This window comes from Apostichopus japonicus, chromosome 23, assembly GCF_037975245.1.
Source record: "Apostichopus japonicus isolate 1M-3 chromosome 23, ASM3797524v1, whole genome shotgun sequence".
NCBI lineage: Eukaryota > Metazoa > Echinodermata > Holothuroidea > Aspidochirotida > Stichopodidae > Apostichopus > Apostichopus japonicus.
The window spans coordinates 1,682,705-1,754,793 of NC_092583.1; the positions used below are offsets into that span (position 1 = coordinate 1,682,705).

Genomic DNA, 72,089 nt, shown 5'->3' on the forward strand with positions numbered 1-72,089 from the left:
GGATAGTGTAGGCCTACCCTTTGAACTCACATCTTGACATCCGATCCAGTCAACTTTTGAAACCGTTCTATTTACCATAAGGCTGCAGCTCAATGTATTTGTTACCGTACCTTATGTATTAAAGACACATGGAATCGAGCAAGTGCGCCGATACAAATCACTGAAGTGCTGAATCATTCAAATGGATCCATTACATTAGCAAAATGAGTGTTAGATAAACAAAGCAACTCCCCTCCCCCCCCCCCCTCCCCCCGTTTCATGTAGGTAACGGTAAATCGTCGAAAAATATCAAGTCGAAAGGAGGATTCAAATGTCGAGATTCAATTGTCGTAAATTTTGAGATTTTTTGCGGTGAAATAGTAAGTTGATATTTCCGGGGAAAAAATCGATATATACTTTGAGAATAGATTGGCAAATTTGCGACAAACAAAATAGTGAAATATTAACCCAAACAATTGAAATTGCGACTAAGTAGAAATAATATCACTTTTTCGTTCGAAATTCCTATCTATCTATCTATCTGTCTGTCTGCCTGTCGATTAATTGATAGATTGATTGATTCTTATTCCCCATTCCTATTCATATCCCTATTCTTATGTCATTGTAATTATCATTATTAATTAAGCGTTTACTTAGCTACAGCCGGACTGGAGTTGTATACCTCCTGACGTCACACGAAGCTAAATCCGATAGAATAACCTCAATGCGGTTTGCAACGCCGGTAAGCAACTGAATACCCCGATCAGCGCAAAGCTTACAAGAAAAGCAAATACACCAAATGTTCAGAATACACTGGTACGTGGCGAAAGGTCTGTCGGAAGACATTAGATAAAGCGACCTACCACATTAGCATGAAAGGTTAGGCTCGCCAATTTATTTTCTATAATAGGCTACATGTTATCCGGTGAGTACACAGTTAAATTCTTATTATTCTAATAAGTAGCCTAACATAAAGACCATGTAACATTTCTATCTGTGTTAATGAACTATTATTCAAATATGATGGCGACGGAAGGCTCATAAAAGGAATCCTTTAATCTCAGAATATCACCTCTCTGTTTGTTTATATATTACTTTGCTAGTTACTTTGACATCATGGTGGTGATTCTGTTTTCTGCTTAAGAAAATTGCAAGGATGTCGGTAAGGCTCTTTTAATATTTTGTACAGTTTTACCAAAACATATTTTCAGTTTGATTTATATCCCACATAATATAAATATAAATGGTGAATAGTTAAATTACAAAAGTCAAAAGAATACAAAGGATAAGTAAGATGAAAAAGGAGAAAAGAACAAAGAACATTTATATTTCGTCTCCGAGAATCAAACCCACGAAGCTGTAGTTCTTTCGTGTTAATTTGGCTACAATCTAGTACTATAGGCCTACTGATGCTCAATGCGGTCTGAATAAGGTTACAAGTAGCCTACCTCTAAAATTAACCTCTTTGTTTTTAGTTTATCAAAATCTTAAAATTCGGTAACATTGTTACAATATTTAATAGTGTAAAATCATATATGGTATAGTTTAAATGTGTAGGGACACCATTTTTTCCCCCTTCGTATCAACACTGTCTAAGAGATGATTTTTTTAAATTTTTTATCTTCGTTTTTTTCAATTGGTGTACACCTTTCAGTTAAATTGAAAGCTGTCCAATTAATTTCTGCTATGATGTGTTAATTAATGTCACACCCAACTCAAACAGCATACTCTGTTAAAAAGGTTGGACCAATTTGTTTACCTATAACATTGGGTACGTTTGTAAATCCAACCAACTTTGCGTAAATTGTTGCCACAAATCAAGTGTACCGTATAACTGCAGACAATTTCGACCAACTTTCGACCACTTTTTTGGCAACTAACTTACTTAAACTGTCGTAATTTTGTTGTTTTTCATTCTTCTTCTTCTGAGTGCAACGGGGTTTTTCCTTTATAAAAATTTATACAATTTTTCGTAGCGTGTATTAGTTTGAGCTCATCGTTCTAATTATTAAAGACAAGCAACTCCGTATTATGTAGCCGGTGCGCTTTAGTTTACTGCTTTTTAGACATGTATGAAAAATGCTTCCTATACGCAATCGCTCCTATACGCAATCGCAGGTTTCCTTTAATCACTGCCTACACGGTAGCCCCCGCCTTCCATCACACCCCGAGATACCCTCTTCCCGATGTACAAGTTGTGTCCCCTTATGTTGAGGTCATACCGTTGACATCCATGCAAAGTCAAATTATGCAGCATCGGCCGAGTACACTGAAAACTTAAATTGGTCCACCGACTAACATAACGTTAGTCCATCTGGTGCCTCTCCCGACTAACACAGCCTTAGTCAGTTGATATACCGACTAATTTATTCCTTAGTCAGTTGGATTTCTTAGTCGGTCATCTTAGTCCGTCAGCTTAGTCGATCAACGATAACTTAGTCGGTAAATGTATATTAGTCAGTTACATTAGTTGGTGACATTAGTCGGTCTTTACCGACTAATTTATACCAGCCACCGACTAGTTTATAGCAGGTTTTACATTAGTCAGGATGGTGCCTCTCCCGACTAACCTTTCTTAGTCGGTATCGACTGACTAGTTGCACTGACTAGAATCACTGAAAGAATTAAACCCGACTAGTTTCACTGACTAGAATCACTGAAAGAAAAGAGAGCAGAAGAAACACAAATAATGTGTACGTTGGCAATATTTATTTCTGATAAAACTTCTGATGTCTACAAAAGCTGACTTTCGACAGATGGAGAAAAAATCACTGTAAACAATAATTTGAAAATATCATTTTATTCCAACAAAGTTAAGACAAGTTAATGGATCAAACATGAATCGCAAAAGTATAGTGCTGCACAATAATGCAAAGTTGAATCTTGGGCAAGAGTTCCTCACGACTTTCGTTTTAAAGTGGTACCCCAAATCGACACCAGTTAAGTCTTCACGAACAAAGAGTGTTTCTCTTAACTACAAATGGCCTTCCACTTGTCTTCAGGAAGCCAAAAATCTGCACCATTATTGACCTGTGAACAGAAAATATGATATACGTGTAAGCACAGATACAGATATAGCACATGATAGCTCACATTATCATAAACAGGGGCTCTAAGCGGAGCGCCACCATCTTGTCGATGTCTTGGCGTTTTTCTTCTGCTCCCTCCTTTTCTCCCTTTCTACTTTTCTCTCTTTTGTCTTTTTCTTTTCCCTTCCTTCCTCCTCTTTTCCCCCCTTTTTTCCCCTTTCTTCTCTTTTCTTTTTCTCTCCTCTTTTTCTTACCCGGGGGCGCACGCCCCAACGCCTCTCCCTGGATACGCGCCTGAGAGTGTATGTTCAGCTGGCATTCACCAGCCAGCCATGTAGATGATAAATGGGGCTAGTAGTCCCAATATTGTGATATGTTGTGGGCGGAGGTCATATATTCGTTTGAGTTCACCAGGGGTCAAATTGTGGAAACCATTGTTTATCACAATATTTTAACAAGGACAGATGTCATATTTAGTATTTTGATGTATCACATTTAGTACAAGAAGCCAGTTTTTGAGGTCAATGGTCATTTCAGGACAGCCTGTGTCATTGTGAATTATTGTTTGTCACATCACACTGCTTTTCACTGTATTACTAAGATCAAAATTACATCTAATGATCACCGTTTTATCTTTGTAACCATAACTTTGAAACAGTTTGAACAATGAAAGGATCTAATTGAAATGGAGTTATATTGTGGGAATTATCGTATACACACAGTCTCTATATAAATTACAAAGCCACTATCGTTTATGCCAAAGAATCTACCATATGACGAATAGCAGCAACCAATCAAAGCATTGGCTGCATAGGATTTGCTTTCAACAAGAAGATATTCATTGTATGTGTGGCTAAATGTGTGAGACTGCATTGACTCCTTACATAAGTGCTCATTTTGGACACTCAAAGAGTAAACTTCAGAAATAAGAGATCTGCCAAGCAAGATGATATACCAAATTGGAATTGGTCTTAAGTCCGAGTGCAGAAAGCTGGACTCGAGTACTATAAACGTGTGGGTATTACACATTTCTTTGTGGGTATACTGTACGGGTGGGATTTACATTAAATACGTGTTTGTTGCCACATTGTTCAGTTCAGTTCAGTGGTGTTGTTATTGTTTGTTGTGTAGGGCAATCAATCTTGTAAACCTTTATACAACAGACACATCCCTACCTGTGATTCATTGATTAACGGTAAACTGTAACCGTAGGTGCTTTTTTGTTTTTTAAATTATGTGATGCAACTTACCAGGTAGAAACAATTAAACTCAAGAACACTGTGATACAACAAATTTGAACACATTGTTAGTAACAGATGATGAAGCCACAAATGAAAGTATGAGTTCATGTATAAGAATTCAAAATAATAACAATTTTGGAAGCTAGGAAAGTTTTAAAGAAAATGGTTACACATCTCTAAAAGAGTAACGGCGTTCCGTTATAACAATTCCTCATTCATATAAACACTTAATAGACATGCCTTTTTACCTGCAACTTTAAACCAGGGAGTTGAAAAAAAATAATATTCATCTGTTTGCACAAATCGTAGATATAACCCTCAGTGTCAACGTGTAAATTGTGTAAACAAGAGTACAACGACACAGGATTCGGGATTTGAGCAGGTTTCCAATAACATGTTTTCGTACTTTTTGGAATAATATCTTTCTTTCTTTCTTTTAAAATAACCGCAACTTCTCAAAAGAACCGACATTTCTTCAAATCCTTTGTATAGATGATTGAATTTGTTTCAAAACAAATAAATGATAACAATCAACCGCAAAGTAGAAGGTTAAAAACACTCCCGTTACAAAGAAGTTTCATGCTGAAAGCAGTCAATGATGCGTTTCCAAATTTCCTGTGATTTGTTTGACTAATAGTCCTTACCATTGTCTGCAAACATTTTTGCATTTATCGTGCTCAATAAACACAACGTATTTTGTTAAAATAACTTATTTATATAGCGCATTATACCGACGGTCTCAATGCAACTAATTGTAACGTTGCTGTCCCGTGTAGAGATAGCAAAGTTTGTATAGTATAGGCTCTCATGTGTGTGCACTCTCAAATATCACAACGTGTATGGTTGGCCACAGTGGACAAAATTCAGAAATTATGACGACATATCAGGAGGCAGGACTTTTTTATGTCTACATAAAATTGATTTGATGTGGACATAAATTCAAATTAATGCTGGCATATATTAAAATAATGCTGGCACCGTACCGTACCAGCTGCGTACTGATAATGCAGTTGGCACCTTCCTCTTTCAATCTGTTTCAATCTGTGTGAATATTAATGTACATTTAAAGAGTTGTGTCTGTATTGCATGTATGGGCTACCACATTATGTCAAAATATTCTTGCTTATGAGTTGCACTTCTCTTTATATAGTAAGTACACCTTGTAAAGGGTTTCAGTGCAAACACATGAATTTATTTGTAATCTAAGATAATACATATAATATTAATGTCCCCACGCTTCCATAGGCATGAGTTGTACACTGAAAACTTAAATTGGTTCACCGACTAACATAACGTTAGTCCATCTGGTGCCTCTCCTGACTAACACAGCCTTAATCAGTTGCTATACCGACTAATTTATTCCTTAGTCAGTTGGATTTCTTAGTCGGTCATCTTAGTCCGTCAGCTTAGTCGATCAACAATTTCTTAGTCGGTAAATGTATATTAGTCAGTTACATTAGTTGGTGACATTAGTCGGTCTTTACCGACTAATTTATACCAGCCACCGACTAGTTTATAGCAGGTTTTACATTAGTCAGGATGGTGCCTCTCCCGACTAACCTTTCTTAGTCGGTATCGACTGACTAGTTGCACTGACTAGAATCACTGAAAGAATTAAACCCGACTAGTTTCACTGACTAGCATCACTGAAAGAAAAGAGAGCAGAAGAAGCACAAATAATGTGTACGTTGGCAGTATTTATTTCTGATAAAACTTCTGATGTCTACAAAGGCTGACTTTCGACAGATAGAGAAGAAATCACTGTAAACAAAAATCTGAAAATCTGATTTTATTCCAACAAAGTTAAGACAAGTTAATGGATCAAACATGAATCGCAAAAGTATAGCACTGCACAATAATGCAAAGTTGAATCTTGGGCAAGGGTTCCTCATGACTTTCGTTTTAAAGTGGTACCCCAAATCGACACCAGTTAAGTCTTCACGAACAAAAAGTGTTTCTCTTAACTACAAATGGCCTCCCACTTGTCTTCAGGAAGCCAAAATCTGCACCATTATTGACCTGTGAACAGAAAATATGATATACGTGTAAGCACAGATACAGATATAGCACATGATAACTCACGTTATCCTAAACATACATTTACATTAAAATTTTATAACATATTGGGAGGTATACATTTAAATCTAGGTCCCTCAAATTATAAGCCAGGAATAGCAGCTTTACCAAATAATTATTAGCTTTGCACAGCATAACACCAAGTTATTTTTCAAAGCTTAATAATTATGTTAATCATGTTAATAATGATCCCAATAGACCGGGAGCCCAGAGGGTTCGGTTAGCTGGGAAGGTAACCAATTGCCTTGTACATCACAATGTTCACAGTGCATTCCTGTATATGAAACCAGACGACTGGCAAACCGGCTGTGGTGGGTGTGGCTGGGAGAGCAATTTTAAAGTCACCTGATAGCTAACCTAGATCAGCTTTCATGGTAACCACATCAAAGTAAGTACAATGTGTCAGATATGGCCCCAAGAGCAACAAATGGCTATTGCCAGTAATTATTGGTGGTGGGGTACCCCTGCCAGTGATCAATAATTGACCCCTCACGGCTGACCTAGGTCAGCTCATGAGGTAACCACTTGAAACCTACTGGAAAATGTTGGTTAGGACTTCAGATACAAGGGATGGGCATTGCCAGTAATTTTTATTGGTGGGGTACCCCTGCCAGTAGACCCCCAAAATGCCCATCCCCTCATTGACCTAGGTCAGCTCATAAGGTAACCAGTTGAAACCTACTGGAAAATGATAGGTATTACTTCAAATGTAAGTGATGGGCATTTCCAGTAATTTATATTGGTGGGGTACCCCTGCCAGTAGACCCCCAAAATGCCCATCCCCTCATTGACCTAGGTCAGCTCATGAGGTAACCAGTTGAAACCTACTGGAAAATGATAGGTATTACTTCAAATGTAAGTGATGGGCATTTCCAGTAATTTATATTGGTGGGGTACCCCTGCCAGTAGACCCCCAAAATGCCCATCCCCTCATTGACTTAGCTGTGTTTGTTCTTTATGCTGGATAGACTATAACCTGAATGATGTTTACCTGCTTTTGTTGATATATTGTCTATAAAGGCTTGTTTTGTGTATACTAAGCACATTAGTCGGTTTGCCCCAAGATGTAACAGATAACTCACTTATGACAGTGTGAAAACTCCGTTGACTATATCTATGTGCCGCACAGCTTTCATCTTATTCCAATGTTCAAAGATAACGACTAGGTGTATGTTTATTTGTACGTGGGTGAGTGTGCGTATGTGTGTAGTTGCGTGGCTTTAAATGGAATTTTAAGGAATTAAATCATGGTTTACAAGCAGATTAAGCGACACATAAAAATCTTGAGGTCTCTATTTGTTTGTTCTGTATACTTCTACGTCGTTATCTAAGCCTAGAAAACATTAATTAACAGGAGAAATTCATATAGGCTGTTATTACATTACAAATTATTAATGAAGCACTGGAACTGAAAGATAATGCATTGTTAGGTAAATTCAAAATACCAATTGTGTGAACCTTTAAAGGACAAATGAACAACTAGATTATAAAAGAAGAAGAATAAAAAAAATGTTGACAGTGCTGCATGGAGTAAAGAGGGGGCGGGGCCACCTGGTCATCTGCTATGTGCCCTTACAGCTGGACCCAAACGTAGTTCGACATTAAAAGCCTTAAGCCTTAAAAGTCTTAAAAGTTAAGTAATATATGATATTTACCGGTCGTACTACGAATATATATGAGTCGCATCGCGATTTGAATGTACCTAAGATGATTTTCATATTTATGTGATATATTAATAGCTCTAACGGTAATTGGTATATATGTGTCGTTTACCTTATTTATTTTGTACAAAATAGATCATACTGACTCTACACATAGTAAAGGTTTTTTTTTATCTATTCCTTTGATTATGGTTTATCAAGTAAAATTAATAAATCAATATTCCATAACAGAGATATACATATAAACATGTATGCGTGTGTGTGTGTGTTTTGTATGTCGCACATACCAAATTTGGTAAAGATCGTCGGTGAGGAAGCTTGACAGAATTGCTGTAAACTATTTGAAATATTCAAATATAATCGGTTCTATATATTTCGAAATGTTTCCTTCTAGTATCTTGCTAACATGGTTCCGCAGACGAAGACAATATGTTTACAGTCCAAACGGATAATCGTTGTTATCTCTTTGTCCCTGTATGTAATCGTTGCGATCTTAGGGCTACTACACCAAGTCAACTTACCTCGCTTGAAGCCACTTTTCAAATCGAATGTAAGGTAAGTTAATGGTTTTGCCTCGATTTCAAGTTTTCGGTCTGTGAAAAGTCAGCTTCTGGTAAAACTTTTAGCTTTACTACTATAAAGGCCCCCCCTCCCCCTCTCAATCAATAAGTCTTAAAGCAGCATTTTGCGTTGGGTCGCTTTTTTCCACTTTTTTAACATGTGCATCGATTTTTTTACATGTATCAATCATAAAACAGCAATCTAAGATACCATCCAAGTTTCACCCTGCCAAGAGCGTTAATTAGCGAGTAATTAACGATTTATGTCGATAAATGAGAAGAGTGTCCTCGACAAATTTCACAGTTAAAATTAATTGCATACAATTCCGCCAAACCCACTAGTTTGAATTCAACCAATCAGAGATGCAGGTTTAGTTATGAGCCGTTGCTAAATATAGATTCAAGACTTCGCGTTGGTTGTACCAGGGAGTTGTTATGCAACTCCCTGGTACAACTGCCATATAGACTGTACACAAATCAAGCGTGGTGTTATATTACGTATCTGTCAATGACGTTCGTAGTGTTTAAATATTCATATTATGGGCGAGGTTTATTGGGTTCCCAACGGAAAATATCTTGGAGAACAACAAAGTTGAAAGTTGCAAATTTTTCGACTTTCATGCCACCATTTGAAGTAAAATATAAATAGATTAGCTAGTTATGTATGTCATTATGGCAAAGTATAGAATCAGTGAGGTTGAGAAAAATCATAGAAAAGGACGCAAAATGCTGCTTTAAAGCAGCATTTTGCAGCGACATGAAAGTCGAAAAATTTGCAACTTTCAACTTTGTTGTTCTCCAAGATATTTTCCGTTGGGAACCCAATAAACCTCGCCCATAATATGAATATTTAAACACTACGAACGTCATTGACAGATAAGTAATATAACACCACGCTTGATTTGTGTACAGTCTATATGGCAGTTGTACCAGGCAGTTGCATAACAACTCCCTGGTTGTACCAACGCAAAGTCTTGAATCTATTTTTAGCAACGGCTCATAACTAAACTTGCATCTCTGATTGGTTGAATTCAAACTAGTGGGTTTGGGAACTGAATGCGATTAATTTTGTATGTGGAATACTCGCCAATTAACGTTTTTGGCACGGAAAAACTTGGCTAATATCTTAATTTGCTGTTTTGTGATTTGATGTAAAAAGTATGTAAAAAACTCGATGGACATGTCAAAAAAGTAGAAAACGGCGACCAAACGCAAAATGCTCATGAATAAACATACTGTTCACTGATTGGTGGAATTCAAACTAGTGGATTTGGAGATATGAAAACTTTGTCGAGGACACTTTTACTCGTTATCGACATAAATCGTTAATTACTCGCTAATTAACGCTCTTGGCAGGGTGAAACTTGGATGGTATCTTAGTTTGCTGTTTTATGATTGATACATCTAAAACAAATCGATGCACATGTTAAAAAGGTGGAAAAAGGCGACCCAACGCAAAATGCTGCTTTAAAGTTGCAAGAATTATTGATGACTTCTTCGACACATTCGGACATGATATTATCCTTATGTTTGGAATTAAGGGTGAGAATACTATACCGCCCTAACCACAAGTCATGTTCAAAGTTTGTCCCCGTTTCAGGAAAGCTCAAACATGCCCGCATGTCATACAATGGAGCTATAAACTCTTTATTGCTCCATGGTCATACAGGCATACCGTATCTTCAGCGGGTGCCAGTTAACATTGGTCAATATGCTCACGTTTCTGAAGGAAATCTTTGCAGATTTACTCAACAACTCAAAACGACCTCTTAAATTCCCGATTGCCCGTAAATGAACACATGTGAAGACATGCTTTTAGAAAATCATTACTCGAGATAGGAATACACTAGAGAGCTTCCCATAGCTTTATTTTGCACATAAGACAGCCTGCATCAATAAACAACCTTTTTCCGAGGGGGTCACATGGACTTTTTTTTTGTCTTCAAAGGTTTGAACCAGGGACCTCAGGTACTGCAGACGTGTACTCTCCCGTTCTGCCACCTCACCGCTCCAATCTGACAATAAAGGAATTAACCCCTGTTCGACCTCGCAAGAGGTCCTACGGGGGAGATTATAGATACATAGACTTGTCATGTCATTTAATGGACCTGACAGAGAATACCCAAATCTGAGGACACTGATTGGTCAATTTTTGTGTGCCACAGTGTTGAGGCACAGAAGCTATGCCTTATGTGTGCTAGTTTTTATAATTCTTTTTTTCATTTTAAAGACTTTTAGGTTCTCCCTAATAATGAAGAAAAAAGAATTAATTGCTGTCTCATCTCAAATTTATCAGGGATTCCATGAAGGAATTCTCTATGCATCTATCCTCTGCTTGTTTTTTTTTTAGGAAAAGAGATGCATACTATAACATATAAGAATAGCCGCTTGTCTCTCTTCTTTATTCAACTCATATCCACAGGTAATTTATATTGCCAACATTAAGATATGAGTAGAACAAAAGGTTTGTCATATCAGTATTGCAAAAATATGGGACAAAATCATGGAAAAATTGCTGTAAATGTACCATCATGTTTCATAGTGTGACCCATATATGTTCTACTGTGGTAAAATCATGGTACAATTATGGTAAATTTACCATAGTATAATTGCACCGTATAGTTTTACCCTATTTTTACTGTGGTTAATCATGGCACAATTGTAGGAATTTCACCTATGTAGTTTATGTACCATATTAACTTACCCTACTTTTACTACAGAAATATCATGGTAAAACTATGGTAAATTTACCATAGTAAATGTACCACACTTTTACCCTACTTTTACCGCGGTAATATAATGGTAAAACTGCGGTAAATTTACCGTAGTAAATGTACTACACTTTTACCCTACTTTTACCGCGGTAATACCATGGTAAAATTGTGGTAAGTTTACCGTAGTAAATGTACCACACTTTTACCGCGGTAGTACCATGGTAAAACTGTGGTAAATTTACCGCGGTAAATGTACCGCACTTTTACCCTACTTATACCGTGGTAATATCATGGTAAAACTGCGGTAAATTTACCGCGGTAAATGTACCGCACTTTTACCCTACTTTTACCGCGGTAATATAATGGTAAAACTGCGGTAAATTTACCGCACTTTTACCATACTTTTACCGCGGTAATACCATGGTAAAAATGCGGTAACTTGTTGTACCGCGGTTGATTTTACCACAATTTTACCACACATTTACCCTATTTACCACACATTTACCATAGTTTACCGCGGTAAAATTAGGGTACATTTTTTGCTGGGATAGTTGCACACTGTATGTACTATGTATTGTGTATGTAGCGCAATTTGGTATATATAGACTTACCGTTACGCGTGGCTACCAATGTATTACAGAATACATTTGTTTGTTTGGAGGGGGGAAAATCAGTCATATTCCTCACATTCAAACATCAAATTATATTTTACTAATGAAATAACATGTCTTGAACTCATCAAACTATCAAAAGTCCAGCAAATTTCATCAAAATAATTTCAAATCCATGGGCAAAAAAGTACATTGTTTGTATCATAACCTCATTTACATATTTGCATATCTAATTAGCTTAATTATAAAAAAATTATAAAAATTAAAACCTCATTTCAATACCTATCTGTCAATACTTGGGTCCCTATTGACAAAATGAACAGATTTTAAATAATTACAATGTGTAAATATTTCCCCCCAGGGGGACAATTATATGATCACAACATGGGAAAGAGGAGATAGGCCTAATTATCTTAGTAAGAAACACTTTTACCACTCAAAATCTTTGGTTGGATGGAGCGGACGTTAGACCAATCTCCAATGGTTTTCAAATGGCCGCCCAATCCTTTGTTTTGACAATTATTGGAAACCCCTTCTAATGTCGAAAGGAGATGATGAGAGGGGGTGGGGAGGGGGCTGGAACAAAAAAAAAGGTTTTTTCGTTCACTAGACTTCTTGAAAAATTAGTTTCAACGAATTAATGTGATGAAATAAATGTTGTCACCGTTTTTTCGATTTCCATTTGAAGGTTAACTGCAGGACTTTACCGAAGCTTTGCGCCTCTCGCTGAGTTAGAGTGGGGAGATATGAGTAATAATAATAATAATAACACATTGGTTTCCACACATGAGCCAGAATGTTCACCAAAACAGAAGATAGTGTTTATAAAGACACACAAAACAGCGAGTACAACAACTGCTTCCATCTTTGAGCGATACGGTTATTATCGCAATTTGACGTTCGTTACGGGAAAAAGCCACGTTCTATCCTTTCCTGGCAAATTTAATCGCAAAGATGTGTTATCGTTCCCTAAGATGAAGAAGAAGACGTTTGACATTTTAGCGAATCACGCCAGATATGATCGTAAGGAGATGAGTCTATTGATACCGAATGCAGTCTACGTCACCATCCTACGAAAGCCCGAAGACCAATTGGAATCGGCTTTCGGATATTTCGAAATGTACAAAACGATTAATAAACTAGAGGGAGAAACACATTTGGAGGCTTATATGAAAGACCCGAAGAAATATTGGAAAAAGTTTAAAATGTGGCAACTGAGTAGAAATGGACAATTATTCGATTTAGGTTTCGAGCATGAGTTCGATGAGGATGACGTCAAATTAGAGGGCGCAATTCAAGACTTGGACGAGGAATTGGACCTTGTTTTGATCAGAGAATATTACGACGAGTCTCTCATTCTATTAAGAAAATTATTGTGTTGGGATTATGAAGATATTTTATACATATCAGCTGGGGTCAGAAGTTCAAGTCATCGATTTCAGAAAAGTGACGAATTAATAGCGAAGATTAAAAAATGGAACCATGGAGATGTTTTACTATATGATCACTTCAATCGGACATTTTGGAAGAAAGTAGATGCTTACGGTAAAGATTTTCAGAGAGACTTGAAATTTTTTAGACAATTAAACCAGGAAGCTTTTGATCAATGTATCGATTCTTATAGACTTGACAGAGAAGATAGGAGAGAAGATAAATTTGTACTTAAGAATAATACAGAAAGGTGCACCAGGATTCTAAGAGCCGACATCGGATACACGAAACTTATTCGAACTTATATGAAAAAGAAATATGGATGATTGCCCAAGAAATTACAATAGGTTCATTGAACTTATAATATTATTGTTGTTGTTGTTATTTTATAATCATTATTATTATTATGATTATTATTATTCGGATGAATTGTCACTTATAGGCCTACGTATAACGTATGGTCTGTGATAACGTATAATCAATAGAAGACCAACACTGTTTTTTAAAGCGATCGTTGATAAGTGCTATTTTTTCTTCTTCTTTTATTTGCTGTAATTGTAGACCTTTGGACTTTCAGATTATATATATCGAAGGAAACCGTCGTGAGTAATTCTTGCCTATTTCAACCGTTCCACCTTAGAATGTTAGACTCGCGTATTAGTTACTGAATAGCTATGTTAGGATAGACAAGCCAATACATACATACATCCATAGGCCTACATGCATACTCTCATACATACATACATACATACTCGCATACATACATACATACATACATACATACATACATACATACATACATACATACATACATACATACATACATACATACATACATACATACATACATACATACATACATACATACATACATACATACATACATACATACATACATACATACATACATACATACATACATACATACATACATACATACATACATACATACATACATGCATGCATGCATGCATGCATGCATGCATGCATGCATGCATGCATGCATGCATACATACATACATACATACATACATACATACATACATACATACATACATACATACATACATACATACATACATACATACATACATACATACATACATACATACATACATACATACATACATACATACATACATACATACATACATACATACATACATACATACATACATACATACATACATACATACATACATACATACATACATACATACATGGTTATTATAGCTCATTGATATCGCCTTACGTCATTTGCCCTGCTATCAGGGTTGTGCCATTTACGAAAGGAAAGAAGGTTTTAATACTCTCGTTTCCTTTTCGTCGGAGCGTGGGTGGGGCAAGGGGGCTGTGAGTTGGACTGGAGGTTGTAAAAGAGGAGAAGGGGGGAATGGACCTCCTCTCGTGGGATTTACGCGGGTCAAATTCTTCAGAATTTTCCAGATATTTATCAGCAAAGTTTGAATCTCAGGTTTTCAGGGTGCCTGAGAAAATGTTTTAGAATGTTTCGTCTAGCCTTTTTCCTAGATCCCACGTACCTCTTCATCGATAGCATACGTCTTAAAACTGTCATAGTTAATTCTCACGTTGAAGACGTTATCAATCTGTTTGTTTGTTTGTTTGTTTTTAAAGGGTGTCTTTAGGCAGAAAATTCATTTTGATATGTTTGTAGACCACTAGCCAATCACTGCTTCGAGTCCAGATTGTGTGTTTCTAGACCACTTTTAGTGTTTGAGAAATTACCCTTTAAAATAGCTAAGGTACAACAATTAAAGTGGCTGAACTATACAGCCTAATAAACACGGACTATATTATTTAGGTCATATGCGGCACAAAAACTCAATGGCAATCATAAGACTTCAAATGACATGTTAGTTCCAACGAAGTTTCAAAGAGAAATGGTATCTTGAAAGTCACCACAGGGTAACTCTATTGTTTATATACTATTTTTGGATTACCATTAACATTTAGACTTATACTGAGGATCTGACGTCGTCATCAGACAAAGGCCTTTAAAGGAGCATTCCAGCGATTTAAAATCTCTTAAAAAATGTGAATATCTAGCAACATAGAACAGCTAAAGACACATTACTAACAAAATCTTTTTCCTTGGACTATAACATATCAAGACTAAATTCTAGCGAAAGTCAGCCTTTAAGTTCCTATCGTTCGAATGAACTCCTCATAATGTGCACTCCCCTCCCCACCCCCACCACAGAAAAAAAGTTGGGTTACAAGTACTTATTGCAATATGTTACTAACCCTATAATACAACCCTACCCCTCCGTTGGGTACCGTTACTGCTGGTCCACCACGTAAAATGTGATAACGTATAGTTAATGCTATGATTATGATTATTATTATTATTAGTAGTAGTAGTAGTATTAGTATTAGTATTATTATTGTTATTATTACCACCATTATTATTAGTAATTGGAGTAGTAGTATTGTTATTATTATTGTTCATTTATTCAGTTATTGTTTTTTTGTGTTGTTTAGTTATTTACTTATTTGTTTCTATGCTTGCTTCCTTGCTTGTTTGCTTGCTTGTGTGTGATTTCATCATTTGTTGAAACCTTTAGCCTTTGACAAAAGAATTTTTGTATGCTAATTTTTTTTCGGTATACAAGCATGTGAACGTTGACAAGGACGGTGTTATTTGAAGGAACAATTAACATTTAAGGTGTGCAAAAAAAAACCTTTCATGTTTTTGTGACAACAGAATTGAATTCAAGTTCGGTAATTCACGGTCATTTGCGATTTTTCACTTTTTTATATTTTTGTTTACGTTTTATATCACTCAGAATAAATTTGAACCTAGCAGCCCATATTGCCACAGTTCTCAGAATAATAATAATAATAATACTAATAATAATAATAATAATAATAATACGACTTATAATGCGCACACACCACTCAAAGAATGTTCATGGCGCAATTGACAATGAGAAATGATACAAATAATACAGAATAATACAAAACAATGACAGAAGAAAAACTTAATGGTATAAGATCATATAAAAGCTTTTGTCATTAAGTGGGATTTGATGCTCTTCTTAAAGTTAGAGAGAGTAGATGCTTGTCTGATTTTTTAGGGGAGTTGGTTCCATAAGCGAGGGGCAGAAACAATAAATGACCTACCCCCCCCCCTCCCCCCCAAGAATGTTTGGACTTAATTTCAGATAATAAAAATTGAGAGCTGGATCTTAGATTACGAGAGGGGACATAAATATGTAATAAGTCAGAAATATACATTGGACCATATCCTTTAGGTGATTTATAAACAATAAGGAGATTTTATACATAATACGATATTTTACAGGTAGCCAGTGCAGGTTTTTTAAGACAGGGTGGATATGACAATGCTTATGTGTTAGTATATGTTACCTTTTGCTTATTTTTTGCCAATTTTTGTGTCGATAGAGATTTTTTCTGCTTCTTAATATGATATTTAAGGCTGTTTGTTTATTGCTTTTTAAGTTTCACATCAGTGTACACATGTATATAAGTGAGTGTTCACACATCAAATGAGTGTTCACCAATATATCGAAGATTCACAGGCTAATGCATATATAATGAGTGTTCACACAAATACAAAATGTACACACACATAGATAATGAGTGTTCACACATAAAATAAGTGTTCACACATACATCGATTATTCACAGGCTAATGCATATATAATGCATATATAATGAGTGTTCACACAGGTAATAGGTGTACACACATATAGATAATGAGTGTTCACACATAAAATGAGTGTTCACCGATATATCGATTATTCACAGGCTAATGCATATATAATGAGTGTTCTTACAAATAATAGGTGTACACACATGATAATGAGTGTTCACACATAAAATGAGTGTTCACAAACATATCGATTATTGACTTTTAAAATCATACTGTTCACCCCTACAAATGAGTGTTCACAAATCAATCTTTAATTCATGTGCTTACGTATAGAATGGTTATGGGTCATAACTGCTGTTCATATGAAAACTATGCTTTCGCATATATAAGCTTTCAGACAAGTTATATTTGCAAAGCCCATTCCATTAATTAACATTTTTTTAATTTACGAATTGTATAGTCAAAGCGTAATTAACGCTTTTTTTTAATATCTATTGCAATTCAATATTGAGACTAGGAAATACATTTTTGGCAATATCATGTACCTTGTTCTGATTTTCTTGTTCCATTTATCTAAGATTTCTTCACAAAAAAAAACCCGTTTCAATACACCGAAAATAGAAATTAATTTATGAGAGTGCAGGATTATTAAAATGATAACTCTTATCAATAAAACATATTGACCACCTTGTTATATACATTATTTAATATTTCTGTCAATTTCTGTCAGTGATTTACTTGATTTCACGATCAACTCTACATCTTTCCTAACTATATTACTGGATATTCTCAGTGCCCACTGTAGGCGCGTAGCGAGGAAGTTGCCAAGGGAGGGGCGAAGCCTGTAGACAAACTATCTAAGCGTAGAATAAAATTTTGGCCGAAAGTGCCTCCCAGATGGCTGGAAATGGCACTTCCCAGGCCTTGTAAGTTGCATCTAAGCATTTTCTACTTTGAAATTACTAGCGATATCATAAAAAATATGCTCAAGGGGGTGGCGGTCGCCCCTTCGCCCCCCCCCCCCTTGGCTATGTGCCTGGCCCGCTCGAGGTAGAATCTCATCATTCTGAGAACTGAGTTACTTTGGGTTTATTTGCTTTCGAAATATTTAAGATATTTAAATCTCACAACAATATATATATTTCATCGAGATGACTATTCAAGCATCATTTCTAACAATGAAGGAAAAGTTGAAAATTTCCAAATTCTCCAGTACTTGTTTTTAATATTCATTTATAATAGGTTAGAAAAAATAGGTTACTTAGTGGAAGCCATAATTACAAGCTCATTAACCATCACTTGAGGATAGAACTCTTAAAGGGATGTGGTTGGTGGTTACGAAGAGCATTTTATAGTTTTATCGACTCCTATATAGAATCACGCAGAGACCAGTTAAATCAGGTTACCATGCAAAATTAGAGGGCAGCATGTTTTTTATTTAAACCTTCTGCAAAGTATAAGAAATAAGTAGTACAGATCAAAACTAGAAAAATACTGAGTGATACTAGAAAGAAAAAAAACAGCTTATCTAAGACAAGTCAAGTGAAGAGATATCAATATATATGTGGAAAAGTAATAAAACAAGAAATTCATACGAAATTCACAATGAAGAACTAACGTGACAACAAGTACATGAGAACATAAGTATACACATGGGAATATACAAATACATAGGCCTATACAGAAAAGTAATTTATTCACTCAATTTATTCAATATATTAATAACGTCACAAAATATGTATATGCATGGATGTATATGTGTGTATATCAAGATCCATCATATACATTACAACTACTTGTTTAATCTGAAATGTTATCAAACGTCCAACCGGGTCTGTCACTGACCGCTGCAGTGCTGCAATGCGCGTATAAAGGACGTGTTGACAATATGCTTATACCATATAGCTATAGGCTATACGTTAGGACGGGTTGGCAATATACTTATACTAGCTAGACTATAAGTTAGGACGGGTTGGCTATAAGCTTATACTAGCTAGGCTATAAGTTAATTAGTACGGGTTGGCTATAAGATTATACTAGGTAGGCTATAAGTTAGGACGGGTTGGGAATGGCTGTAAGCCATATCTGAGGATATCATAGCTCGACGCAACATTTAGCTGCAGCATTCCACAAGAGATGCCTTTATTCGTTCTTATCCTCCATTATAATCACCATCGTAGTAATGGGCTTGAAGCATTACGAAGATTACAACCGTAACTGCAAAGACATTTAAGCCTGACATCTCTCCATTATCTTAAACACCCTATGCTTATTCCATCACACAAAGAGCTTACGGATTATATGGAGTTCAACTCCCATGTCGAAGTGTGTGTAAACAGCTATGCAAGAAGAAGTCTAAAGAAAGTTTCACATCCAGTCTCTTTCCAAAGGCGTGGAAGAGAGTATGGCTGTGTATACAAGCGACCTACATAAATGAAATGGAAAGCCTGAGAATATTGAATGTAGGAACCTACATTGTCCATTATAACTTTAATATTTTATGTTAATTTGTTGTTGTTTTTGGAGAAGTCGATTGGTCTAGAGAAACATGGAAGAAACGTGGACTATAATTAAAAAAAGAAGTAAGTGCTACTCTCTTCTCATTTCTTCTTTTTCGAAAGCATAGAAAACACGAACAACTTTAAGATTAGAAGTTATATTGTTCTGAATAATACAAAACTTTAAATATTTAACAATACAATATACAAAATAATTAATACAAGTAGCAGAGTCAGTTTGATCATTCTCGGCGATATATCGAATTAAAACCAAGAGCTGAAGACTTTAGAGGAGGAATTGGTGGTTTCGCTATATGATACAGTTGGACGAATGACGAACTGGCTTGCAAAGTGGGAGGAGCGACCGTACATGCCAAGACCAGTTAAGTCAACTTGACTCCTAGTAAACGTGTTGAGACCAGTTAAACACAGGTATACTCGTAGTGAACTTGTAGAAACTAGTTAAGTCAGCTTGACTCAAAAAAAATTGTTTTTTGGCAAAATCCAGTATCATCTTGGAAGCTTTTAGTCAACTTTGCCACAAAATCGCTTCACAAAAGTTGATGGATTTGTAGTTAAGTTTTTTTTTGTATTTATCGTCATCAAGCCTTGCAATATGACAGAGTCTACGTTAATCAGTTCTGTTAATTATATGAAGAGAATTGTTTCATGGTATCCAGATCAAGAAATATTTGATGAAAATTAGAACAAAGCAATTATCAATGTTGAAAAAGGTGACTTAATTGTACCGTGTAGTTATTAATGGTATCATGTGTCAGATGAAAAAGACATTTCATTATGTTTTGTTATAATATTTCATTTTCATGGTCTGTTTTTTCTTCATCTTCTTCATTTTCTTTGATTATTCTAGCATTTGTAATTCAGTTATGTTCTCAGATATTAATACAAGGGAAGGATATAAAAACTGATTATAATGGACCGAACGTTTTGGTTACGCTTTCATTAATTTGTTGTGTGTTGTATCTATGGGCTGGACCCCTCACCACCCCCAACCCCCTCCGCCAAAGAAAATCGCCTCTTGCCCTTCCATAAAGGATCAGTCCCTAAGTAAGTCGAGCAAAGTTAGAATTTCACGTCTCTCCACCTTTGAAATTTTGCAGGTGCACGTCACTGCGCAAGTCCTGGATGCACACGCGCTTATTTTCCTTCATATTTTGCCCTATAGGAGTGGTTGTAACTTGTTACTTTCTAACTTAAAGGCATTGAAGACTCGCTCCAAACCGCGTGCGGCCATCTGAAAAAATTAACTTTCCGTTGCATGCAAGTGAAGTTTTGTTGTAGCTGGACCTGAGATGTCCATCGCTGTATCGTTTGTACACTGTGCTGTGGGTATTGACCGCAGCTGTATGTACTGACAGTTTACTAGTGTCTAATTACCGACGGTAGCAAGCTGTGTGTGTGTATTTTCTGGGATCGATGGTGGTGTCTAATACTTTTGTTACACCTCATTCGAAACTAAGTCAGATAACCGGCATTTCTTTTTGCGCTAGTCTTCACACCCTTTAATTAGGCGAACTGCTTCCGTCGCCATTATTCCCATTTTGTATTCATTTTTTTTTTCTTATCGGTGTCCCTGTCTCTCTTGTTCTGTCATTTTGATATTTTATTTACACAACATTTTGCTCTGAGATTGCTACCAAGAACGCAAGGCGCCATAAAATAATTAAAATGAAAAAACAAAACAATTATTAACTTATCAGGTTGATAGCTGTTGTGCGATTTGTATATCATTGGTACTTAAGTATACAACTTACATAACTGCAGATTTGTAGGCCCGGCGTCGATGTATGCATGCATGGGATAGTGTAGGCCTACCCTTTGAACTCACATCTTGACATCCGATCCAGTCAACTTTTGAAACCGTTCTATTTACCATAAGGCTGCAGCTCAATGTATTTGTTACCGTACCTTATGTATTAAAGACACATGGAATCGAGCAAGTGCGCCGATACAAATCACTGAAGTGCTGAATCATTCAAATGGATCCATTACATTAGCAAAATGAGTGTTAGATAAACAAAGCAACTCCCCTCCCCCCCCCCCTCCCCCCGTTTCATGTAGGTAACGGTAAATCGTCGAAAAATATCAAGTCGAAAGGAGGATTCAAATGTCGAGATTCAATTGTCGTAAATTTTGAGATTTTTTGCGGTGAAATAGTAAGTTGATATTTCCGGGGAAAAAATCGATATATACTTTGAGAATAGATTGGCAAATTTGCGACAAACAAAATAGTGAAATATTAACCCAAACAATTGAAATTGCGACTAAGTAGAAATAATATCACTTTTTCGTTCGAAATTCCTATCTATCTATCTATCTGTCTGTCTGCCTGTCGATTAATTGATAGATTGATTGATTCTTATTCCCCATTCCTATTCATATCCCTATTCTTATGTCATTGTAATTATCATTATTAATTAAGCGTTTACTTAGCTACAGCCGGACTGGAGTTGTATACCTCCTGACGTCACACGAAGCTAAATCCGATAGAATAACCTCAATGCGGTTTGCAACGCCGGTAAGCAACTGAATACCCCGATCAGCGCAAAGCTTACAAGAAAAGCAAATACACCAAATGTTCAGAATACACTGGTACGTGGCGAAAGGTCTGTCGGAAGACATTAGATAAAGCGACCTACCACATTAGCATGAAAGGTTAGGCTCGCCAATTTATTTTCTATAATAGGCTACATGTTATCCGGTGAGTACACAGTTAAATTCTTATTATTCTAATAAGTAGCCTAACATAAAGACCATGTAACATTTCTATCTGTGTTAATGAACTATTATTCAAATATGATGGCGACGGAAGGCTCATAAAAGGAATCCTTTAATCTCAGAATATCACCTCTCTGTTTGTTTATATATTACTTTGCTAGTTACTTTGACATCATGGTGGTGATTCTGTTTTCTGCTTAAGAAAATTGCAAGGATGTCGGTAAGGCTCTTTTAATATTTTGTACAGTTTTACCAAAACATATTTTCAGTTTGATTTATATCCCACATAATATAAATATAAATGGTGAATAGTTAAATTACAAAAGTCAAAAGAATACAAAGGATAAGTAAGATGAAAAAGGAGAAAAGAACAAAGAACATTTATATTTCGTCTCCGAGAATCAAACCCACGAAGCTGTAGTTCTTTCGTGTTAATTTGGCTACAATCTAGTACTATAGGCCTACTGATGCTCAATGCGGTCTGAATAAGGTTACAAGTAGCCTACCTCTAAAATTAACCTCTTTGTTTTTAGTTTATCAAAATCTTAAAATTCGGTAACATTGTTACAATATTTAATAGTGTAAAATCATATATGGTATAGTTTAAATGTGTAGGGACACCATTTTTTCCCCCTTCGTATCAACACTGTCTAAGAGATGATTTTTTTAAATTTTTTATCTTCGTTTTTTTCAATTGGTGTACACCTTTCAGTTAAATTGAAAGCTGTCCAATTAATTTCTGCTATGATGTGTTAATTAATGTCACACCCAACTCAAACAGCATACTCTGTTAAAAAGGTTGGACCAATTTGTTTACCTATAACATTGGGTACGTTTGTAAATCCAACCAACTTTGCGTAAATTGTTGCCACAAATCAAGTGTACCGTATAACTGCAGACAATTTCGACCAACTTTCGACCACTTTTTTGGCAACTAACTTACTTAAACTGTCGTAATTTTGTTGTTTTTCATTCTTCTTCTTCTGAGTGCAACGGGGTTTTTCCTTTATAAAAATTTATACAATTTTTCGTAGCGTGTATTAGTTTGAGCTCATCGTTCTAATTATTAAAGACAAGCAACTCCGTATTATGTAGCCGGTGCGCTTTAGTTTACTGCTTTTTAGACATGTATGAAAAATGCTTCCTATACGCAATCGCTCCTATACGCAATCGCAGGTTTCCTTTAATCACTGCCTACACGGTAGCCCCCGCCTTCCATCACACCCCGAGATACCCTCTTCCCGATGTACAAGTTGTGTCCCCTTATGTTGAGGTCATACCGTTGACATCCATGCAAAGTCAAATTATGCAGCATCGGCCGAGTACACTGAAAACTTAAATTGGTCCACCGACTAACATAACGTTAGTCCATCTGGTGCCTCTCCCGACTAACACAGCCTTAGTCAGTTGATATACCGACTAATTTATTCCTTAGTCAGTTGGATTTCTTAGTCGGTCATCTTAGTCCGTCAGCTTAGTCGATCAACGATAACTTAGTCGGTAAATGTATATTAGTCAGTTACATTAGTTGGTGACATTAGTCGGTCTTTACCGACTAATTTATACCAGCCACCGACTAGTTTATAGCAGGTTTTACATTAGTCAGGATGGTGCCTCTCCCGACTAACCTTTCTTAGTCGGTATCGACTGACTAGTTGCACTGACTAGAATCACTGAAAGAATTAAACCCGACTAGTTTCACTGACTAGAATCACTGAAAGAAAAGAGAGCAGAAGAAACACAAATAATGTGTACGTTGGCAATATTTATTTCTGATAAAACTTCTGATGTCTACAAAAGCTGACTTTCGACAGATGGAGAAAAAATCACTGTAAACAATAATTTGAAAATATCATTTTATTCCAACAAAGTTAAGACAAGTTAATGGATCAAACATGAATCGCAAAAGTATAGTGCTGCACAATAATGCAAAGTTGAATCTTGGGCAAGAGTTCCTCACGACTTTCGTTTTAAAGTGGTACCCCAAATCGACACCAGTTAAGTCTTCACGAACAAAGAGTGTTTCTCTTAACTACAAATGGCCTTCCACTTGTCTTCAGGAAGCCAAAAATCTGCACCATTATTGACCTGTGAACAGAAAATATGATATACGTGTAAGCACAGATACAGATATAGCACATGATAGCTCACATTATCATAAACAGGGGCTCTAAGCGGAGCGCCACCATCTTGTCGATGTCTTGGCGTTTTTCTTCTGCTCCCTCCTTTTCTCCCTTTCTACTTTTCTCTCTTTTGTCTTTTTCTTTTCCCTTCCTTCCTCCTCTTTTCCCCCCTTTTTTCCCCTTTCTTCTCTTTTCTTTTTCTCTCCTCTTTTTCTTACCCGGGGGCGCACGCCCCAACGCCTCTCCCTGGATACGCGCCTGAGAGTGTATGTTCAGCTGGCATTCACCAGCCAGCCATGTAGATGATAAATGGGGCTAGTAGTCCCAATATTGTGATATGTTGTGGGCGGAGGTCATATATTCGTTTGAGTTCACCAGGGGTCAAATTGTGGAAACCATTGTTTATCACAATATTTTAACAAGGACAGATGTCATATTTAGTATTTTGATGTATCACATTTAGTACAAGAAGCCAGTTTTTGAGGTCAATGGTCATTTCAGGACAGCCTGTGTCATTGTGAATTATTGTTTGTCACATCACACTGCTTTTCACTGTATTACTAAGATCAAAATTACATCTAATGATCACCGTTTTATCTTTGTAACCATAACTTTGAAACAGTTTGAACAATGAAAGGATCTAATTGAAATGGAGTTATATTGTGGGAATTATCGTATACACACAGTCTCTATATAAATTACAAAGCCACTATCGTTTATGCCAAAGAATCTACCATATGACGAATAGCAGCAACCAATCAAAGCATTGGCTGCATAGGATTTGCTTTCAACAAGAAGATATTCATTGTATGTGTGGCTAAATGTGTGAGACTGCATTGACTCCTTACATAAGTGCTCATTTTGGACACTCAAAGAGTAAACTTCAGAAATAAGAGATCTGCCAAGCAAGATGATATACCAAATTGGAATTGGTCTTAAAGGAATTGTCTGGTGGAAGATTTTGATACATTGTCCTTGTAGTTATTATTTTTCTCTTTCTAACCATGTAAAAATTGTCCCCATTCGACATTTTCTTCTTGTAGAAATCTGGTTTTCAAATTCACCAGTTTCTCACCAAAAGTACCGTTTGTTCGAACGCTTCAATATGGTGTTTGACGTAGTGCTTGCAGATAGGCAAAACAGGCGACTTGAAGTTAGCACTCCCAATTCCGCAGCAAATTAACTCACGTGTAAGCACATTGAATTGCCTCATATATATAACGTACATACTCGCGAACGTATATACTACGATGCTCAGTTGGTGTACTTGTATAGCGTTACACATAGTACACTCACACTCAAACCACAGTTCATTAACTGTTCTTCGAACTCGCTGAAATAAAATTCACGGATCAAATTAACAGTAAAAGGAAACTTATAAAGTATTCGTTAAACCGAAAGATGAAACTTGGCGGGATCGATGTCATCGCAGAACTGTCCGATTGTAAACGTTAGAGAGCCTATACACGCGAACATTCTTCGCGCTGGAGCTGGATACCGCGATGTATCAACAACGAAGAGCCTGCTGTTAAAACTTATCTTGTGTTACACAAAGACCACGAAACCACCGATCTACTAAATATATTGCGGCTTAAGGAGTTTTTTAAATCATATCTAATTTATAAGAAATTTCACCGGAAATTATTGAAGAAATTGATCGAATCGTTGTCAGAGCAGAATATAGCGCTGAGAAGCTTAGGCTTCGCAGAACTGTCCGATTGTGAACGTTTGAGTATAGCCTACATGCGAACATTTTTCGCGTTGGAGCTGGATAGCGCGATGTATAGCCTGAACAACTCAGAGTCTGCTGTTAAAATTTACCTTATGTTACACAAAGACCACGGAGCCACCGCTCAAGTACATGGTGGCTTAAGGAGTTTTTGAAAACATGTCTAATTTTTAAGAAATTTCACCGGAAATTAAGGAAGAAATTTATCTCTATACACACGCCGTTTTTGTTGTGATTACCGTATAGGTACTGTGCGGAGGGTGGGTTATGACGCAATCTGCTATGGCAGAGCTGACGTCACGTATTGTACTGTTCAAATCATATTTGAAATGTCTATCCATAACGATTAAAAAATCGTTTCTCTGTCAAACGCAACATTAGCGTTCTCATACTTTGACAACATGTTTGGAAAATTATTTACTATTTTTTAAGGAAACTTCTTTGGGCCACCAGACAATCCTTTTAAGTCCGAGTGCAGAAAGCTGGACTCGAGTACTATAAACGTGTGGGTATTACACATTTCTTTGTGGGTATACTGTACGGGTGGGATTTACATTAAATACGTGTTTGTTGCCACATTGTTCAGTTCAGTTCAGTGGTGTTGTTATTGTTTGTTGTGTAGGGCAATCAATCTTGTAAACCTTTATACAACAGACACATCCCTACCTGTGATTCATTGATTAACGGTAAACTGTAACCGTAGGTGCTTTTTTGTTTTTTAAATTATGTGATGCAACTTACCAGGTAGAAACAATTAAACTCAAGAACACTGTGATACAACAAATTTGAACACATTGTTAGTAACAGATGATGAAGCCACAAATGAAAGTATGAGTTCATGTATAAGAATTCAAAATAATAACAATTTTGGAAGCTAGGAAAGTTTTAAAGAAAATGGTTACACATCTCTAAAAGAGTAACGGCGTTCCGTTATAACAATTCCTCATTCATATAAACACTTAATAGACATGCCTTTTTACCTGCAACTTTAAACCAGGGAGTTGAAAAAAAATAATATTCATCTGTTTGCACAAATCGTAGATATAACCCTCAGTGTCAACGTGTAAATTGTGTAAACAAGAGTACAACGACACAGGATTCGGGATTTGAGCAGGTTTCCAATAACATGTTTTCGTACTTTTTGGAATAATATCTTTCTTTCTTTCTTTTAAAATAACCGCAACTTCTCAAAAGAACCGACATTTCTTCAAATCCTTTGTATAGATGATTGAATTTGTTTCAAAACAAATAAATGATAACAATCAACCGCAAAGTAGAAGGTTAAAAACACTCCCGTTACAAAGAAGTTTCATGCTGAAAGCAGTCAATGATGCGTTTCCAAATTTCCTGTGATTTGTTTGACTAATAGTCCTTACCATTGTCTGCAAACATTTTTGCATTTATCGTGCTCAATAAACACAACGTATTTTGTTAAAATAACTTATTTATATAGCGCATTATACCGACGGTCTCAATGCAACTAATTGTAACGTTGCTGTCCCGTGTAGAGATAGCAAAGTTTGTATAGTATAGGCTCTCATGTGTGTGCACTCTCAAATATCACAACGTGTATGGTTGGCCACAGTGGACAAAATTCAGAAATTATGACGACATATCAGGAGGCAGGACTTTTTTATGTCTACATAAAATTGATTTGATGTGGACATAAATTCAAATTAATGCTGGCATATATTAAAATAATGCTGGCACCGTACCGTACCAGCTGCGTACTGATAATGCAGTTGGCACCTTCCTCTTTCAATCTGTTTCAATCTGTGTGAATATTAATGTACATTTAAAGAGTTGTGTCTGTATTGCATGTATGGGCTACCACATTATGTCAAAATATTCTTGCTTATGAGTTGCACTTCTCTTTATATAGTAAGTACACCTTGTAAAGGGTTTCAGTGCAAACACATGAATTTATTTGTAATCTAAGATAATACATATAATATTAATGTCCCCACGCTTCCATAGGCATGAGTTGTACACTGAAAACTTAAATTGGTTCACCGACTAACATAACGTTAGTCCATCTGGTGCCTCTCCTGACTAACACAGCCTTAATCAGTTGCTATACCGACTAATTTATTCCTTAGTCAGTTGGATTTCTTAGTCGGTCATCTTAGTCCGTCAGCTTAGTCGATCAACAATTTCTTAGTCGGTAAATGTATATTAGTCAGTTACATTAGTTGGTGACATTAGTCGGTCTTTACCGACTAATTTATACCAGCCACCGACTAGTTTATAGCAGGTTTTACATTAGTCAGGATGGTGCCTCTCCCGACTAACCTTTCTTAGTCGGTATCGACTGACTAGTTGCACTGACTAGAATCACTGAAAGAATTAAACCCGACTAGTTTCACTGACTAGCATCACTGAAAGAAAAGAGAGCAGAAGAAGCACAAATAATGTGTACGTTGGCAGTATTTATTTCTGATAAAACTTCTGATGTCTACAAAGGCTGACTTTCGACAGATAGAGAAGAAATCACTGTAAACAAAAATCTGAAAATCTGATTTTATTCCAACAAAGTTAAGACAAGTTAATGGATCAAACATGAATCGCAAAAGTATAGCACTGCACAATAATGCAAAGTTGAATCTTGGGCAAGGGTTCCTCATGACTTTCGTTTTAAAGTGGTACCCCAAATCGACACCAGTTAAGTCTTCACGAACAAAGAGTGTTTCTCTTAACTACAAATGGCCTCCCACTTGTCTTCAGGAAGCCAAAATCTGCACCATTATTGACCTGTGAACAGAAAATATGATATACGTGTAAGCACAGATACAGATATAGCACATGATAACTCACGTTATCCTAAACATACATTTACATTAAAATTTTATAACATATTGGGAGGTATACATTTAAATCTAGGTCCCTCAAATTATAAGCCAGGAATAGCAGCTTTACCAAATAATTATTAGCTTTGCACAGCATAACACCAAGTTATTTTTCAAAGCTTAATAATTATGTTAATCATGTTAATAATGATCCCAATAGACCGGGAGCCCAGAGGGTTCGGTTAGCTGGGAAGGTAACCAATTGCCTTGTACATCACAATGTTCACAGTGCATTCCTGTATATGAAACCAGACGACTGGCAAACCGGCTGTGGTGGGTGTGGCTGGGAGAGCAATTTTAAAGTCACCTGATAGCTAACCTAGATCAGCTTTCATGGTAACCACATCAAAGTAAGTACAATGTGTCAGATATGGCCCCAAGAGCAACAAATGGCTATTGCCAGTAATTATTGGTGGTGGGGTACCCCTGCCAGTGATCAATAATTGACCCCTCACGGCTGACCTAGGTCAGCTCATGAGGTAACCACTTGAAACCTACTGGAAAATGTTGGTTAGGACTTCAGATACAAGGGATGGGCATTGCCAGTAATTTTTATTGGTGGGGTACCCCTGCCAGTAGACCCCCAAAATGCCCATCCCCTCATTGACCTAGGTCAGCTCATAAGGTAACCAGTTGAAACCTACTGGAAAATGATAGGTATTACTTCAAATGTAAGTGATGGGCATTTCCAGTAATTTATATTGGTGGGGTACCCCTGCCAGTAGACCCCCAAAATGCCCATCCCCTCATTGACCTAGGTCAGCTCATGAGGTAACCAGTTGAAACCTACTGGAAAATGATAGGTATTACTTCAAATGTAAGTGATGGGCATTTCCAGTAATTTATATTGGTGGGGTACCCCTGCCAGTAGACCCCCAAAATGCCCATCCCCTCATTGACTTAGCTGTGTTTGTTCTTTATGCTGGATAGACTATAACCTGAATGATGTTTACCTGCTTTTGTTGATATATTGTCTATAAAGGCTTGTTTTGTGTATACTAAGCACATTAGTCGGTTTGCCCCAAGATGTAACAGATAACTCACTTATGACAGTGTGAAAACTCCGTTGACTATATCTATGTGCCGCACAGCTTTCATCTTATTCCAATGTTCAAAGATAACGACTAGGTGCATGTTTATTTGTACGTGGGTGAGTGTGTGTATGTGTGTAGTTGCGTGGCTTTAAATGGAATTTTAAGGAATTAAATCATGGTTTACAAGCAGATTAAGCGACACATAAAAATCTTGAGGTCTCTATTTGTTTGTTCTGTATACTTCTACGTCGTTATCTAAGCCTAGAAAACATTAATTAACAGGAGAAATTCATATAGGCTGTTATTACATTACAAATTATTAATGAAGCACTGGAACTGAAAGATAATGCATTGTTAGGTAAATTCAAAATACCAATTGTGTGAACCTTTAAAGGACAAATGAACAACTAGATTATAAAAGAAGAAGAATAAAAAAAATGTTGACAGTGCTGCATGGAGTAAAGAGGGGGCGGGGCCACCTGGTCATCTGCTATGTGCCCTTACAGCTGGACCCAAACGTAGTTCGACATTAAAAGCCTTAAGCCTTAAAAGTCTTAAAAGTTAAGTAATATATGATATTTACCGGTCGTACTACGAATATATATGAGTCGCATCGCGATTTGAATGTACCTAAGATGATTTTCATATTTATGTGATATATTAATAGCTCTAACGGTAATTGGTATATATGTGTCGTTTACCTTATTTATTTTGTACAAAATAGATCATACTGACTCTACACATAGTAAAGGTTTTTTTTATCTATTCCTTTGATTATGGTTTATCAAGTAAAATTAATAAATCAATATTCCATAACAGAGATATACATATAAACATGTATGCGTGTGTGTGTGTGTTTTGTATGTCGCACATACCAAATTTGGTAAAGATCGTCGGTGAGGAAGCTTGACAGAATTGCTGTAAACTATTTGAAATATTCAAATATAATCGGTTCTATATATTTCGAAATGTTTCCTTCTAGTATCTTGCTAACATGGTTCCGCAGACGAAGACAATATGTTTACAGTCCAAACGGATAATCGTTGTTATCTCTTTGTCCCTGTATGTAATCGTTGCGATCTTAGGGCTACTACACCAAGTCAACTTACCTCGCTTGAAGCCACTTTTCAAATCGAATGTAAGGTAAGTTAATGGTTTTGCCTCGATTTCAAGTTTTCGGTCTGTGAAAAGTCAGCTTCTGGTAAAACTTTTAGCTTTACTACTATAAAGGCCCCCCCTCCCCCTCTCAATCAATAAGTCTTAAAGCAGCATTTTGCGTTGGGTCGCTTTTTTCCACTTTTTTAACATGTGCATCGATTTTTTTACATGTATCAATCATAAAACAGCAATCTAAGATACCATCCAAGTTTCACCCTGCCAAGAGCGTTAATTAGCGAGTAATTAACGATTTATGTCGATAAATGAGAAGAGTGTCCTCGACAAATTTCACAGTTAAAATTAATTGCATACAATTCCGCCAAACCCACTAGTTTGAATTCAACCAATCAGAGATGCAGGTTTAGTTATGAGCCGTTGCTAAATATAGATTCAAGACTTCGCGTTGGTTGTACCAGGGAGTTGTTATGCAACTCCCTGGTACAACTGCCATATAGACTGTACACAAATCAAGCGTGGTGTTATATTACGTATCTGTCAATGACGTTCGTAGTGTTTAAATATTCATATTATGGGCGAGGTTTATTGGGTTCCCAACGGAAAATATCTTGGAGAACAACAAAGTTGAAAGTTGCAAATTTTTCGACTTTCATGCCACCATTTGAAGTAAAATATAAATAGATTAGCTAGTTATGTATGTCATTATGGCAAAGTATAGAATCAGTGAGGTTGAGAAAAATCATAGAAAAGGACGCAAAATGCTGCTTTAAAGCAGCATTTTGCAGCGACATGAAAGTCGAAAAATTTGCAACTTTCAACTTTGTTGTTCTCCAAGATATTTTCCGTTGGGAACCCAATAAACCTCGCCCATAATATGAATATTTAAACACTACGAACGTCATTGACAGATAAGTAATATAACACCACGCTTGATTTGTGTACAGTCTATATGGCAGTTGTACCAGGCAGTTGCATAACAACTCCCTGGTTGTACCAACGCAAAGTCTTGAATCTATTTTTAGCAACGGCTCATAACTAAACCTGCATCTCTGATTGGTTGAATTCAAACTAGTGGGTTTGGGAACTGAATGCGATTAATTTTGTATGTGGAATACTCGCCAATTAACGTTTTTGGCACGGAAAAACTTGGCTAATATCTTAATTTGCTGTTTTGTGATTTGATGTAAAAAGTATGTAAAAAACTCGATGGACATGTCAAAAAAGTAGAAAACGGCGACCAAACGCAAAATGCTCATGAATAAACATACTGTTCACTGATTGGTGGAATTCAAACTAGTGGATTTGGAGATATGAAAACTTTGTCGAGGACACTTTTACTCGTTATCGACATAAATCGTTAATTACTCGCTAATTAACGCTCTTGGCAGGGTGAAACTTGGATGGTATCTTAGTTTGCTGTTTTATGATTGATACATCTAAAACAAATCGATGCACATGTTAAAAAGGTGGAAAAAGGCGACCCAACGCAAAATGCTGCTTTAAAGTTGCAAGAATTATTGATGACTTCTTCGACACATTCGGACATGATATTATCCTTATGTTTGGAATTAAGGGTGAGAATACTATACCGCCCTAACCACAAGTCATGTTCAAAGTTTGTCCCCGTTTCAGGAAAGCTCAAACATGCCCGCATGTCATACAATGGAGCTATAAACTCTTTATTGCTCCATGGTCATACAGGCATACCGTATCTTCAGCGGGTGCCAGTTAACATTGGTCAATATGCTCACGTTTCTGAAGGAAATCTTTGCAGATTTACTCAACAACTCAAAACGACCTCTTAAATTCCCGATTGCCCGTAAATGAACACATGTGAAGACATGCTTTTAGAAAATCATTACTCGAGATAGGAATACACTAGAGAGCTTCCCATAGCTTTATTTTGCACATAAGACAGCCTGCATCAATAAACAACCTTTTTCCGAGGGGGTCACATGGACTTTTTTTTTGTCTTCAAAGGTTTGAACCAGGGACCTCAGGTACTGCAGACGTGTACTCTCCCGTTCTGCCACCTCACCGCTCCAATCTGACAATAAAGGAATTTACCCCTGTTCGACCTCGCAAGAGGTCCTACGGGGGAGATTATAGATACATAGACTTGTCATGTCATTTAATGGACCTGACAGAGAATACCCAAATCTGAGGACACTGATTGGTCAATTTTTGTGTGCCACAGTGTTGAGGCACAGAAGCTATGCCTTATGTGTGCTAGTTTTTATAATTCTTTTTTTCATTTTAAAGACTTTTAGGTTCTCCCTAATAATGAAGAAAAAAGAATTAATTGCTGTCTCATCTCAAATTTATCAGGGATTCCATGAAGGAATTCTCTATGCATCTATCCTCTGCTTGTTTTTTTTTTAGGAAAAGAGATGCATACTATAACATATAAGAATAGCCGCTTGTCTCTCTTCTTTATTCAACTCATATCCACAGGTAATTTATATTGCCAACATTAAGATATGAGTAGAACAAAAGGTTTGTCATATCAGTATTGCAAAAATATGGGACAAAATCATGGAAAAATTGCTGTAAATGTACCATCATGTTTCATAGTGTGACCCATATATGTTCTACTGTGGTAAAATCATGGTACAATTATGGTAAATTTACCATAGTATAATTGCACCGTATAGTTTTACCCTATTTTTACTGTGGTTAATCATGGCACAATTGTAGGAATTTCACCTATGTAGTTTATGTACCATATTAACTTACCCTACTTTTACTACAGAAATATCATGGTAAAACTATGGTAAATTTACCATAGTAAATGTACCACACTTTTACCCTACTTTTACCGCGGTAATATAATGGTAAAACTGCGGTAAATTTACCGTAGTAAATGTACTACACTTTTACCCTACTTTTACCGCGGTAATACCATGGTAAAATTGTGGTAAATTTACCGTAGTAAATGTACCACACTTTTACCGCGGTAGTACCATGGTAAAACTGTGGTAAATTTACCGCGGTAAATGTACCGCACTTTTACCCTACTTATACCGTGGTAATATCATGGTAAAACTGCGGTAAATTTACCGCGGTAAATGTACCGCACTTTTACCCTACTTTTACCGCGGTAATATAATGGTAAAACTGCGGTAAATTTACCGCACTTTTACCATACTTTTACCGCGGTAATACCATGGTAAAAATGCGGTAACTTGTTGTACCGCGGTTGATTTTACCACAATTTTACCACACATTTACCCTATTTACCACACATTTACCATAGTTTACCGCGGTAAAATTAGGGTACATTTTTTGCTGGGATAGTTGCACACTGTATGTACTATGTATTGTGTATGTAGCGCAATTTGGTATATATAGACTTACCGTTACGCGTGGCTACCAATGTATTACAGAATACATTTGTTTGTTTGGAGGGGGGAAAATCAGTCATATTCCTCACATTCAAACATCAAATTATATTTTACTAATGAAATAACATGTCTTGAACTCATCAAACTATCAAAAGTCCAGCAAATTTCATCAAAATAATTTCAAATCCATGGGCAAAAAAGTACATTGTTTGTATCATAACCTCATTTACATATTTGCATATCTAATTAGCTTAATTATAAAAAAATTATAAAAATTAAAACCTCATTTCAATACCTATCTGTCAATACTTGGGTCCCTATTGACAAAATGAACAGATTTTAAATAATTACAATGTGTAAATATTTCCCCCCAGGGGGACAATTATATGATCACAACATGGGAAAGAGGAGATAGGCCTAATTATCTTAGTAAGAAACACTTTTACCACTCAAAATCTTTGGTTGGATGGAGCGGACGTTAGACCAATCTCCAATGGTTTTCAAATGGCCGCCCAATCCTTTGTTTTGACAATTATTGGAAACCCCTTCTAATGTCGAAAGGAGATGATGAGAGGGGGTGGGGAGGGGGCTGGAACAAAAAAAAAGGTTTTTTCGTTCACTAGACTTCTTGAAAAATTAGTTTCAACGAATTAATGTGATGAAATAAATGTTGTCACCGTTTTTTCGATTTCCATTTGAAGGTTAACTGCAGGACTTTACCGAAGCTTTGCGCCTCTCGCTGAGTTAGAGTGGGGAGATATGAGTAATAATAATAATAATAACACATTGGTTTCCACACATGAGCCAGAATGTTCACCAAAACAGAAGATAGTGTTTATAAAGACACACAAAACAGCGAGTACAACAACTGCTTCCATCTTTGAGCGATACGGTTATTATCGCAATTTGACGTTCGTTACGGGAAAAAGCCACGTTCTATCCTTTCCTGGCAAATTTAATCGCAAAGATGTGTTATCGTTCCCTAAGATGAAGAAGAAGACGTTTGACATTTTAGCGAATCACGCCAGATATGATCGTAAGGAGATGAGTCTATTGATACCGAATGCAGTCTACGTCACCATCCTACGAAAGCCCGAAGACCAATTGGAATCGGCTTTCGGATATTTCGAAATGTACAAAACGATTAATAAACTAGAGGGAGAAACACATTTGGAGGCTTATATGAAAGACCCGAAGAAATATTGGAAAAAGTTTAAAATGTGGCAACTGAGTAGAAATGGACAATTATTCGATTTAGGTTTCGAGCATGAGTTCGATGAGGATGACGTCAAATTAGAGGGCGCAATTCAAGACTTGGACGAGGAATTGGACCTTGTTTTGATCAGAGAATATTACGACGAGTCTCTCATTCTATTAAGAAAATTATTGTGTTGGGATTATGAAGATATTTTATACATATCAGCTGGGGTCAGAAGTTCAAGTCATCGATTTCAGAAAAGTGACGAATTAATAGCGAAGATTAAAAAATGGAACCATGGAGATGTTTTACTATATGATCACTTCAATCGGACATTTTGGAAGAAAGTAGATGCTTACGGTAAAGATTTTCAGAGAGACTTGAAATTTTTTAGACAATTAAACCAGGAAGCTTTTGATCAATGTATCGATTCTTATAGACTTGACAGAGAAGATAGGAGAGAAGATAAATTTGTACTTAAGAATAATACAGAAAGGTGCACCAGGATTCTAAGAGCCGACATCGGATACACGAAACTTATTCGAACTTATATGAAAAAGAAATATGGATGATTGCCCAAGAAATTACAATAGGTTCATTGAACTTATAATATTATTGTTGTTGTTGTTATTTTATAATCATTATTATTATTATGATTATTATTATTCGGATGAATTGTCACTTATAGGCCTACGTATAACGTATGGTCTGTGATAACGTATAATCAATAGAAGACCAACACTGTTTTTTAAAGCGATCGTTGATAAGTGCTATTTTTTCTTCTTCTTTTATTTGCTGTAATTGTAGACCTTTGGACTTTCAGATTATATATATCGAAGGAAACCGTCGTGAGTAATTCTTGCCTATTTCAACCGTTCCACCTTAGAATGTTAGACTCGCGTATTAGTTACTGAATAGCTATGTTAGGATAGACAAGCCAATACATACATACATCCATAGGCCTACATGCATACTCTCATACATACATACATACATACTCGCATACATACATACATACATACATACATACATACATACATACATACATACATACATACATACATACATACATACATACATACATACATACATACATACATACATACATACATACATACATACATACATACATACATACATACATACATACATACATACACACATACATACATACATACATACATACATACATACACACACACACATACACACATACACACACACACACACATACACACACACACATACATACATACATACATACATACATACATACATACATACATACATACATACATACATACATACATACATACATACATACATACATACATACATACATACATACATACATACATACATACATACATACATACATACATACATACATACATACATACATACATACATACATACATACATACATACATACATACATACATACATACATACATACATACATACATACATACATACATACATACATACATACATACATACATACATACATACATACATACATACATACATACATACATACATACATACATACATACATACATACATACATACATACATACATACATACATACATACATACATACATACATACATACATACATACATACATACATACATACATACATACATACATACATACATGCATGCATGCATGCATGCATGCATGCATGCATGCATGCATGCATGCATGCATGCATGCATGCATGCATGCATACATACATACATACATACATACATACATACATACATACATACATACATACATACATACATACATACATACATACATACATACATACATACATACATACATACATACATACATACATACATACATACATACATACATACATACATACATACATACATACATACATACATACATACATGGTTATTATAGCTCATTGATATCGCCTTACGTCATTTGCCCTGCTATCAGGGTTGTGCCATTTACGAAAGGAAAGAAGGTTTTAATACTCTCGTTTCCTTTTCGTCGGAGCGTGGGTGGGGCAAGGGGGCTGTGAGTTGGACTGGAGGTTGTAAAAGAGGAGAAGGGGGGAATGGACCTCCTCTCGTGGGATTTACGCGGGTCAAATTCTTCAGAATTTTCCAGATATTTATCAGCAAAGTTTGAATCTCAGGTTTTCAGGGTGCCTGAGAAAATGTTTTAGAATGTTTCGTCTAGCCTTTTTCCTAGATCCCACGTACCTCTTCATCGATAGCATACGTCTTAAAACTGTCATAGTTAATTCTCACGTTGAAGACGTTATCAATCTGTTTGTTTGTTTGTTTGTTTTTAAAGGGTGTCTTTAGGCAGAAAATTCATTTTGATATGTTTGTAGACCACTAGCCAATCACTGCTTCGAGTCCAGATTGTGTGTTTCTAGACCACTTTTAGTGTTTGAGAAATTACCCTTTAAAATAGCTAAGGTACAACAATTAAAGTGGCTGAACTATACAGCCTAATAAACACGGACTATATTATTTAGGTCATATGCGGCACAAAAACTCAATGGCAATCATAAGACTTCAAATGACATGTTAGTTCCAACGAAGTTTCAAAGAGAAATGGTATCTTGAAAGTCACCACAGGGTAACTCTATTGTTTATATACTATTTTTGGATTACCATTAACATTTAGACTTATACTGAGGATCTGACGTCGTCATCAGACAAAGGCCTTTAAAGGAGCATTCCAGCGATTTAAAATCTCTTAAAAAATGTGAATATCTAGCAACATAGAACAGCTAAAGACACATTACTAACAAAATCTTTTTCCTTGGACTATAACATATCAAGACTAAATTCTAGCGAAAGTCAGCCTTTAAGTTCCTATCGTTCGAATGAACTCCTCATAATGTGCACTCCCCTCCCCACCCCCACCACAGAAAAAAAGTTGGGTTACAAGTACTTATTGCAATATGTTACTAACCCTATAATACAACCCTACCCCTCCGTTGGGTACCGTTACTGCTGGTCCACCACGTAAAATGTGATAACGTATAGTTAATGCTATGATTATGATTATTATTATTATTAGTAGTAGTAGTAGTATTAGTATTAGTATTATAATTGTTATTATTACCACCATTATTATTAGTAATTGGAGTAGTAGTATTGTTATTATTATTGTTCATTTATTCAGTTATTGTTTTTTTGTGTTGTTTAGTTATTTACTTATTTGTTTCTATGCTTGCTTCCTTGCTTGTTTGCTTGCTTGTGTGTGATTTCATCATTTGTTGAAACCTTTAGCCTTTGACAAAAGAATTTTTGTATGCTAATTTTTTTTCGGTATACAAGCATGTGAACGTTGACAAGGACGGTGTTATTTGAAGGAACAATTAACATTTAAGGTGTGCAAAAAAAAACCTTTCATGTTTTTGTGACAACAGAATTGAATTCAAGTTCGGTAATTCACGGTCATTTGCGATTTTTCACTTTTTTATATTTTTGTTTACGTTTTATATCACTCAGAATAAATTTGAACCTAGCAGCCCATATTGCCACAGTTCTCAGAATAATAATAATAATAATACTAATAATAATAATAATAATACGACTTATAATGCGCACACACCACTCAAAGAATGTTCATGGCGCAATTGACAATGAGAAATGATACAAATAATACAGAATAATACAAAACAATGACAGAAGAAAAACTTAATGGTATAAGATCATATAAAAGCTTTTGTCATTAAGTGGGATTTGATGCTCTTCTTAAAGTTAGAGAGAGTAGATGCTTGTCTGATTTTTTAGGGGAGTTGGTTCCATAAGCGAGGGGCAGAAACAATAAATGACCTACCCCCCCTCCCCCCCAAGATTGTTTGGACTTAATTTCAGATAATAAAAATTGAGAGCTGGATCTTAGATTACGAGAGGGGACATAAATATGTAATAAGTCAGAAATATACATTGGACCATATCCTTTAGGTGATTTATAAACAATAAGGAGATTTTATACATAATACGATATTTTACAGGTAGCCAGTGCAGGTTTTTTAAGACAGGGTGGATATGACAATGCTTATGTGTTAGTATATGTTACCTTTTGCTTATTTTTTGCCAATTTTTGTGTCGATAGAGATTTTTTCTGCTTCTTAATATGATATTTAAGGCTGTTTGTTTATTGCTTTTTAAGTTTCACATCAGTGTACACATGTATATAAGTGAGTGTTCACACATCAAATGAGTGTTCACCAATATATCGAAGATTCACAGGCTAATGCATATATAATGAGTGTTCACACAAATACAAAATGTACACACACATAGATAATGAGTGTTCACACATAAAATAAGTGTTCACACATACATCGATTATTCACAGGCTAATGCATATATAATGCATATATAATGAGTGTTCACACAGGTAATAGGTGTACACACATATAGATAATGAGTGTTCACACATAAAATGAGTGTTCACCGATATATCGATTATTCACAGGCTAATGCATATATAATGAGTGTTCTTACAAATAATAGGTGTACACACATGATAATGAGTGTTCACACATAAAATGAGTGTTCACAAACATATCGATTATTGACTTTTAAAATCATACTGTTCACCCCTACAAATGAGTGTTCACAAATCAATCTTTAATTCATGTGCTTACGTATAGAATGGTTATGGGTCATAACTGCTGTTCATATGAAAACTATGCTTTCGCATATATAAGCTTTCAGCCAAGTTATATTTGCAAAGCCCATTCCATTAATTAACATTTTTTTAATTTACGAATTGTATAGTCAAAGCGTAATTAACGCTTTTTTTTAATATCTATTGCAATTCAATATTGAGACTAGGAAATACATTTTTGGCAATATCATGTACCTTGTTCTGATTTTCTTGTTCCATTTATATAAGATTTCTTCACAAACAAAAAAACCGTTTTCAATGCACCGAAAATATAAATTAATTTATGAGAGTGCAGGATTATTAAAATGATAACTCTCATCAATAAAACATATTGACCACCTTGTTATATACATTATTTAATATTTCTATCAATTTCTGTCAGTGATTTACTTGACGTCACGATCAACTCTACATATTTCCTAACTATATTACTGGATATTCTCAGTGCCCGCTGTAGGCGCGTAGCGAGGAAGTTGCCATGGGAGGGGCGAAGCCTGTAGGCAAACTATCTAAGCGTATAAAATAAAAGTTTGGCCGAAAGTGCCTCCCAGATGGCTGGAAATGGCACTTCCCAGGCCTTGTAAGTTGCATTTAAGCATTTTCTACTTTGAAATTACTAGCGATATCATAAAAAATATGCTCAAGGGGGTGGCGGTCGCCCCTTCGCCCCCCCCCCCCCTTGGCTATGTGCCTGGCCCGCTCGAGGTAGAATCTCATCATTCTGAGAACTGAGTTACTTTGGGTTTATTTGCTTTCGAAATATTTAAGATATTTAAATCTCACAACAATATTTATATTTCATCGAGATGACTTTTCAAGCTTCATTTCTAACAATGAAGGAAAAGTTGAAAATTTCCAAATTCTCCAGTTCTTGTTTTTAATATTCATTTATAAACGGTTAGAAAAAAAAATAGGTTACTTAGTGGAAGCCATACTTACAAGCTCATTAACCATCACTTGAGGATAGAACTCTTAAAGGGATGTGGTTGGTGGGTTAAGAAGAGCAGTTTATAGTTTTATCGACTCCTATATAGAATCACGCAGAGACCAGTTAAATCAGGTTACCATGTAAACTAGAGGGCAGCATGTTTAATTTAAACCTTCTGCAAAGTATAAGAAATAAGTAGTACAGATCAAAACTAGAAAAATACTGAGTAATACTAGAAAGAAAAAAACAGCTTATCTAAGACAAGTCAAGTGAAGAGATATCAATATATATGTGGAAAAGTAATAAAACAAGAAATTCATACGAAATTCACAATGAAGAACTAACGTGACAACAAGTACATGAGAACATAAGTATACACATGGGAATATACAAATACATAGGCCTATACAGAAAAGTAATTTATTCACTCAATTTATTCAATATATTAATTACGTCACAAAATATGTATATGTATGGATGTATATGTATGTATATCAAGATCCATCATATACATTACAATTACTGATTTAATCTGAAATGTTATCAAACGTCCAACCGGGTCTGTTACTGACCGCTGCAGCGCTGCAATGGGCGTATAAAGGATGTGTTGACAATATGCTTATACCATATAGCTAGGCTATAAGTTAGGACGGGTTGGCAATATACTTATACTAGCTTGGCTATAAGTTAGGACGGGTTGGCTATAAGCTTATACTAGCTAGGCTATAAGTTAATTAGTACGGGTTGGCTATAAGTTTATACTAGGTAGGCTATAAGTTACGACGGGTTGGGAATGGCTGTAAGCCATATCTGAGGATATCATAGCTCGACGCAACATTTAGCTGCAGCATTCCACAAGAGATGCCTTTATTCGTTCTTATCCTCCATTATAATCACCATCGTAGTAATGGGCTTGAAGCATTACGAAGATTACAACCGTAACTGCAAAGACATTTAAGCCTGACATCTCTCCATTATCTTAAACACCCTATGCTTATTCCATCACACCATGGAGCTATAAACAGACAAAGAGCTTACGGATTATATGGAGTTCAACTCCCATGTCGAAGTGTGTGTAAACAGCTATGCATGAAGAAGTCTAAAGAAAGTTTCACATCCAGTCTCTTTCCAAAGGCGTGGAAGAGAGTATGGCTGTGTATACAAGCGACCTACATAAATGAAATGGAAAGCCTGAGAATATTGAATGTAGGAACCTACATTGTCCATTATAACTTTAATATTTTATGTTAATTTGTTGTTGTTTTTGGAGAAGTCGATTGGTCTAGAGAAACATGGAAGAAACGTGGACTATAATTAAAAAAAGAAGTAAGTGCTACTCTCTTCTCATTTCTTCTTTTTCGAAAGCATAGAAAACACGAACAACTTTAAGATTAGAAGTTATATTGTTCTGAATAATACAAAACTTTAAATATTTAACAATACAATATACAAAATAATTAATACAAGTAGCAGAGTCAGTTTGATCATTCTCGGCGATATATCGAATTAAAACCAAGAGCTGAAGACTTTAGAGGAGGAATTGGTGGTTTCGCTATATGATACAGTTGGACGAATGACGAACTGGCTTGCAAAGTGGGAGGAGCGACCGTACATGCCAAGACCAGTTAAGTCAACTTGACTCCTAGTAAACGTGTTGAGACCAGTTAAACACAGGTATACTCGTAGTGAACTTGTAGAAACTAGTTAAGTCAGCTTGACTCAAAAAAAATTGTTTTTTGGCAAAATCCAGTATCATCTTGGAAGCTTTTAGTCAACTTTGCCACAAAATCGCTTCACAAAAGTTGATGGATTTGTAGTTAAGTTTTTTTTTGTATTTATCGTCATCAAGCCTTGCAATATGACAGAGTCTACGTTAATCAGTTCTGTTAATTATATGAAGAGAATTGTTTCATGGTATCCAGATCAAGAAATATTTGATGAAAATTAGAACAAAGCAATTATCAATGTTGAAAAAGGTGACTTAATTGTACCGTGTAGTTATTAATGGTATCATGTGTCAGATGAAAAAGACATTTCATTATGTTTTGTTATAATATTTCATTTTCATGGTCTGTTTTTTCTTCATCTTCTTCATTTTCTTTGATTATTCTAGCATTTGTAATTCAGTTATGTTCTCAGATATTAATACAAGGGAAGGATATAAAAACTGATTATAATGGACCGAACGTTTTGGTTACGCTTTCATTAATTTGTTGTGTGTTGTATCTATGGGCTGGACCCCTCACCACCCCCAACCCCCTCCGCCAAAGAAAATCGCCTCTTGCCCTTCCATAAAGGATCAGTCCCTAAGTAAGTCGAGCAAAGTTAGAATTTCACGTCTCTCCACCTTTGAAATTTTGCAGGTGCACGTCACTGCGCAAGTCCTGGATGCACACGCGCTTATTTTCCTTCATATTTTGCCCTATAGGAGTGGTTGTAACTTGTTACTTTCTAACTTAAAGGCATTGAAGACTCGCTCCAAACCGCGTGCGGCCATCTGAAAAAATTAACTTTCCGTTGCATGCAAGTGAAGTTTTGTTGTAGCTGGACCTGAGATGTCCATCGCTGTATCGTTTGTACACTGTGCTGTGGGTATTGACCGCAGCTGTATGTACTGACAGTTTACTAGTGTCTAATTACCGACGGTAGCAAGCTGTGTGTGTGTATTTTCTGGGATCGATGGTGGTGTCTAATACTTTTGTTACACCTCATTCGAAACTAAGTCAGATAACCGGCATTTCTTTTTGCGCTAGTCTTCACACCCTTTAATTAGGCGAACTGCTTCCGTCGCCATTATTCCCATTTTGTATTCATTTTTTTTTTCTTATCGGTGTCCCTGTCTCTCTTGTTCTGTCATTTTGATATTTTATTTACACAACATTTTGCTCTGAGATTGCTACCAAGAACGCAAGGCGCCATAAAATAATTAAAATGAAAAAACAAAACAATTATTAACTTATCAGGTTGATAGCTGTTGTGCGATTTGTATATCATTGGTACTTAAGTATACAACTTACATAACTGCAGATTTGTAGGCCCGGCGTCGATGTATGCATGCATGGGATAGTGTAGGCCTACCCTTTGAACTCACATCTTGACATCCGATCCAGTCAACTTTTGAAACCGTTCTATTTACCATAAGGCTGCAGCTCAATGTATTTGTTACCGTACCTTATGTATTAAAGACACATGGAATCGAGCAAGTGCGCCGATACAAATCACTGAAGTGCTGAATCATTCAAATGGATCCATTACATTAGCAAAATGAGTGTTAGATAAACAAAGCAACTCCCCTCCCCCCCCCCTCCCCCCGTTTCATGTAGGTAACGGTAAATCGTCGAAAAATATCAAGTCGAAAGGAGGATTCAAATGTCGAGATTCAATTGTCGTAAATTTTGAGATTTTTTGCGGTGAAATAGTAAGTTGATATTTCCGGGGAAAAAATCGATATATACTTTGAGAATAGATTGGCAAATTTGCGACAAACAAAATAGTGAAATATTAACCCAAACAATTGAAATTGCGACTAAGTAGAAATAATATCACTTTTTCGTTCGAAATTCCTATCTATCTATCTATCTGTCTGTCTGCCTGTCGATTAATTGATAGATTGATTGATTCTTATTCCCCATTCCTATTCATATCCCTATTCTTATGTCATTGTAATTATCATTATTAATTAAGCGTTTACTTAGCTACAGCCGGACTGGAGTTGTATACCTCCTGACGTCACACGAAGCTAAATCCGATAGAATAACCTCAATGCGGTTTGCAACGCCGGTAAGCAACTGAATACCCCGATCAGCGCAAAGCTTACAAGAAAAGCAAATACACCAAATGTTCAGAATACACTGGTACGTGGCGAAAGGTCTGTCGGAAGACATTGGATAAAGCGACCTACCACATTAGCATGAAAGGTTAGGCTCGCCAATTTATTTTCTATAATAGGCTACATGTTATCCGGTGAGTACACAGTTAAATTCTTATTATTCTAATAAGTAGCCTAACATAAAGACCATGTAACATTTCTATCTGTGTTAATGAACTATTATTCAAATATGATGGCGACGGAAGGCTCATAAAAGGAATCCTTTAATCTCAGAATATCACCTCTCTGTTTGTTTATATATTACTTTGCTAGTTACTTTGACATCATGGTGGTGATTCTGTTTTCTGCTTAAGAAAATTGCAAGGATGTCGGTAAGGCTCTTTTAATATTTTGTACAGTTTTACCAAAACATATTTTCAGTTTGATTTATATCCCACATAATATAAATATAAATGGTGAATAGTTAAATTACAAAAGTCAAAAGAATACAAAGGATAAGTAAGATGAAAAAGGAGAAAAGAACAAAGAACATTTATATTTCGTCTCCGAGAATCAAACCCACGAAGCTGTAGTTCTTTCGTGTTAATTTGGCTACAATCTAGTACTATAGGCCTACTGATGCTCAATGCGGTCTGAATAAGGTTACAAGTAGCCTACCTCTAAAATTAACCTCTTTGTTTTTAGTTTATCAAAATCTTAAAATTCGGTAACATTGTTACAATATTTAATAGTGTAAAATCATATATGGTATAGTTTAAATGTGTAGGGACACCATTTTTTCCCCCTTCGTATCAACACTGTCTAAGAGATGATTTTTTTAAATTTTTTATCTTCGTTTTTTTCAATTGGTGTACACCTTTCAGTTAAATTGAAAGCTGTCCAATTAATTTCTGCTATGATGTGTTAATTAATGTCACACCCAACTCAAACAGCATACTCTGTTAAAAAGGTTGGACCAATTTGTTTACCTATAACATTGGGTACGTTTGTAAATCCAACCAACTTTGCGTAAATTGTTGCCACAAATCAAGTGTACCGTATAACTGCAGACAATTTCGACCAACTTTCGACCACTTTTTTGGCAACTAACTTACTTAAACTGTCGTAATTTTGTTGTTTTTCATTCTTCTTCTTCTGAGTGCAACGGGGTTTTTCCTTTATAAAAATTTATACAATTTTTCGTAGCGTGTATTAGTTTGAGCTCATCGTTCTAATTATTAAAGACAAGCAACTCCGTATTATGTAGCCGGTGCGCTTTAGTTTACTGCTTTTTAGACATGTATGAAAAATGCTTCCTATACGCAATCGCTCCTATACGCAATCGCAGGTTTCCTTTAATCACTGCCTACACGGTAGCCCCCGCCTTCCATCACACCCCGAGATACCCTCTTCCCGATGTACAAGTTGTGTCCCCTTATGTTGAGGTCATACCGTTGACATCCATGCAAAGTCAAATTATGCAGCATCGGCCGAGTACACTGAAAACTTAAATTGGTCCACCGACTAACATAACGTTAGTCCATCTGGTGCCTCTCCCGACTAACACAGCCTTAGTCAGTTGATATACCGACTAATTTATTCCTTAGTCAGTTGGATTTCTTAGTCGGTCATCTTAGTCCGTCAGCTTAGTCGATCAACGATAACTTAGTCGGTAAATGTATATTAGTCAGTTACATTAGTTGGTGACATTAGTCGGTCTTTACCGACTAATTTATACCAGCCACCGACTAGTTTATAGCAGGTTTTACATTAGTCAGGATGGTGCCTCTCCCGACTAACCTTTCTTAGTCGGTATCGACTGACTAGTTGCACTGACTAGAATCACTGAAAGAATTAAACCCGACTAGTTTCACTGACTAGAATCACTGAAAGAAAAGAGAGCAGAAGAAACACAAATAATGTGTACGTTGGCAATATTTATTTCTGATAAAACTTCTGATGTCTACAAAAGCTGACTTTCGACAGATGGAGAAAAAATCACTGTAAACAATAATTTGAAAATATCATTTTATTCCAACAAAGTTAAGACAAGTTAATGGATCAAACATGAATCGCAAAAGTATAGTGCTGCACAATAATGCAAAGTTGAATCTTGGGCAAGAGTTCCTCACGACTTTCGTTTTAAAGTGGTACCCCAAATCGACACCAGTTAAGTCTTCACGAACAAAGAGTGTTTCTCTTAACTACAAATGGCCTTCCACTTGTCTTCAGGAAGCCAAAAATCTGCACCATTATTGACCTGTGAACAGAAAATATGATATACGTGTAAGCACAGATACAGATATAGCACATGATAGCTCACATTATCATAAACAGGGGCTCTAAGCGGAGCGCCACCATCTTGTCGATGTCTTGGCGTTTTTCTTCTGCTCCCTCCTTTTCTCCCTTTCTACTTTTCTCTCTTTTTTCTTTTTCTTTTCCCTTCCTTCCTCCTCTTTTCCCCCCTTTTTTCCCCTTTCTTCTCTTTTCTTTTTCTCTCCTCTTTTTCTTACCCGGGGGCGCACGCCCCAACGCCTCTCCCTGGATACGCGCCTGAGAGTGTATGTTCAGCTGGCATTCACCAGCCAGCCATGTAGATGATAAATGGGGCTAGTAGTCCCAATATTGTGATATGTTGTGGGCGGAGGTCATATATTCGTTTGAGTTCACCAGGGGTCAAATTGTGGAAACCATTGTTTATCACAATATTTTAACAAGGACAGATGTCATATTTAGTATTTTGATGTATCACATTTAGTACAAGAAGCCAGTTTTTGAGGTCAATGGTCATTTCAGGACAGCCTGTGTCATTGTGAATTATTGTTTGTCACATCACACTGCTTTTCACTGTATTACTAAGATCAAAATTACATCTAATGATCACCGTTTTATCTTTGTAACCATAACTTTGAAACAGTTTGAACAATGAAAGGATCTAATTGAAATGGAGTTATATTGTGGGAATTATCGTATACACACAGTCTCTATATAAATTACAAAGCCACTATCGTTTATGCCAAAGAATCTACCATATGACGAATAGCAGCAACCAATCAAAGCATTGGCTGCATAGGATTTGCTTTCAACAAGAAGATATTCATTGTATGTGTGGCTAAATGTGTGAGACTGCATTGACTCCTTACATAAGTGCTCATTTTGGACACTCAAAGAGTAAACTTCAGAAATAAGAGATCTGCCAAGCAAGATGATATACCAAATTGGAATTGGTCTTAAGTCCGAGTGCAGAAAGCTGGACTCGAGTACTATAAACGTGTGGGTATTACACATTTCTTTGTGGGTATACTGTACGGGTGGGATTTACATTAAATACGTGTTTGTTGCCACATTGTTCAGTTCAGTTCAGTGGTGTTGTTATTGTTTGTTGTGTAGGGCAATCAATCTTGTAAACCTTTATACAACAGACACATCCCTACCTGTGATTCATTGATTAACGGTAAACTGTAACCGTAGGTGCTTTTTTGTTTTTTAAATTATGTGATGCAACTTACCAGGTAGAAACAATTAAACTCAAGAACACTGTGATACAACAAATTTGAACACATTGTTAGTAACAGATGATGAAGCCACAAATGAAAGTATGAGTTCATGTATAAGAATTCAAAATAATAACAATTTTGGAAGCTAGGAAAGTTTTAAAGAAAATGGTTACACATCTCTAAAAGAGTAACGGCGTTCCGTTATAACAATTCCTCATTCATATAAACACTTAATAGACATGCCTTTTTACCTGCAACTTTAAACCAGGGAGTTGAAAAAAAATAATATTCATCTGTTTGCACAAATCGTAGATATAACCCTCAGTGTCAACGTGTAAATTGTGTAAACAAGAGTACAACGACACAGGATTCGGGATTTGAGCAGGTTTCCAATAACATGTTTTCGTACTTTTTGGAATAATATCTTTCTTTCTTTCTTTTAAAATAACCGCAACTTCTCAAAAGAACCGACATTTCTTCAAATCCTTTGTATAGATGATTGAATTTGTTTCAAAACAAATAAATGATAACAATCAACCGCAAAGTAGAAGGTTAAAAACACTCCCGTTACAAAGAAGTTTCATGCTGAAAGCAGTCAATGATGCGTTTCCAAATTTCCTGTGATTTGTTTGACTAATAGTCCTTACCATTGTCTGCAAACATTTTTGCATTTATCGTGCTCAATAAACACAACGTATTTTGTTAAAATAACTTATTTATATAGCGCATTATACCGACGGTCTCAATGCAACTAATTGTAACGTTGCTGTCCCGTGTAGAGATAGCAAAGTTTGTATAGTATAGGCTCTCATGTGTGTGCACTCTCAAATATCACAACGTGTATGGTTGGCCACAGTGGACAAAATTCAGAAATTATGACGACATATCAGGAGGCAGGACTTTTTTATGTCTACATAAAATTGATTTGATGTGGACATAAATTCAAATTAATGCTGGCATATATTAAAATAATGCTGGCACCGTACCGTACCAGCTGCGTACTGATAATGCAGTTGGCACCTTCCTCTTTCAATCTGTTTCAATCTGTGTGAATATTAATGTACATTTAAAGAGTTGTGTCTGTATTGCATGTATGGGCTACCACATTATGTCAAAATATTCTTGCTTATGAGTTGCACTTCTCTTTATATAGTAAGTACACCTTGTAAAGGGTTTCAGTGCAAACACATGAATTTATTTGTAATCTAAGATAATACATATAATATTAATGTCCCCACGCTTCCATAGGCATGAGTTGTACACTGAAAACTTAAATTGGTTCACCGACTAACATAACGTTAGTCCATCTGGTGCCTCTCCTGACTAACACAGCCTTAATCAGTTGCTATACCGACTAATTTATTCCTTAGTCAGTTGGATTTCTTAGTCGGTCATCTTAGTCCGTCAGCTTAGTCGATCAACAATTTCTTAGTCGGTAAATGTATATTAGTCAGTTACATTAGTTGGTGACATTAGTCGGTCTTTACCGACTAATTTATACCAGCCACCGACTAGTTTATAGCAGGTTTTACATTAGTCAGGATGGTGCCTCTCCCGACTAACCTTTCTTAGTCGGTATCGACTGACTAGTTGCACTGACTAGAATCACTGAAAGAATTAAACCCGACTAGTTTCACTGACTAGCATCACTGAAAGAAAAGAGAGCAGAAGAAGCACAAATAATGTGTACGTTGGCAGTATTTATTTCTGATAAAACTTCTGATGTCTACAAAGGCTGACTTTCGACAGATAGAGAAGAAATCACTGTAAACAAAAATCTGAAAATCTGATTTTATTCCAACAAAGTTAAGACAAGTTAATGGATCAAACATGAATCGCAAAAGTATAGCACTGCACAATAATGCAAAGTTGAATCTTGGGCAAGGGTTCCTCATGACTTTCGTTTTAAAGTGGTACCCCAAATCGACACCAGTTAAGTCTTCACGAACAAAGAGTGTTTCTCTTAACTACAAATGGCCTCCCACTTGTCTTCAGGAAGCCAAAATCTGCACCATTATTGACCTGTGAACAGAAAATATGATATACGTGTAAGCACAGATACAGATATAGCACATGATAACTCACGTTATCCTAAACATACATTTACATTAAAATTTTATAACATATTGGGAGGTATACATTTAAATCTAGGTCCCTCAAATTATAAGCCAGGAATAGCAGCTTTACCAAATAATTATTAGCTTTGCACAGCATAACACCAAGTTATTTTTCAAAGCTTAATAATTATGTTAATCATGTTAATAATGATCCCAATAGACCGGGAGCCCAGAGGGTTCGGTTAGCTGGGAAGGTAACCAATTGCCTTGTACATCACAATGTTCACAGTGCATTCCTGTATATGAAACCAGACGACTGGCAAACCGGCTGTGGTGGGTGTGGCTGGGAGAGCAATTTTAAAGTCACCTGATAGCTAACCTAGATCAGCTTTCATGGTAACCACATCAAAGTAAGTACAATGTGTCAGATATGGCCCCAAGAGCAACAAATGGCTATTGCCAGTAATTATTGGTGGTGGGGTACCCCTGCCAGTGATCAATAATTGACCCCTCACGGCTGACCTAGGTCAGCTCATGAGGTAACCACTTGAAACCTACTGGAAAATGTTGGTTAGGACTTCAGATACAAGGGATGGGCATTGCCAGTAATTTTTATTGGTGGGGTACCCCTGCCAGTAGACCCCCAAAATGCCCATCCCCTCATTGACCTAGGTCAGCTCATAAGGTAACCAGTTGAAACCTACTGGAAAATGATAGGTATTACTTCAAATGTAAGTGATGGGCATTTCCAGTAATTTATATTGGTGGGGTACCCCTGCCAGTAGACCCCCAAAATGCCCATCCCCTCATTGACCTAGGTCAGCTCATGAGGTAACCAGTTGAAACCTACTGGAAAATGATAGGTATTACTTCAAATGTAAGTGATGGGCATTTCCAGTAATTTATATTGGTGGGGTACCCCTGCCAGTAGACCCCCAAAATGCCCATCCCCTCATTGACTTAGCTGTGTTTGTTCTTTATGCTGGATAGACTATAACCTGAATGATGTTTACCTGCTTTTGTTGATATATTGTCTATAAAGGCTTGTTTTGTGTATACTAAGCACATTAGTCGGTTTGCCCCAAGATGTAACAGATAACTCACTTATGACAGTGTGAAAACTCCGTTGACTATATCTATGTGCCGCACAGCTTTCATCTTATTCCAATGTTCAAAGATAACGACTAGGTGTATGTTTATTTGTACGTGGGTGAGTGTGCGTATGTGTGTAGTTGCGTGGCTTTAAATGGAATTTTAAGGAATTAAATCATGGTTTACAAGCAGATTAAGCGACACATAAAAATCTTGAGGTCTCTATTTGTTTGTTCTGTATACTTCTACGTCGTTATCTAAGCCTAGAAAACATTAATTAACAGGAGAAATTCATATAGGCTGTTATTACATTACAAATTATTAATGAAGCACTGGAACTGAAAGATAATGCATTGTTAGGTAAATTCAAAATACCAATTGTGTGAACCTTTAAAGGACAAATGAACAACTAGATTATAAAAGAAGAAGAATAAAAAAAATGTTGACAGTGCTGCATGGAGTAAAGAGGGGGCGGGGCCACCTGGTCATCTGCTATGTGCCCTTACAGCTGGACCCAAACGTAGTTCGACATTAAAAGCCTTAAGCCTTAAAAGTCTTAAAAGTTAAGTAATATATGATATTTACCGGTCGTACTACGAATATATATGAGTCGCATCGCGATTTGAATGTACCTAAGATGATTTTCATATTTATGTGATATATTAATAGCTCTAACGGTAATTGGTATATATGTGTCGTTTACCTTATTTATTTTGTACAAAATAGATCATACTGACTCTACACATAGTAAAGGTTTTTTTTTATCTATTCCTTTGATTATGGTTTATCAAGTAAAATTAATAAATCAATATTCCATAACAGAGATATACATATAAACATGTATGCGTGTGTGTGTGTGTTTTGTATGTCGCACATACCAAATTTGGTAAAGATCGTCGGTGAGGAAGCTTGACAGAATTGCTGTAAACTATTTGAAATATTCAAATATAATCGGTTCTATATATTTCGAAATGTTTCCTTCTAGTATCTTGCTAACATGGTTCCGCAGACGAAGACAATATGTTTACAGTCCAAACGGATAATCGTTGTTATCTCTTTGTCCCTGTATGTAATCGTTGCGATCTTAGGGCTACTACACCAAGTCAACTTACCTCGCTTGAAGCCACTTTTCAAATCGAATGTAAGGTAAGTTAATGGTTTTGCCTCGATTTCAAGTTTTCGGTCTGTGAAAAGTCAGCTTCTGGTAAAACTTTTAGCTTTACTACTATAAAGGCCCCCCCTCCCCCTCTCAATCAATAAGTCTTAAAGCAGCATTTTGCGTTGGGTCGCTTTTTTCCACTTTTTTAACATGTGCATCGATTTTTTTACATGTATCAATCATAAAACAGCAATCTAAGATACCATCCAAGTTTCACCCTGCCAAGAGCGTTAATTAGCGAGTAATTAACGATTTATGTCGATAAATGAGAAGAGTGTCCTCGACAAATTTCACAGTTAAAATTAATTGCATACAATTCCGCCAAACCCACTAGTTTGAATTCAACCAATCAGAGATGCAGGTTTAGTTATGAGCCGTTGCTAAATATAGATTCAAGACTTCGCGTTGGTTGTACCAGGGAGTTGTTATGCAACTCCCTGGTACAACTGCCATATAGACTGTACACAAATCAAGCGTGGTGTTATATTACGTATCTGTCAATGACGTTCGTAGTGTTTAAATATTCATATTATGGGCGAGGTTTATTGGGTTCCCAACGGAAAATATCTTGGAGAACAACAAAGTTGAAAGTTGCAAATTTTTCGACTTTCATGCCACCATTTGAAGTAAAATATAAATAGATTAGCTAGTTATGTATGTCATTATGGCAAAGTATAGAATCAGTGAGGTTGAGAAAAATCATAGAAAAGGACGCAAAATGCTGCTTTAAAGCAGCATTTTGCAGCGACATGAAAGTCGAAAAATTTGCAACTTTCAACTTTGTTGTTCTCCAAGATATTTTCCGTTGGGAACCCAATAAACCTCGCCCATAATATGAATATTTAAACACTACGAACGTCATTGACAGATAAGTAATATAACACCACGCTTGATTTGTGTACAGTCTATATGGCAGTTGTACCAGGCAGTTGCATAACAACTCCCTGGTTGTACCAACGCAAAGTCTTGAATCTATTTTTAGCAACGGCTCATAACTAAACCTGCATCTCTGATTGGTTGAATTCAAACTAGTGGGTTTGGGAACTGAATGCGATTAATTTTGTATGTGGAATACTCGCCAATTAACGTTTTTGGCACGGAAAAACTTGGCTAATATCTTAATTTGCTGTTTTGTGATTTGATGTAAAAAGTATGTAAAAAACTCGATGGACATGTCAAAAAAGTAGAAAACGGCGACCAAACGCAAAATGCTCATGAATAAACATACTGTTCACTGATTGGTGGAATTCAAACTAGTGGATTTGGAGATATGAAAACTTTGTCGAGGACACTTTTACTCGTTATCGACATAAATCGTTAATTACTCGCTAATTAACGCTCTTGGCAGGGTGAAACTTGGATGGTATCTTAGTTTGCTGTTTTATGATTGATACATCTAAAACAAATCGATGCACATGTTAAAAAGGTGGAAAAAGGCGACCCAACGCAAAATGCTGCTTTAAAGTTGCAAGAATTATTGATGACTTCTTCGACACATTCGGACATGATATTATCCTTATGTTTGGAATTAAGGGTGAGAATACTATACCGCCCTAACCACAAGTCATGTTCAAAGTTTGTCCCCGTTTCAGGAAAGCTCAAACATGCCCGCATGTCATACAATGGAGCTATAAACTCTTTATTGCTCCATGGTCATACAGGCATACCGTATCTTCAGCGGGTGCCAGTTAACATTGGTCAATATGCTCACGTTTCTGAAGGAAATCTTTGCAGATTTACTCAACAACTCAAAACGACCTCTTAAATTCCCGATTGCCCGTAAATGAACACATGTGAAGACATGCTTTTAGAAAATCATTACTCGAGATAGGAATACACTAGAGAGCTTCCCATAGCTTTATTTTGCACATAAGACAGCCTGCATCAATAAACAACCTTTTTCCGAGGGGGTCACATGGACTTTTTTTTTGTCTTCAAAGGTTTGAACCAGGGACCTCAGGTACTGCAGACGTGTACTCTCCCGTTCTGCCACCTCACCGCTCCAATCTGACAATAAAGGAATTTACCCCTGTTCGACCTCGCAAGAGGTCCTACGGGGGAGATTATAGATACATAGACTTGTCATGTCATTTAATGGACCTGACAGAGAATACCCAAATCTGAGGACACTGATTGGTCAATTTTTGTGTGCCACAGTGTTGAGGCACAGAAGCTATGCCTTATGTGTGCTAGTTTTTATAATTCTTTTTTTCATTTTAAAGACTTTTAGGTTCTCCCTAATAATGAAGAAAAAAGAATTAATTGCTGTCTCATCTCAAATTTATCAGGGATTCCATGAAGGAATTCTCTATGCATCTATCCTCTGCTTGTTTTTTTTTTAGGAAAAGAGATGCATACTATAACATATAAGAATAGCCGCTTGTCTCTCTTCTTTATTCAACTCATATCCACAGGTAATTTATATTGCCAACATTAAGATATGAGTAGAACAAAAGGTTTGTCATATCAGTATTGCAAAAATATGGGACAAAATCATGGAAAAATTGCTGTAAATGTACCATCATGTTTCATAGTGTGACCCATATATGTTCTACTGTGGTAAAATCATGGTACAATTATGGTAAATTTACCATAGTATAATTGCACCGTATAGTTTTACCCTATTTTTACTGTGGTTAATCATGGCACAATTGTAGGAATTTCACCTATGTAGTTTATGTACCATATTAACTTACCCTACTTTTACTACAGAAATATCATGGTAAAACTATGGTAAATTTACCATAGTAAATGTACCACACTTTTACCCTACTTTTACCGCGGTAATATAATGGTAAAACTGCGGTAAATTTACCGTAGTAAATGTACTACACTTTTACCCTACTTTTACCGCGGTAATACCATGGTAAAATTGTGGTAAATTTACCGTAGTAAATGTACCACACTTTTACCGCGGTAGTACCATGGTAAAACTGTGGTAAATTTACCGCGGTAAATGTACCGCACTTTTACCCTACTTATACCGTGGTAATATCATGGTAAAACTGCGGTAAATTTACCGCGGTAAATGTACCGCACTTTTACCCTACTTTTACCGCGGTAATATAATGGTAAAACTGCGGTAAATTTACCGCACTTTTACCATACTTTTACCGCGGTAATACCATGGTAAAAATGCGGTAACTTGTTGTACCGCGGTTGATTTTACCACAATTTTACCACACATTTACCCTATTTACCACACATTTACCATAGTTTACCGCGGTAAAATTAGGGTACATTTTTTGCTGGGATAGTTGCACACTGTATGTACTATGTATTGTGTATGTAGCGCAATTTGGTATATATAGACTTACCGTTACGCGTGGCTACCAATGTATTACAGAATACATTTGTTTGTTTGGAGGGGGGAAAATCAGTCATATTCCTCACATTCAAACATCAAATTATATTTTACTAATGAAATAACATGTCTTGAACTCATCAAACTATCAAAAGTCCAGCAAATTTCATCAAAATAATTTCAAATCCATGGGCAAAAAAGTACATTGTTTGTATCATAACCTCATTTACATATTTGCATATCTAATTAGCTTAATTATAAAAAAATTATAAAAATTAAAACCTCATTTCAATACCTATCTGTCAATACTTGGGTCCCTATTGACAAAATGAACAGATTTTAAATAATTACAATGTGTAAATATTTCCCCCCAGGGGGACAATTATATGATCACAACATGGGAAAGAGGAGATAGGCCTAATTATCTTAGTAAGAAACACTTTTACCACTCAAAATCTTTGGTTGGATGGAGCGGACGTTAGACCAATCTCCAATGGTTTTCAAATGGCCGCCCAATCCTTTGTTTTGACAATTATTGGAAACCCCTTCTAATGTCGAAAGGAGATGATGAGAGGGGGTGGGGAGGGGGCTGGAACAAAAAAAAAGGTTTTTTCGTTCACTAGACTTCTTGAAAAATTAGTTTCAACGAATTAATGTGATGAAATAAATGTTGTCACCGTTTTTTCGATTTCCATTTGAAGGTTAACTGCAGGACTTTACCGAAGCTTTGCGCCTCTCGCTGAGTTAGAGTGGGGAGATATGAGTAATAATAATAATAATAACACATTGGTTTCCACACATGAGCCAGAATGTTCACCAAAACAGAAGATAGTGTTTATAAAGACACACAAAACAGCGAGTACAACAACTGCTTCCATCTTTGAGCGATACGGTTATTATCGCAATTTGACGTTCGTTACGGGAAAAAGCCACGTTCTATCCTTTCCTGGCAAATTTAATCGCAAAGATGTGTTATCGTTCCCTAAGATGAAGAAGAAGACGTTTGACATTTTAGCGAATCACGCCAGATATGATCGTAAGGAGATGAGTCTATTGATACCGAATGCAGTCTACGTCACCATCCTACGAAAGCCCGAAGACCAATTGGAATCGGCTTTCGGATATTTCGAAATGTACAAAACGATTAATAAACTAGAGGGAGAAACACATTTGGAGGCTTATATGAAAGACCCGAAGAAATATTGGAAAAAGTTTAAAATGTGGCAACTGAGTAGAAATGGACAATTATTCGATTTAGGTTTCGAGCATGAGTTCGATGAGGATGACGTCAAATTAGAGGGCGCAATTCAAGACTTGGACGAGGAATTGGACCTTGTTTTGATCAGAGAATATTACGACGAGTCTCTCATTCTATTAAGAAAATTATTGTGTTGGGATTATGAAGATATTTTATACATATCAGCTGGGGTCAGAAGTTCAAGTCATCGATTTCAGAAAAGTGACGAATTAATAGCGAAGATTAAAAAATGGAACCATGGAGATGTTTTACTATATGATCACTTCAATCGGACATTTTGGAAGAAAGTAGATGCTTACGGTAAAGATTTTCAGAGAGACTTGAAATTTTTTAGACAATTAAACCAGGAAGCTTTTGATCAATGTATCGATTCTTATAGACTTGACAGAGAAGATAGGAGAGAAGATAAATTTGTACTTAAGAATAATACAGAAAGGTGCACCAGGATTCTAAGAGCCGACATCGGATACACGAAACTTATTCGAACTTATATGAAAAAGAAATATGGATGATTGCCCAAGAAATTACAATAGGTTCATTGAACTTATAATATTATTGTTGTTGTTGTTATTTTATAATCATTATTATTATTATGATTATTATTATTCGGATGAATTGTCACTTATAGGCCTACGTATAACGTATGGTCTGTGATAACGTATAATCAATAGAAGACCAACACTGTTTTTTAAAGCGATCGTTGATAAGTGCTATTTTTTCTTCTTCTTTTATTTGCTGTAATTGTAGACCTTTGGACTTTCAGATTATATATATCGAAGGAAACCGTCGTGAGTAATTCTTGCCTATTTCAACCGTTCCACCTTAGAATGTTAGACTCGCGTATTAGTTACTGAATAGCTATGTTAGGATAGACAAGCCAATACATACATACATCCATAGGCCTACATGCATACTCACATACATACATACATACATACATACATACATACATACATACATACATACATACATACATACATACATACATACATACATACATACATACATACATACATACATACATACACACACACACACATACATACACACACACACACACACACACACACACATACATACATACATACATACATACATACATACATACATACATACATACATACATACATACATACATACATACATACATACATACATACATACATACATACATACATACATACATACATACATACATACATACATACATACATACATACATACATACATACATACATACATACATACATACATACATACATACATACATACATACATACATACATACATACATACATACATACATACATACATACATACATACATACATACATACATACATACATACATACATACATACATACATACATACATACACCCATACATACATACATACATACATACATACATACATACATACATACATACATACATGGTTATTATAGCTCATTGATATCGCCTTACGTCATTTGCCCTGCTATCAGGGTTGTGCCATTTACGAAAGGAAAGAAGGTTTTAATACTCTCGTTTCCTTTTCGTCGGAGCGTGGGTGGGGCAAGGGGGCTGTGAGTTGGACTGGAGGTTGTAAAAGAGGAGAAGGGGGGAATGGACCTCCTCTCGTGGGATTTACGCGCGTCAAATTCTTCAGAATTTTCCAGATATTTATCAGCAAAGTTTGAATCTCAGGTTTTCAGGGTGCCTGAGAAAATGTTTTAGAATGTTTCGTCTAGCCTTTTTCCTAGATCCCACGTACCTCTTCATCGATAGCATACGTCTTAAAACTGTCATAGTTAATTCTCACGTTGAAGACGTTATCAATCTGTTTGTTTGTTTGTTTGTTTTTAAAGGGTGTCTTTAGGCAGAAAATTCATTTTGATATGTTTGTAGACCACTAGCCAATCACTGCTTCGAGTCCAGATTGTGTGTTTCTAGACCACTTTTAGTGTTTGAGAAATTACCCTTTAAAATAGCTAAGGTACAACAATTAAAGTGGCTGAACTATACAGCCTAATAAACACGGACTATATTATTTAGGTCATATGCGGCACAAAAACTCAATGGCAATCATAAGACTTCAAATGACATGTTAGTTCCAACGAAGTTTCAAAGAGAAATGGTATCTTGAAAGTCACCACAGGGTAACTCTATTGTTTATATACTATTTTTGGATTACCATTAACATTTAGACTTATACTGAGGATCTGACGTCGTCATCAGACAAAGGCCTTTAAAGGAGCATTCCAGCGATTTAAAATCTCTTAAAAAATGTGAATATCTAGCAACATAGAACAGCTAAAGACACATTACTAACAAAATCTTTTTCCTTGGACTATAACATATCAAGACTAAATTCTAGCGAAAGTCAGCCTTTAAGTTCCTATCGTTCGAATGAACTCCTCATAATGTGCACTCCCCTCCCCACCCCCACCACAGAAAAAAAGTTGGGTTTCAAGTACTTATTGCAATATGTTACTAACCCTATAATACAACCCTACCCCTCCGTTGGGTACCGTTACTGCTGGTCCACCACGTAAAATGTGATAACGTATAGTTAATGCTATGATTATGATTATTATTATTATTAGTAGTAGTAGTAGTATTAGTATTAGTATTATTATTGTTATTATTACCACCATTATTATTAGTAATTGGAGTAGTAGTATTGTTATTATTATTGTTCATTTATTCAGTTATTGTTTTTTTGTGTTGTTTAGTTATTTACTTATTTGTTTCTATGCTTGCTTCCTTGCTTGTTTGCTTGCTTGTGTGTGATTTCATCATTTGTTGAAACCTTTAGCCTTTGACAAAAGAATTTTTGTATGCTAATTTTTTTTCGGTATACAAGCATGTGAACGTTGACAAGGACGGTGTTATTTGAAGGAACAATTAACATTTAAGGTGTGCAAAAAAAAACCTTTCATGTTTTTGTGACAACAGAATTGAATTCAAGTTCGGTAATTCACGGTCATTTGCGATTTTTCACTTTTTTATATTTTTGTTTACGTTTTATATCACTCAGAATAAATTTGAACCTAGCAGCCCATATTGCCACAGTTCTCAGAATAATAATAATAATAATACTAATAATAATAATAATAATAATAATACGACTTATAATGCGCACACACCACTCAAAGAATGTTCATGGCGCAATTGACAATGAGAAATGATACAAATAATACAGAATAATACAAAACAATGACAGAAGAAAAACTTAATGGTATAAGATCATATAAAAGCTTTTGTCATTAAGTGGGATTTGATGCTCTTCTTAAAGTTAGAGAGAGTAGATGCTTGTCTGATTTTTTAGGGGAGTTGGTTCCATAAGCGAGGGGCAGAAACAATAAATGACCTACCCCCCCCCTCCCCCCCAAGAATGTTTGGACTTAATTTCAGATAATAAAAATTGAGAGCTGGATCTTAGATTACGAGAGGGGACATAAATATGTAATAAGTCAGAAATATACATTGGACCATATCCTTTAGGTGATTTATAAACAATAAAGACATTTTATACATAATACGATATTTTACAGGTAGCCAGTGCAGGTTTTTTAAGACAGGGTGGATATGACAATGCTTATGTGTTAGTATATGTTACCTTTTGCTTATTTTTTGCCAATTTTTGTGTCGATAGAGATTTTTTCTGCTTCTTAATATGATATTTAAGGCTGTTTGTTTATTGCTTTTTAAGTTTCACATCAGTGTACACATGTATATAAGTGAGTGTTCACACATCAAATGAGTGTTCACCAATATATCGAAGATTCACAGGCTAATGCATATATAATGAGTGTTCACACAAATACAAAATGTACACACACATAGATAATGAGTGTTCACACATAAAATAAGTGTTCACACATACATCGATTATTCACAGGCTAATGCATATATAATGCATATATAATGAGTGTTCACACAGGTAATAGGTGTACACACATATAGATAATGAGTGTTCACACATAAAATGAGTGTTCACCGATATATCGATTATTCACAGGCTAATGCATATATAATGAGTGTTCTTACAAATAATAGGTGTACACACATGATAATGAGTGTTCACACATAAAATGAGTGTTCACAAACATATCGATTATTGACTTTTAAAATCATACTGTTCACCCCTACAAATGAGTGTTCATAAATCAATCTTTAATTCATGTGCTTACGTATAGAATGGTTATGGGTCATAACTGCTGTTCATATGAAAACTATGCTTTCGCATATATAAGCTTTCAGACAAGTTATATTTGCAAAGCCCATTCCATTAATTAACATTTTTTTAATTTACGAATTGTATAGTCAAAGCGTAATTAACGCTTTTTTTTAATATCTATTGCAATTCAATATTGAGACTAGGAAATACATTTTTGGCAATATCATGTACCTTGTTCTGATTTTCTTGTTCCATTTATCTAAGATTTCTTCACAAAAAAAAACCCGTTTCAATACACCGAAAATAGAAATTAATTTATGAGAGTGCAGGATTATTAAAATGATAACTCTTATCAATAAAACATATTGACCACCTTGTTATATACATTATTTAATATTTCTGTCAATTTCTGTCAGTGATTTACTTGATTTCACGATCAACTCTACATCTTTCCTAACTATATTACTGGATATTCTCAGTGCCCACTGTAGGCGCGTAGCGAGGAAGTTGCCAAGGGAGGGGCGAAGCCTGTAGACAAACTATCTAAGCGTAGAATAAAATTTTGGCCGAAAGTGCCTCCCAGATGGCTGGAAATGGCACTTCCCAGGCCTTGTAAGTTGCATCTAAGCATTTTCTACTTTGAAATTACTAGCGATATCATAAAAAATATGCTCAAGGGGGTGGCGGTCGCCCCTTCGCCCCCCCCCCCTTGGCTATGTGCCTGGCCCGCTCGAGGTAGAATCTCATCATTCTGAGAACTGAGTTACTTTGGGTTTATTTGCTTTCGAAATATTTAAGATATTTAAATCTCACAACAATATATATATTTCATCGAGATGACTATTCAAGCATCATTTCTAACAATGAAGGAAAAGTTGAAAATTTCCAAATTCTCCAGTACTTGTTTTTAATATTCATTTATAATAGGTTAGAAAAAATAGGTTACTTAGTGGAAGCCATAATTACAAGCTCATTAACCATCACTTGAGGATAGAACTCTTAAAGGGATGTGGTTGGTGGTTACGAAGAGCATTTTATAGTTTTATCGACTCCTATATAGAATCACGCAGAGACCAGTTAAATCAGGTTACCATGCAAAATTAGAGGGCAGCATGTTTTTTATTTAAACCTTCTGCAAAGTATAAGAAATAAGTAGTACAGATCAAAACTAGAAAAATACTGAGTGATACTAGAAAGAAAAAAAACAGCTTATCTAAGACAAGTCAAGTGAAGAGATATCAATATATATGTGGAAAAGTAATAAAACAAGAAATTCATACGAAATTCACAATGAAGAACTAACGTGACAACAAGTACATGAGAACATAAGTATACACATGGGAATATACAAATACATAGGCCTATACAGAAAAGTAATTTATTCACTCAATTTATTCAATATATTAATAACGTCACAAAATATGTATATGCATGGATGTATATGTGTGTATATCAAGATCCATCATATACATTACAACTACTTGTTTAATCTGAAATGTTATCAAACGTCCAACCGGGTCTGTCACTGACCGCTGCAGCGCTGCAATGCGCGTATAAAGGACGTGTTGACAATATGCTTATACCATATAGCTATAGGCTATACGTTAGGACGGGTTGGCAATATACTTATACTAGCTAGACTATAAGTTAGGACGGGTTGGCTATAAGCTTATACTAGCTAGGCTATAAGTTAATTAGTACGGGTTGGCTATAAGATTATACTAGGTAGGCTATAAGTCGGACGGGTTGGGAATGGCTGTAAGCCATATCTGAGGATATCATAGTTCGACGCAACATTTAGCTGCAGCATTCCACAAGAGATGCCTTTATTCGTTCTTATCCTCCATTATAATCACCATCGTAATAATGGGCTTGAAGCATTACGAAGATTACAACCGTAACTGCAAAGACCTTGAAGCCTGACATCTCTCCATCATCTTAATCACCCTATGCTTATTCCATCACACCATGGAGCTATAAACAGACAAAGAGCTTACGGATTATATGGAGTACAACTCCCATGTCTAAGTGTTTGTGTAAGAAAGGGTCAGACGACACAGAAATAAGTACAGTAGGACAGCAGCAGCTATAAAGTTCGTATGAATCTATTCTCTGGTAGGCTCATTCGAATCTATGGTAAAACATGAAACAATAAAATATAATAAGTAACTGGTAAGATAATTATACGTAATACTCAAGTGTCAGTCTATATGTCATGTAATCGTTTATTCGAAGCGTTCTCAGAATGTTGGAGACACTTACCACTTTGCCGGCGACTGCTGTCCCCATTTACAGGTTAGCCAGGTTAGCCAGGTAAGCAGTCAGTACGAATCATTCATGAAGCACTGGATGTTGGATATAAAGAATACAGGCAATCTAACCAGCATAAGCAAACAATCTCTCACTTGGGCTGCAGCATTATTTACATGGATCTGGAATTACAATTTACACTGATCTAAACAACTCTTGATTCGTCGAATACCTTAACATACGTTCTTGGCGCAAAATTAACACTGCAAACTACATGGACCAATTACGCGACACTCTAGGCCTGACAAGTAAACACATGATATAACAAAATGACGACTTGCACAAAATAACCAGGCACACGTAATCAAACTAATTTCAATAATACTCGACACTTATACAACATCTTACTACAACAAAAGGTCCAAAATGATCTATAAACTTAAGTTCATCAGATGTTTCAGTTAAAATACAGGTTAGCAGAACAGAGCGAAATTATGACAGTTTTTCGCTTTACTTGGGCAAACGAACAGCAAGTTTTTGTTAAATCAGAGTTGCCAAGTGAAGTGGTGGCGCACTTCGCAAATAAAGAAGATGGCTCTAATCTTACAGTTTGTGTGTATACAGCTATGCACGAAGAAGTCTAAAGATGATCCGTTTAACCAGGGAGTTAACAACTCCCTGGTTTAACATCCAGTCTTTTTCCAAACGCGTGGAAGAGAGTATGGCTGTGTATACACGCGACCTACCAGGGAGTTGTTATGGAACATAACAACTCCCTGGACCTACACAAGTGAATTGGAAAGCCTGAGAATATTGAATATATAGGAACCTACATTGTCTATTATAACTTTAATATTTTATGTTAATTTGTTGTTGTTTTTGGAGAAGTCGATTGGTCTAGAGAAACAAAGAAGAAACGTGGACTACGATTAAAAAAAGAAGTAAGTGCTACTCTCTTCTCATCATTTTTTTTTTCATTTTTTCGAAAGCAAAGAAAACACGAACAACTTTAAGATTTGACGTTACAATTTACAATGTTCTGAATAATACAAAGTTAAATATTTAAGAATACAATATACAAAATAATACAAGTAGCAGAGTCAGTTTGATAATTCTGGGAGAGATATCGAATTAAAACCAAGAACTGAAGACTTTAGAGGCGGATTTGGTGGTTTCGCTATATGATACAATTGGACGAATAACGAACTGGCTTGCAAAGTGGGAGGAGCGACCGTACATGCCAAGACCAGTTAAGTCAACTTGACTCCTAGTAAACGTGTTGAGACCAGTTAAACACAAGTATACTCGTAGTGAACTTGTAGAAACTAGTTAAGTCAGCTTGACTCAAAAAAAAATTGTTTTTTGGCAAAATCCAGTATCATCTTGGAAGCTTTTAGTCAACTTTGCCACAAAATCGCTTCACAAAAGTTGATGGATTTGTAGTTAAGTTTTTTTTTTGTATTTATCGTCATCAAGCCTTGCAATATGACAGAGTCTACGTTAATCAGTTCTGTTAATTATATGAAGAGAATTGTTTCATGGTATCCAGATCAAGAAATATTTGATGAAAATTAGAACAAAGCAATTATCAATGTTGAAAAAGGTGACTTAATTGTACCGTGTAGTTATTAATGGTATCATGTGTCAGATGAAAAAGACATTTCATTATGTTTTGTTATAATATTTCATTTTCATGGTCTGTTTTTTCTTCATCTTCTTCATTTTCTTTGATTATTCTAGCATTTGTAATTCAGTTATGTTCTCAGATATTAATACAAGGGAAGGATATAAAAACTGATTATAATGGACCGAACGTTTTGGTTACGCTTTCATTAATTTGTTGTGTGTTGTATCTATGGGCTGGACCCCTCACCACCCCCAACCCCCTCCGCCAAAGAAAATCGCCTCTTGCCCTTCCATAAAGGATCAGTCCCTAAGTAAGTCGAGCAAAGTTAGAATTTCACGTCTCTCCACCTTTGAAATTTTGCAGGTGCACGTCACTGCGCAAGTCCTGGATGCACACGCGCTTATTTTCCTTCATATTTTGCCCTATAGGAGTGGTTGTAACTTGTTACTTTCTAACTTAAAGGCATTGAAGACTCGCTCCAAACCGCGTGCGGCCATCTGAAAAAATTAACTTTCCGTTGCATGCAAGTGAAGTTTTGTTGTAGCTGGACCTGAGATGTCCATCGCTGTATCGTTTGTACACTGTGCTGTGGGTATTGACCGCAGCTGTATGTACTGACAGTTTACTAGTGTCTAATTACCGACGGTAGCAAGCTGTGTGTGTGTATTTTCTGGGATCGATGGTGGTGTCTAATACTTTTGTTACACCTCATTCGAAACTAAGTCAGATAACCGGCATTTCTTTTTGCGCTAGTCTTCACACCCTTTAATTAGGCGAACTGCTTCCGTCGCCATTATTCCCATTTTGTATTCATTTTTTTTTTTCTTATCGGTGTCCCTGTCTCTCTTGTTCTGTCATTTTGATATTTTATTTACACAACATTTTGCTCTGAGATTGCTACCAAGAACGCAAGGCGCCATAAAATAATTAAAATGAAAAAACAAAACAATTATTAACTTATCAGGTTGATAGCTGTTGTGCGATTTGTATATCATTGGTACTTAAGTATACAACTTACATAACTGCAGATTTGTAGGCCCGGCGTCGATGTATGCATGCATGGGATAGTGTAGGCCTACCCTTTGAACTCACATCTTGACATCCGATCCAGTCAACTTTTGAAACCGTTCTATTTACCATAAGGCTGCAGCTCAATGTATTTGTTACCGTACCTTATGTATTAAAGACACATGGAATCGAGCAAGTGCGCCGATACAAATCACTGAAGTGCTGAATCATTCAAATGGATCCATTACATTAGCAAAATGAGTGTTAGATAAACAAAGCAACTCCCCTCCCCCCCCCCCCTCCCCCCGTTTCATGTAGGTAACGGTAAATCGTCGAAAAATATCAAGTCGAAAGGAGGATTCAAATGTCGAGATTCAATTGTCGTAAATTTTGAGATTTTTTGCGGTGAAATAGTAAGTTGATATTTCCGGGGAAAAAATCGATATATACTTTGAGAATAGATTGGCAAATTTGCGACAAACAAAATAGTGAAATATTAACCCAAACAATTGAAATTGCGACTAAGTAGAAATAATATCACTTTTTCGTTCGAAATTCCTATCTATCTATCTATCTGTCTGTCTGCCTGTCGATTAATTGATAGATTGATTGATTCTTATTCCCCATTCCTATTCATATCCCTATTCTTATGTCATTGTAATTATCATTATTAATTAAGCGTTTACTTAGCTACAGCCGGACTGGAGTTGTATACCTCCTGACGTCACACGAAGCTAAATCCGATAGAATAACCTCAATGCGGTTTGCAACGCCGGTAAGCAACTGAATACCCCGATCAGCGCAAAGCTTACAAGAAAAGCAAATACACCAAATGTTCAGAATACACTGGTACGTGGCGAAAGGTCTGTCGGAAGACATTAGATAAAGCGACCTACCACATTAGCATGAAAGGTTAGGCTCGCCAATTTATTTTCTATAATAGGCTACATGTTATCCGGTGAGTACACAGTTAAATTCTTATTATTCTAATAAGTAGCCTAACATAAAGACCATGTAACATTTCTATCTGTGTTAATGAACTATTATTCAAATATGATGGCGACGGAAGGCTCATAAAAGGAATCCTTTAATCTCAGAATATCACCTCTCTGTTTGTTTATATATTACTTTGCTAGTTACTTTGACATCATGGTGGTGATTCTGTTTTCTGCTTAAGAAAATTGCAAGGATGTCGGTAAGGCTCTTTTAATATTTTGTACAGTTTTACCAAAACATATTTTCAGTTTGATTTATATCCCACATAATATAAATATAAATGGTGAATAGTTAAATTACAAAAGTCAAAAGAATACAAAGGATAAGTAAGATGAAAAAGGAGAAAAGAACAAAGAACATTTATATTTCGTCTCCGAGAATCAAACCCACGAAGCTGTAGTTCTTTCGTGTTAATTTGGCTACAATCTAGTACTATAGGCCTACTGATGCTCAATGCGGTCTGAATAAGGTTACAAGTAGCCTACCTCTAAAATTAACCTCTTTGTTTTTAGTTTATCAAAATCTTAAAATTCGGTAACATTGTTACAATATTTAATAGTGTAAAATCATATATGGTATAGTTTAAATGTGTAGGGACACCATTTTTTCCCCCTTCGTATCAACACTGTCTAAGAGATGATTTTTTTAAATTTTTTATCTTCGTTTTTTTCAATTGGTGTACACCTTTCAGTTAAATTGAAAGCTGTCCAATTAATTTCTGCTATGATGTGTTAATTAATGTCACACCCAACTCAAACAGCATACTCTGTTAAAAAGGTTGGACCAATTTGTTTACCTATAACATTGGGTACGTTTGTAAATCCAACCAACTTTGCGTAAATTGTTGCCACAAATCAAGTGTACCGTATAACTGCAGACAATTTCGACCAACTTTCGACCACTTTTTTGGCAACTAACTTACTTAAACTGTCGTAATTTTGTTGTTTTTCATTCTTCTTCTTCTGAGTGCAACGGGGTTTTTCCTTTATAAAAATTTATACAATTTTTCGTAGCGTGTATTAGTTTGAGCTCATCGTTCTAATTATTAAAGACAAGCAACTCCGTATTATGTAGCCGGTGCGCTTTAGTTTACTGCTTTTTAGACATGTATGAAAAATGCTTCCTATACGCAATCGCTCCTATACGCAATCGCAGGTTTCCTTTAATCACTGCCTACACGGTAGCCCCCGCCTTCCATCACACCCCGAGATACCCTCTTCCCGATGTACAAGTTGTGTCCCCTTATGTTGAGGTCATACCGTTGACATCCATGCAAAGTCAAATTATGCAGCATCGGCCGAGTACACTGAAAACTTAAATTGGTCCACCGACTAACATAACGTTAGTCCATCTGGTGCCTCTCCCGACTAACACAGCCTTAGTCAGTTGATATACCGACTAATTTATTCCTTAGTCAGTTGGATTTCTTAGTCGGTCATCTTAGTCCGTCAGCTTAGTCGATCAACGATAACTTAGTCGGTAAATGTATATTAGTCAGTTACATTAGTTGGTGACATTAGTCGGTCTTTACCGACTAATTTATACCAGCCACCGACTAGTTTATAGCAGGTTTTACATTAGTCAGGATGGTGCCTCTCCCGACTAACCTTTCTTAGTCGGTATCGACTGACTAGTTGCACTGACTAGAATCACTGAAAGAATTAAACCCGACTAGTTTCACTGACTAGAATCACTGAAAGAAAAGAGAGCAGAAGAAACACAAATAATGTGTACGTTGGCAATATTTATTTCTGATAAAACTTCTGATGTCTACAAAAGCTGACTTTCGACAGATGGAGAAAAAATCACTGTAAACAATAATTTGAAAATATCATTTTATTCCAACAAAGTTAAGACAAGTTAATGGATCAAACATGAATCGCAAAAGTATAGTGCTGCACAATAATGCAAAGTTGAATCTTGGGCAAGAGTTCCTCACGACTTTCGTTTTAAAGTGGTACCCCAAATCGACACCAGTTAAGTCTTCACGAACAAAGAGTGTTTCTCTTAACTACAAATGGCCTTCCACTTGTCTTCAGGAAGCCAAAAATCTGCACCATTATTGACCTGTGAACAGAAAATATGATATACGTGTAAGCACAGATACAGATATAGCACATGATAGCTCACATTATCATAAACAGGGGCTCTAAGCGGAGCGCCACCATCTTGTCGATGTCTTGGCGTTTTTCTTCTGCTCCCTCCTTTTCTCCCTTTCTACTTTTCTCTCTTTTTTCTTTTTCTTTTCCCTTCCTTCCTCCTCTTTTCCCCCCTTTTTTCCCCTTTCTTCTCTTTTCTTTTTCTCTCCTCTTTTTCTTACCCGGGGGCGCACGCCCCAACGCCTCTCCCTGGATACGCGCCTGAGAGTGTATGTTCAGCTGGCATTCACCAGCCAGCCATGTAGATGATAAATGGGGCTAGTAGTCCCAATATTGTGATATGTTGTGGGCGGAGGTCATATATTCGTTTGAGTTCACCAGGGGTCAAATTGTGGAAACCATTGTTTATCACAATATTTTAACAAGGACAGATGTCATATTTAGTATTTTGATGTATCACATTTAGTACAAGAAGCCAGTTTTTGAGGTCAATGGTCATTTCAGGACAGCCTGTGTCATTGTGAATTATTGTTTGTCACATCACACTGCTTTTCACTGTATTACTAAGATCAAAATTACATCTAATGATCACCGTTTTATCTTTGTAACCATAACTTTGAAACAGTTTGAACAATGAAAGGATCTAATTGAAATGGAGTTATATTGTGGGAATTATCGTATACACACAGTCTCTATATAAATTACAAAGCCACTATCGTTTATGCCAAAGAATCTACCATATGACGAATAGCAGCAACCAATCAAAGCATTGGCTGCATAGGATTTGCTTTCAACAAGAAGATATTCATTGTATGTGTGGCTAAATGTGTGAGACTGCATTGACTCCTTACATAAGTGCTCATTTTGGACACTCAAAGAGTAAACTTCAGAAATAAGAGATCTGCCAAGCAAGATGATATACCAAATTGGAATTGGTCTTAAGTCCGAGTGCAGAAAGCTGGACTCGAGTACTATAAACGTGTGGGTATTACACATTTCTTTGTGGGTATACTGTACGGGTGGGATTTACATTAAATACGTGTTTGTTGCCACATTGTTCAGTTCAGTTCAGTGGTGTTGTTATTGTTTGTTGTGTAGGGCAATCAATCTTGTAAACCTTTATACAACAGACACATCCCTACCTGTGATTCATTGATTAACGGTAAACTGTAACCGTAGGTGCTTTTTTGTTTTTTAAATTATGTGATGCAACTTACCAGGTAGAAACAATTAAACTCAAGAACACTGTGATACAACAAATTTGAACACATTGTTAGTAACAGATGATGAAGCCACAAATGAAAGTATGAGTTCATGTATAAGAATTCAAAATAATAACAATTTTGGAAGCTAGGAAAGTTTTAAAGAAAATGGTTACACATCTCTAAAAGAGTAACGGCGTTCCGTTATAACAATTCCTCATTCATATAAACACTTAATAGACATGCCTTTTTACCTGCAACTTTAAACCAGGGAGTTGAAAAAAAATAATATTCATCTGTTTGCACAAATCGTAGATATAACCCTCAGTGTCAACGTGTAAATTGTGTAAACAAGAGTACAACGACACAGGATTCGGGATTTGAGCAGGTTTCCAATAACATGTTTTCGTACTTTTTGGAATAATATCTTTCTTTCTTTCTTTTAAAATAACCGCAACTTCTCAAAAGAACCGACATTTCTTCAAATCCTTTGTATAGATGATTGAATTTGTTTCAAAACAAATAAATGATAACAATCAACCGCAAAGTAGAAGGTTAAAAACACTCCCGTTACAAAGAAGTTTCATGCTGAAAGCAGTCAATGATGCGTTTCCAAATTTCCTGTGATTTGTTTGACTAATAGTCCTTACCATTGTCTGCAAACATTTTTGCATTTATCGTGCTCAATAAACACAACGTATTTTGTTAAAATAACTTATTTATATAGCGCATTATACCGACGGTCTCAATGCAACTAATTGTAACGTTGCTGTCCCGTGTAGAGATAGCAAAGTTTGTATAGTATAGGCTCTCATGTGTGTGCACTCTCAAATATCACAACGTGTATGGTTGGCCACAGTGGACAAAATTCAGAAATTATGACGACATATCAGGAGGCAGGACTTTTTTATGTCTACATAAAATTGATTTGATGTGGACATAAATTCAAATTAATGCTGGCATATATTAAAATAATGCTGGCACCGTACCGTACCAGCTGCGTACTGATAATGCAGTTGGCACCTTCCTCTTTCAATCTGTTTCAATCTGTGTGAATATTAATGTACATTTAAAGAGTTGTGTCTGTATTGCATGTATGGGCTACCACATTATGTCAAAATATTCTTGCTTATGAGTTGCACTTCTCTTTATATAGTAAGTACACCTTGTAAAGGGTTTCAGTGCAAACACATGAATTTATTTGTAATCTAAGATAATACATATAATATTAATGTCCCCACGCTTCCATAGGCATGAGTTGTACACTGAAAACTTAAATTGGTTCACCGACTAACATAACGTTAGTCCATCTGGTGCCTCTCCTGACTAACACAGCCTTAATCAGTTGCTATACCGACTAATTTATTCCTTAGTCAGTTGGATTTCTTAGTCGGTCATCTTAGTCCGTCA

At 36.1% G+C, this 72,089-nt stretch overlaps 4 protein-coding genes and 1 long non-coding RNA gene across 36 annotated transcripts in view; 4 read left to right on the plus strand and 1 right to left on the minus strand.

Annotated features, from left to right (window-relative positions):
• The first annotated feature begins 633 nt into the window (after positions 1-633).
• LOC139964573 (galactosylceramide sulfotransferase-like) lies at positions 634-20,381 on the plus strand. Of its 7 annotated transcripts, none has more exons than XM_071966265.1 (4): positions 634-904; positions 6,593-6,713; positions 8,381-8,541; positions 12,560-20,381. In XM_071966265.1, the coding sequence occupies exons 3-4, from the start codon at positions 8,393-8,395 to the stop codon at positions 13,626-13,628; spliced, it is 1,218 nt and encodes a 405-aa protein (XP_071822366.1). In that variant the 5' UTR covers positions 634-904; positions 6,593-6,713; positions 8,381-8,392; the 3' UTR covers positions 13,629-20,381. The 7 variants fall into 7 exon arrangements, with proteins under 7 accessions (XP_071822366.1, XP_071822367.1, XP_071822365.1 ...); XM_071966266.1 differs by having other exon boundaries at positions 634-858; XM_071966264.1 differs by lacking the exon at positions 6,593-6,713 and having other exon boundaries at positions 634-858.
• Positions 20,382-21,887: 1,506 nt separating this feature from the next.
• LOC139964574 (galactosylceramide sulfotransferase-like) lies at positions 21,888-36,894 on the plus strand. Of its 6 annotated transcripts, XM_071966273.1 has the most exons (4): positions 21,888-22,159; positions 29,104-29,224; positions 30,891-31,051; positions 35,070-36,862. In XM_071966273.1, exons 3-4 carry the CDS (start codon positions 30,903-30,905, stop codon positions 36,136-36,138), a joined length of 1,218 nt encoding a protein of 405 aa, XP_071822374.1. In that variant the 5' UTR covers positions 21,888-22,159; positions 29,104-29,224; positions 30,891-30,902; the 3' UTR covers positions 36,139-36,862. The 6 variants fall into 6 exon arrangements, 5 of the variants coding, with proteins under 5 accessions (XP_071822374.1, XP_071822373.1, XP_071822375.1 ...); XM_071966272.1 differs by lacking the exon at positions 29,104-29,224 and having other exon boundaries at positions 21,888-22,113; positions 35,070-36,860; XM_071966274.1 differs by lacking the exon at positions 29,104-29,224 and having other exon boundaries at positions 21,889-22,159; positions 30,994-31,051; positions 35,070-36,860.
• Positions 36,895-42,494: 5,600 nt separating this feature from the next.
• On the plus strand, positions 42,495-58,510 carry LOC139964591 (galactosylceramide sulfotransferase-like). Of its 10 annotated transcripts, none has more exons than XR_011792030.1 (4): positions 42,495-45,123; positions 50,812-50,932; positions 52,703-52,760; positions 54,714-58,510. XR_011792030.1 is itself a non-coding variant. In XM_071966314.1 (4 exons), the coding sequence occupies exons 3-4, from the start codon at positions 52,612-52,614 to the stop codon at positions 57,845-57,847; spliced, it is 1,218 nt and encodes a 405-aa protein (XP_071822415.1). In that variant the 5' UTR covers positions 44,867-45,123; positions 50,812-50,932; positions 52,600-52,611; the 3' UTR covers positions 57,848-58,510. The 10 variants fall into 10 exon arrangements, 5 of the variants coding, with proteins under 5 accessions (XP_071822415.1, XP_071822414.1, XP_071822413.1 ...); XM_071966314.1 differs by having other exon boundaries at positions 44,867-45,123; positions 52,600-52,760; positions 56,779-58,510; XR_011792031.1 differs by lacking the exon at positions 50,812-50,932 and having other exon boundaries at positions 44,475-45,077.
• A 114-nt stretch (positions 58,511-58,624) lies between these two features.
• On the minus strand, positions 58,625-66,638 carry LOC139964593 (uncharacterized). The gene is made up of 2 exons (XR_011792033.1): positions 66,393-66,638; positions 58,625-63,842 (listed from the first exon to the last, which is right to left on the minus strand). It is a non-coding gene; the product is annotated as an uncharacterized lncRNA (long non-coding RNA).
• Positions 66,639-66,702: 64 nt separating this feature from the next.
• The window catches only part of LOC139964590 (galactosylceramide sulfotransferase-like), a 13,936-nt gene continuing 8,549 nt past the window's right edge, over positions 66,703-72,089 (plus strand). For 2 of the 12 annotated variants that reach the window (XM_071966309.1, XM_071966307.1), the window contains exon 1: positions 67,069-67,294. Coding sequence is in view for 2 of the 12 variants with exons in the window: in XM_071966310.1 (XP_071822411.1) it covers positions 67,331-67,340 (10 nt within the window). In the remaining 10 variants the exon portion in view is untranslated. The other 10 variants (XR_011792022.1, XM_071966305.1, XR_011792026.1 and 7 more) reach the window with 9 other exon arrangements.

Bases quoted from the DNA above. Each gene is read 5' to 3' on its own strand.
- LOC139964573 (XM_071966262.1), top strand. The intron at 8,542-12,559 runs GTAAGTTAATGG...TTCCATTTGAAG, and splicing joins CTTTTCAAATCGAATGTAAG to GTTAACTGCAGGACTTTACC.
- LOC139964574 (XM_071966270.1), top strand. The intron at 31,052-35,069 runs GTAAGTTAATGG...TTCCATTTGAAG, and splicing joins CTTTTCAAATCGAATGTAAG to GTTAACTGCAGGACTTTACC.
- LOC139964591 (XM_071966311.1), top strand. The intron at 52,761-56,778 runs GTAAGTTAATGG...TTCCATTTGAAG, and splicing joins CTTTTCAAATCGAATGTAAG to GTTAACTGCAGGACTTTACC.